At 35.5% G+C, this 72,089-nt stretch overlaps 1 long non-coding RNA gene across 2 annotated transcripts; it reads right to left on the bottom strand.

Annotated features, from left to right (window-relative positions):
• Nucleotides 1-11,648: 11,648 nt before the first annotated feature.
• On the bottom strand, nt 11,649-59,329 carry LOC122736295. 2 transcript variants are annotated; one of them, XR_006354185.1, is made up of 4 exons: nt 59,266-59,329; nt 52,828-52,880; nt 50,584-50,678; nt 11,649-12,136 (listed from the first exon to the last, which is right to left on the bottom strand). It is a non-coding gene; the product is annotated as an uncharacterized LOC122736295 (long non-coding RNA). The 2 variants fall into 2 exon arrangements; XR_006354184.1 differs by lacking the exon at nt 11,649-12,136 and adding an exon at nt 49,184-49,962.
• Between the last annotated feature and the right edge of the window lie 12,760 nt (nt 59,330-72,089).

Raw genomic sequence — 72,089 nt, forward strand, 5'->3', positions numbered from 1 at the left:
CAAACCTTGGATTTATTTCTTGATTTATTTCCCTCTCTCTCCCTCAATATTTAATTAGTCACCAAACCCTGTCACTTTTCCTCCTTCTTTCAGGAATGTCCTTGACAAAGGACCCAGATCAAGTCAGACCAACTTCATGAGACTGTATTCAACCACTCCAGATATTGACAGTCAGTCCCTCCTCTTAACTCCTATAGCACTTACTGTCTGCATCATCCCTTGGAACCTAAAGTAAGATATCTTGTACTGGTACCTGTATTTTTTTATAAGATGTTTCTCCACCTAAGCTATAAACCTACAGATGGTAAGGGGCCTATACATTTACATTTTGGTATTCTTTCTCAATACCAATCAGCATCAGTGACCACATAGACTTGAAGTTATAAAAATCAACAAAACAAAGAAAAATGTATATATATATATATATATATATATATATATATATATATATATACATATATATACACATACATTGAGAAGGAATCTTGATTAAGTAAAAAGAATATTTGATTTAGAGTCTGAGTATCTAAGTTTGAATCCTGACCCAGTCACTTACTATCTGTGCAATAGGCCAATTTACTTCTTCTTGAGGGCTTTTCTCAGTCTCTAAAATGAGGGGGTAGAATTATAATTTCTAAGGTATCTTGTAGCTCTATTTTTTTATGGTTTTCTTTCACCTTGAAATATGGAATTCACTATGAACCAAAAGAAAATAATTTTAAAGTATTGGCATACGATTTCTCCTAAATCTTGATTTTACATACTAATCAGATTTGCTCCAGATTGTAATTACAGTATCTCTCTTGTATTTAAATTTTTACTTTCCCCAACCTCTAAAAGAAAAGAGGTTTACCACATATTTGAAGGATCTGTCTGTGAAGTATATTTTTCACTACAGAATAGATGGGTACAAATAGAGAGTTTGGGTTATTTAAAAAACAAAAAACAACAAAAGGACTTTGGAAAATAATCTTTGTTAAACCCATAAGCATTACAGCTTTTTAAAGTTTGTAGTTCCAAGACTGAAGAAAACATGGATTTTCTTCTCTTTCTCTTCTCACTGTTACTTCTATGTGAGACTTTTGTTGAGTTCATTAGGGTTCTTTTCTAAATAGGAAATTATTTTGTATTGAGTATGTATGTGTTTATATTTACTTGTCTATTAATTTGATCTATCTCCAGTAGAGATATTACTTCATGCATGTGTATGAATTTGCGTCTGTGTGTGTGATAAATGCCTTTGACCTTTTCTTAAAATAATACTTTTAAATACTTGAAGGAAATGTAACATTTTAATTAAAAGTTAGTGAAAATAAAGATTTTTTTTCACCATCCAAGTTCACAAGCCCTTGGATAAAAGTTCCTGTCCTGTAAAAATATAAGGGCCTTGGAGACTGAAAATCATTTGTCTTGTATTTATACCCTCACTACTTAGAACAGTGCCTTGGCAGATACAAGAGGCTTGGTAAATTCTTCTTGATTTTGAATTGAATTGAAAGGCAGCTACATTTCATAAGTCCTTGTTTACAATCATCACCTTTGAGTTGATGTGTTATTAGTAGCACAGGTGCATGTGCTCAGGGGCAGCTCTTTAGTCTCTTCCTTTAAATTCAGACAGCCAAATTGCTTTTTTAAGCAATTTGCCACAGCAAAATGAGGCCCTTCATGGGCCTCTCATCCCAGGCAGGCATGTGATATTTCTTCCAAAATCATAAAATACTACTCCTCTATTTAAAAACAGCAGTCATAATAATCAACACTTATGAGTGCTACTGGGAGCTCTGTACCCTCTGTGCGGAAAGAGAAGGGATCTGAAATTGCTCGGCATGTTCTAGACAGTTAGTTACATGTGATTCAAATAATTATCATTGAAAGGTAAACACATCTTGTCAATTCTTGGCTTCTTTTTGTGTAAAGCACAATTAAAAAACAGAAATAAAAGTTGGATTTTAAAAATCAGTGATCCAGGTGATTTTATGCTTTGGTCTGTCTGTCTTTAGATGTGTATATACATGCATGTGTATGTATATACACACACACATCCACACATATATACATAGATAAATATATGGGTATGTACATATACATATATATATGTGTGTGTATATGCATACATACACAATATATCTTTTTTGGACCTCTGAATTGTTTATACACACATCCAGATAATACTTCCTCACAGCAAATCAGAAAAGAACTTCATTCCCTACCCTAAGATTAGCATTAATATATGTTATTCTACAGCTTATATAGTACAGAATATGTGCTCTTTACTGCTATTGAGAGCAGAAACTTACATCAAGCTTTCAAAATGCATTTGACTTCAAATATCCCTTGAGCCAATTCCCAATAAGTATTGACTTTCAAAGAAAGAGCACAGGTTTCATATATAGGGCACAGTTCCTAGGGAAATGACTTTTCTTATTTCTCTTAGAATTAAAATATGCTTATTGTGTGTATGCTTTGAGGGAAAAGGGGATACATGTCAGTATTTTGGTCGTACTTACCCTATACTATTAAAAGAAAACTAAATTTGCTTCATATCTATTTGAAGTAAGCATGGGAATCAAAAAACTCATGTAGTGGTGCAGATAGCTGGCTGGATTCAGGAGTACCTGAGTTCAAATCCAGCCTCAGACACTTGACACTTATTATCTGTGTGACCCTGGGGAAGTCACTTAGCCCCAATTGCCTCACCAAAAAAAAAACCAAAAACCAAAAACAACAACAACAAAAGCCACAATATATGTAAGAAACAGAAAAGAACCCTTACCATTGAGAGTTTTTGTATTGACAGGGAAAAGCAAAACAAACTCATATGCAGACAATAATCGCAAAATGCATACATGTGAAGCCTCAAGAGGGAAGATGAATTTGGCCTCATGACCAAAAAGCCTTCTTGGAGGAGCCCAAAAAGGGTGTGAAAAAACAAATGAGAGAGGTAAAAGAAAAAAAAAATGAGAAGAGAAATGAGAGAAATGAAAGCTACAAAAGAAAATTATGAAAAAAGAATCAACAGCTTGGAAAAGGAAGCACAAAGAATCAACATATTGGCAAAGGAAGCACAAAAATTGACTGAAGAAAACAATTCCTTAAAAAATACATTTTAAAGGGGCAGCCAGGTGGCACAGTGGATAAAGTACCAGCCCTGGATTCAGGGGTACCTGAGTTCAAATCTGGCCTCAGACACTTGACACTTACTAGCTGTGTGACCTTGGGGAAGTCACTTAACCCCCACTGCTCCACAAAAACAAACAAAAAAATTACATTTGACAAAATAGAAAAGGAGATGCAAAAGCTTACTGAAGAAAATAATGCCTTAAAAATGCAAATTGGGCAGATGAAAGCTAAGGACTCAATGAGACACCAGTAATCAATCAAACAGTATCAAAACAATGAAAAATAGAAGAAAATGTGAAATACCTCAGTGGAAAGAAAACTGGCCTGGAAAATAGATCCAGGAGAGCTAATTTGAGAATTATTTGACTACTTGAAAGTCATGCTCAGAAAAAGAGTCTAGACACCATATTTCAGGAAATTATCAAGTAGAACTGCCCTGGCCTGGGGGCAGAGTCAAGATGGGCAAGGAAAAACATTAAACCCACAAAGCTCCTGACACAATTAACCCCAAAACAGCAATAAAACAAGCCCTAGAGCTGCAAAAACACACAAAAAGATGGGCTGAGATTATTTTCCAGATTAAAGGAGGACTTACTGGGCTGTAAGCAGAGTCCAACCCCACAATTAAACCAACACAGACCCCAGACATACTGTGCGTGAGGAACTTATCCTGGAACCTAAGAAACAGCTGCATCACCAGTGTCTTCTGGAACTAAGCTTACAGTCAGGTGAGAGGGCTGAACGACTGGCTGGGAGGTCGGGGGGGGGGAATTCAGGGGTGTCAGCGGGACAAAAGGAGGAATTCAGCTATCCCACCCCAGCAGGGAACTGGGAAGAAATCCTGAGCAATGGGAGGAGGGGCGCAGACTTATTGTAGCTAAGAATCCAGCACACAAAGGTCTGCTGGCTGGTTTGTCAAATTTAAGGTACCATATAAAAGTCATGATGAAGAGGATGTTATCAGAAAAACCTGGAAAAACCTACATGAACTGAAGCAGAGTGAAATGTACTGTATACAAAATAACAGCAATAGTGTAAAATGATCTGCTGGAAAGCATGTGGTTATTTTCAACAAGACAATGTTCCAATATAACCCTGAAGGACTTATGAAAATTGCAATCCATATACAGAGAAATAACTGACGGTATCTGAAAACAGATTGAAACACATTTTTTTGACAATTCCTTAATCTGAAGTTTTGTTTTTTATCTTTCTCCAACAATCTAGCTAATGTGGGTATGTTTTCCATCAGTACTCATGTATAACTTATATTGAATTGCTTGAGTTCTTGAGGTAGGGGAGGGAAGGGAGGGAGGAAGAGAAGTTGTAACACAAAGTTTTACTTTGTGTATATATACTTGATAAATAAATATATATACATATATATACATACACACACATATATACATATACTTGTGAGTATATATGTATATGTGTATGTGTATATATGTGTATATATATGTATATATGTATATATATATATATATATATATATATACACACACACACACACACACACACACACACACACACATAGTAACATCATCATCCCTGATGATGGTTTGATATAGATATTAATTATCATTTTAAGGAAAGATCTATTTATTTTTATGATTTCTAATGCTTTTTAATTAGGAATGAGTGTGGTATTTTTTCAAAAGGTTTCTTCCAGCATAAATTGAGATAACATGATATTTGTTAGTCTTATTATTAATATAGTCCATAATATTTATATACATATATATATGTGTGTGATATTGTTATAAACTTGCTAATATATTTTGAAATTCATTAATTTAATCAATATTTTGGTTTCTTAGTTATTATTAATTGTTTATTCAATATTAATTGGGGAAATTTATCTAAATTTTTCTTTCTCTCTTTTTGCTCTTCCTGTTTATGTATCAGTGCTATGTTTCTGTCATAAAAGGAATATAATATAACCTCTTCCCTATTTTTCCAAATAATTCAAACAGTATTAGAATAAATTGTTCTTTAAAAGTTTGGTGTAATTCACTCATGAATCCATTTGGTCCTTGGGATTTTTTTTTTTACCTTAGGGAGCTCATTGATGACAGTTCAAATCCTTTTTATAACAAATGGATATTTAAGTACGCTATTTTCTCTTCTGTTAATCTTGGCAATTCATATTTTAATAAATATTCCATCTTACTTAAATTGTAAGATTTACTGGCATATAATTGGGCAAAATAGCTACTAATAATTGTTTTTATTTCATTTCCATTAGTGATGAATTTCCCATTTTCATTTGTGATACTGGTAATTTATTTTTCTTCTTTTTGTTTTTAATTAAATTTACCAATAATTCATTTTGTTTTTAACCTTAAAACCAGCCTCTTGCTTTATTTATTAGTTCAATGGTTTTCTCATTTTCAGTTTTATTAATCTCTCTTTTGATTTTTAGTATTTCCAAATTGTTGTTTAATTGGAGATTTCTAATTTATTCCTTTTCTAGTTTTCTTTAGTTGCTTTCTTCTGGTTTTGTGTCTTGATTTTCCCTGTCATTCCAGTAACTTGTTATAATGAAGTTGTGTGGCTGCATTGTTGTTTGCTCATTTTTATCTCTTATTTCTAGACTTAACTTTATGTTAAAATTGGGTTCTGCTCTTGTGGCCAATTTAGCAGCATAGGAGATGGAGAATAGGACAAGTTGCACCTCCCCTCACTCCCTCTCAGAAAGTGGCTCAAAATTGTCCTGACATGATTTATATCTCTAAAGAGGAAGGCCTTGAAGGTAGGGTACTTATTTTTAAAAGTTTACTGAGTCATTAGCACTTTTGTCTTTGCCAAAATAAGAGGACTCTGTAATCTCAAGAATAATTCTTTATCTTAAAAATTATCTCTAAAGCTTCCATATCATCCACTGGAACCATGAATGTCAACAGTATTTTGTATGATGTTAGCTTTAGTTTCATTTTTATTGGCTTGCTCTTCCTGTGAATTCTCACACACCAAGTAGAAATATATGCCTAGAACATTGTATAGATTCTTTAGGAATAGGGTAGAATGTATGACAGTGAAGAAGAATTATCATGTCACTTCTGGACTGCTGTGATTTTACATTCTTTCTGTTAGGTAAAATAAAGGTTATCCTAGATCTAAATTATACCATTAGCTTCAGTGCATAGGAGGTGAGCCTGCTTTTTTCCTTCATGTGCAAAGTCCCCAAAATGAGCTATACTGTGAGGTTCTAAAGGGATACCCTTGGTAGTGATATGAGCCAAGGGTAATTTATGATAAGCAACTAACACTGAATTCAGTTTGCCTAAACTCAAAGCAGAAGTGCAATTGTGGTGTATTATTAATGTGATTTGTATCATATTGGATTCCCATTCTAAGATCCCAGAGAGCCAGAGTTTAGACCTATTTTTATTTCCTCATTGCTTAGAACATAATAGACACTTTATAAAATATATGTTAACTTTCTTAAAAATCTGACTCTGTGATTTAATAAATATAAGTAATTCTTGTGTTGAAACTATGTCTACTAATTCTAATCCATAACTCCTCTGTTGTTTACACTGTTAGAGAGTTGCTAGAGAGCAGTGATAAGTAAGCAAAATGCACATGGTATGAAAGATAACAAATGTCAAATGCAAGACTTAAACCCAAGTCTTCCACTATCCAAGCTTCTGCCACATTATTACATTGTCTCTCATTCATTGATTAGGAATTCCGTTTTTAAAAGTGTGTTTCTGTGGATATAGTCCAAATCACATTGGTATTTTTGGCTGCCATATTAAAAAAAATTTGACAGATTGAGCTAGCATTCCATTAAAAAGCTTCTATTTTTTGCATCAAATATTTTTACTCTGATATACTCTTACCTGAACATTCCATCAAAATGTCCATTAGGATAATTTTTCATCTCCCCGGCACAGTTTCTTTTCTGCCCTACTCGGAACATCACCATCTGTACCTGAAGAGACCATGTCACCCCTTCCTGGGAGAATTAATCCTTTTAGCTTTAAAAGATTGACTGAGGCTAAGCTATTTGATTTGTGAATGAATGAGTACAAGCTCTCCTAATCCACTATCAAGCCAGTACCAGACTGTGCTTCATAGCCTATCCAGCCAGCCATTCAGGTAGCTTGACATGAGGCCCATCCCAAAAGCACACACACACATGCACACACATACATATACACACATACACATACATAAATACACACATACAAGTACATATAAATGTATGGATATATGTGTATGCCTGTATGAATATATGTGTGTGTATATAGTATACTTTGTATTTATTTAGGGTATGGGCCTTATGGCAAGTATTATATATTCTTTATGTATATATACACACACATATGTATATACACATGCTTATATATATATACACACGCTTATATATATACACACATATATTTATGTATATGTATATGTGTATATATACACTATAGAGTATATATACACTGACATATATGTATATATATTTGTGTATATGTATATAAACGTACATGTCTGTATATGTATATATAATATATACACACATACATATATACATGCATACATGTACATAGACACATATAACATACTCTATCTCTTGCTTTAAGAACAGTAATTAAATATTTCCATAAATGTTTATGGAAAGAAGGGTCATAATTGACTGACTCATGACCTCAGTAAACATCTTGCTTAACTATACCAGACCAAAACTCTTTTCTCTCATCAGCACTCTCTGTATGTGCTCTCCTTCCCTATCAGAATACAAGTTCTTTGTGGGCATGGATTAATTTAATTTTTCATTGTATATTTATAACTTTATCATTTTGTAGGTCTAGAATACAATACATGTGTAATCATTGTTATTATTGTTGTTTATTCTTTATTACTCTTCCACCTAGGGGAAGGAACCCTGATTTTAAACCTCCCCTGCCTTGGCTTCAGGAGTTAACCCCAATGAAAAATCAGGAGTCAGAGTCCCTTAGGCAACTCCTTTGGTGGCACTGGTGCCAAACTGTATTGACTCTGCCTCTCCTTTGGATCCACCAATGTCACAGAGAGGGAAAACCTGCTGCATGGGCAACAGCTTGTTTTCCATATTGATCTGCCCAGGCCAGCGCCCTAGAGAGGATACTCCAGATACTCCTTATGGGGTAGATACAACACGGGATGCGGCAGTTACCAGTTTTAAGTCACTCAGGAACTGCGGCTCCCACATTGACCTGCACAGCCACATTGTGGCCTGTGGCTCTTCAAGGCGCTGATCCATGGTCGTCTGCAACTGGTGGAGGCCTACTACTCTTTGTTTGATATTTTGAAGTCATACTCTGTACCTCAAATTAATTGTTATCAAAGTCTCTATCTATTTTTGTATTTGACACATGATTTCAATAATTACAGGTTTTTGAGATCATTTTTCAATTCCTCAGAACAATGGGCAAATTTGTTGAGTTCCCTGCTAAACTTCAGGTATGTTTTGTGTACAATAAAATTCTCCTCATATACCAACTTATTAGTTGTACCAAAAGAAATAGTTAGTCTTTTGTAAATTATTCTTAATGAACCCATGCTAGCTTTTAATCACCACCTCGATTGTTGTAACTGTGCAGACTAGGTAGACAATAGACATTAAATGTGCTGAATGTGAAGTAAATGTTGCTTACATTTCTGATGTTCAGATATCTGTGGTTCAGTCTTATGCCCTGGATTTCCTTAATGCTTTCTCTGAAGCAATGATGACATGTAAGACAAAGAGTGTGTGACTTGTTTTGAGCAAAACATTCTAAAACATTTGCCTCCTACAAGCTTAGCTTACATTTCTTTTATCAATTCCACTCTGAAAGGAAATCTAATTGCTTTTATGTCAATCCTCTCTGACATATCCAGTGTGGTTCTTTGTAGTTTACCAGTGTCAGGTTGATTTACTACTATTTCTGCAAATACTTTACCTGCTTTTCCATACTTCTTGTTAAAATATTTTAAAAAGGCAAATGATGATAGGTGTCAAATAAATATTGCAAGAAAATTACTTTTACATTAATGCCTCCTGCATCAATTACATTTTATAATGAATGATATAGTAATTACTCTCAGATTTCTCAATATTTATGTAACCATTAGTGAGAGAAGAAGTAAATATTTTAGGGGGAAAAGAGCTGTGACATTTTTTTTAAAATGAGAACATTAATTTCAATAATGATGTCTGTAAGGATTTTAGTCCTTGAAAATAATTGCATTCTGAAATAAATATGAAAGTTTCTCATTTGGAAGCTCAAAGAGGGAGTCATCCTAGAATCCTCACCATCTCTCACCCTCCTCCCCATATCAAGCTATTGTAAAGGACTGTCCACTTCACCTTTGCAATATATCTTGCATATGCCCCATTCTTACTCCTTAATTTTTGCAATAGCTGGCTGGTGGGGTTGCGTGCGTCACCTCTCTCCCCAATCACTCCAATCATCTACTGAAGTGATTCTCCTGAAGCTCAGGTCAGTTCTAGTAACCCCCCACCGCACCTCCCCCCCACCCCCACACATACTCAATAAACTCCAGTGGTTTCCTATTGTCTCTGGGATCAAATAGAAAGTGCTCCAGCATTTACTGAATCAAGCATTTTTGACACTTTTCTATTTATATATTATTTTCATAACGTCATTTGTTCTTGGTTCCCCATTGATCTAGTGCATATAACTTCCCCCATTTCGTCTTACTGTTTTGTAGAATCACAGAAGAGACCTTGAGGCTTCTATTTCATTCTTACTTGAAGAACCAATTCTCTTCTACAGTTTCTTTGACAAGTGTTTGTCAAATTTCTATTTTAATTTCTAGTATTTCAACAGTGCTTAAAAATGTGTAATGTAGAAACAGCATCACCACCAGTTTCAAGAAGCCTTCAATCTAATGTGGGAGTTGGGGAAGACATAACAAAATAACTATAATAGAACAAGCCTTCTTGACCACGATCAGTTCATATTACTGTTTCATCTGCTCTGAGTTCTTGCCAAACTATACTCTCTTCCATTTTTTAAAAGTAAGATTTGCAGTTTCATCAGAGTAGGGAATTTCTGGTGAAGAACTTCTTTACCAATACAGATGGACATCTCTTAACGAGTGGTCATGTGGCATTGAGATGTTAAATGCTTTGCCTAGAATAATATATCCAGCTTCTGGAAGAAGCAAAATTTGAACCTGGGTCTTCCTGATCCCAAGGCACATTGTCTGCTTGCCTGTAATCTCTCTTTTTTTTTTTTAATAATAAACATTTTTCTATTCACTTTGGGTTCCAATTTTTATCCCTCTTTCCCTCCCTCTCCTCCCCACTCCCTGAGGTGGAAAACAATCAGATATGGGTTATACATGTATGATTATGTAAAACATTACCATATTTATCATTTTGTACAAGAAAACTTAATTAAAAGATAAAAATGAAAGAAAGTGAAAAATAGCATGCTTCAGTCTATGTTCAATCAATCTCGGTTCTTTGGAGGTGGATAATATGTTTCATCAATAGTTCTTTTGGATTGTCTTGGATCATTGTATTGTTGAGAATAGTCAAGTAATTCACGGTTCTTCATCAAACAATATTGCTGTCTCTGTGTACAATGTTCTCTTGGTTCTGCTTACTTCACAATACGTTATTTCATACATGTCTTTCCAGGTCTTTCTGAAGTCATCCTGCCTGTCATTTCTTATGGCACAATAATATACACTCACCATCATATACTATAGTTTGTTTAGCCATTCCCCAATTAATGTGCATTCCTTTGATTTCCAATTCTTAGCCACCACAAAAAGAGCTGGTATAAATATTTTTGTACAAATAGATCTTTTTCTCTTTTTGGGTATGTCTTTGGGATATAAACCTAGCAGTGGTATTGCTGGATGAAAGGGTATGCACAGTTTTATAGCCCTTTGGGCATAGTTGCAAATTGCTCTACAGAATGGTTGGATCTTTTCACCAACAGTGGGTTAGCATCCCATATTTCCCACATCCCCTCCAGCATCCAATATTTTCTGTTTTTGTTATATTTGCCACTCTGATAGGTGTGAGGTAATACCTCAGAATTGTTTTAATTTGCCTTTCATGTACCCATTTTGACCTTATTTTAGTATACAGTGTAAGATGTTGGTTTATACCTAGTTTCTGCCATACTATTTTCCAGTTTTCCTAGCAGTTTTTTTGTTAAATAATGAATTTTTGTTCCAAAATCTTAGATCATTGGGTTTATCATATACTGAACTACTATAGTCATTTACTATAATATAATTTCTATCTATTCTATTCCACTAATATAACTTCTATTTCTCAAGTCAGTACCAGATTGTTTTGATAATTACCACTTTATAATATAGTTTGAGATCTAGTAATACTAGACCACATTTTTTGTATTTTTTTCATTGATTCCTATGATATCCTGGAATTTTTGTTTTTCCAGATGAATTACATTATTATTTTTTCTAGCTCTATATAATATTTTTGATTGTTTGATTGGTATAGCACTAAATATATAAATTAACTTAGGTAGAATTTTAATTTTTATTACGTTGGCTCTGACTACCCATGAGCAATTAATATTTTTCCAATTGTTTAGATCTGACTTTATTTCTATGAAAAGTGTTTTGTAATTCTGGTCATATAGTTGCTGTGTTTGCCTTTGGAGGTATATTCCTAAGCAGTTTATATTGTCCACAGTTATTTTAAATGGAACCTTTCTTTCTATCTGTTGTTCCTGGGACACTTTTCTTAATATTCCATGCCATGGTTTTGTATGTATCCTGTTGCTTGCCCTTGCTTATATCTTCTCTGTGCATGTTATTTTACATAAATTTTTATTGATACCTTTGTCTTTCCATAACCCACATTTCCCAATATCTTCCTTCTCCCTTGTACATATCTTAAAATTTAGAAAAGCAAAGTTGCTTTTTTATCTCTTGCTTGTTTCTTTTACACTGCTGTAGTCATTGTTTATATTGTTTTCCTATCACTGCTTCCTTCATTTTGGAGGAGTCTTTTCATGCTTTTCTATCTTCATCATTTTGTGGTTTCCTGCAACATAGAAATATCTCATTATAGTCTTGTAATATATTTTATATAAATGATTAGTTGGAGACCTACTTAAAAATTCTAAGCTTGTTGATAAGTTCTCTCTTAATCCACATACTTCTCTTCATATAGGTCTGTTTTGTTTTCTTTAGCTTATCAGAAAAATTTTATTTTTTTGTCATCTGAATTTTGTTCTTGAGACTTTATCCCCTGTAAGATTACTTATCCTGTAAAATTTGATCTTTATAAATCTGGAGTACATTTCAAACTACTATCATCTTATTTGATTCAGCCCAATATTCTACGTAGTTTTTCAAGATATTTTTGCATGCTGAGCCTGTCATCCTGGAGAAATGATACACATGCGTAAAAACAAGTGTTTTTCACAAAGGAAATAAACTAATGTAGTTGGAAGAGCAAAACAACAAAAAAGAAAATTCTGTTGTTTTATATGAAGAATACTTAGAACTTCTGAACTAATAAATGATTAGAAAGTGATAAGTCAGAAAGCATTTATTATGCATCTACTACTTGTAGGCATTTTTCAAGGAGAATATAAGTACAAAATGAAGCAATTCCCACATATGATGAGCTTACATTATATGGTAAGTGAAACTTGCCTTTAATAACTTTAGACATAGTTATGATCAATGTGTTTCAATTCAATTTGATAAAAATGAATTTTTAATATATGTAAATGCATTTCTAAAACTTGTCTTTATGGGTCCATGAGATTTCTTTTCATCCCAAAGAAAAAAGCAACATTTATTTTTTATGACTGTACTGATGGTCCCTACTAGACTTGCCCATGGGGCAAGGACCCTATTCAATTTAATTTTTGTATCATTTTATATCATATGAAGATAGGCTAAAGAAACTGTGGCATCTCAACATGGAGAAAAGAAGAGCTAGAGGGAGCATTGTGGCTGTTCCAAACTACTTAATGTATTTTCATGTGGAAAAGGAATTGTACGTGTTTTGCCTGGCCATAGAGGTTACAACTAAGAGCAATGAGTAGAAGCTGAAATGATGCCTTGTATAAGGGGGTAGGCATTAGAATCACATTAATTTGATTTATCTCCAAGTAGAATGGGTTGCTTCTCACTTGATATTTTTAATAGTATTTTGTTTTATTTTTCCAATTATATGTAAAGATAGTTTTCAACATTCATTTTTGTAAGATTTTGAGTTCCAAATTTTTCTCCCTTCCTTCTTTCCCTCCCCACTCCTAAAGCCAGGAAGCAATCTGATATAGGTTATACATTACAGTCATGTTGTGAGAGAAGAATCAGAACAAAGGGGGGAAAATACAAAAAAAGAAATGAAAATAATTACCGAATTTGATAGCTGTGAGGTGGTACCTCAGAGTAGTTTTAATTTTTATTTCTGTAATCAGTACTCACTGGATAATTGTGAAAAGACTGGGTTGATTTTCTAACCAAAGACAGCTTGGAAGGTGAGAAAGAGGGAACTGTTGTGCTGAGACAGGAGTAGAACCCAACCCCACAGTCCCACTAACACAGATCCAGTCCCAGGAAGGCTTGGCCAGAGAAAGAGCCCCCCCCCCGCCCCCGCCTCTGAATAAGCTGTAGTGCCAATGTTGTCTGGAAGTAAGCTCACAATCTGATGAGAGGGCTGAGCCCTTGGCAGGGGAGAGATTACAAGGGTCTCTGGTGGTACTGAGGCTGAACTTGGGTTTTTTCACCCTTGCTAGGAACTAGGAGGTACGCTTGAGTAGCAGTGGCCCAGGTTGGGGAAGGGCACTGGCTCATTGAAGCTGACAAACACAGGACACAAATCTAGTTGATTAACAAGTTGGCCTGGGGTTGTCTATGAACCAGGGAACAGGCCAGGCAAGTGAAGAACTTGCCCCTCCTTAAATTATACCACCTGGGACTCCCTAAAGCTTGGAACATGCAGCCTGGAAATGGTACCCCATTTTAAGGAGCTAAAAGTCAAGTAAAAGAAAGGCAAGATAAGCAGACAGAGAAAGGGGAGGACCATAGACAGTTTCTTTAGTGACAAGGAAGATTGAGGTGCACCCTCAGAGAAGGATGCCAATGTGGTGGTCCCTTTATCTTAAGATTCCAAGAAGAAAAGATTGGGTGAGCACTTGCTGCTTATGATGCAGAGCAGATTCTTGTTCCTGTGTAGGCTCGATTAAATAAACTATAAGGTTCCTTCCAACTCACATTTTGTGGCCTCAATTTTCCTCCAGTATCTAGAGTAGTACTCTTCTTTAAAGAAATATTTGTTGAGAAGAATTGTAAATGGATTATCAAAAAAACCCCTTATCTTCCTTTTTTTTTTTTTCACAGAAGAGAGTTTCCAGAATAAAAGATTGACCAATACTTGGGACAAAAAACTAGAAAATTCAACACTAATCTATCTAGACTAATCTAAGTAAAATTTTCAAATAAAGATAGATATTGAAAGTGTCCCTTATGTTGGAACATACTTCTCTTTTATTATTTAATAATAATAATAGTAATAATAATAATAAAAGTGGTTTATAAATTATTTATATTTATCATCTATTTGATTTCTTTAGCTAACAGAGAACCTTCCTTATGAACACATAGGCTAAAAGAAAGATTTCTACAGGGAAAAGTAAGGGTCTAATGCCCCACGATAAATGGATTGGAAAATTGCTTAATTTCCCATGGAACAGAGCTTAAGAATTCCCTGCTAAGTTTATAGCAGCTTATGGAAGAAGACTCCCACAATAGTGTCCCTTGGGAAGTCATTAAAGCTAGTGTCCTGCATCATAATGACCAGCTCTAAGAAAGGGGGAAAAATAGTTTTTAACAAGTAGCAACAAAGTTAATAATAGTTTTCTAAGGTCTACAAAATAGGATGAAATGGAATCATGTTTGAATTAGGAGTCTGGACACCTGGGTTCTAATTCACACTCTGATCTTGATTACTTATGTCATCTTGTGCAAATTATTCTATCCATTTAGTCCTTATTCTCCTTCTTTGTTGTTGTTGGTTTTTGTTTGTTTATTTTGTTTTGTTTTTGTAAAGTGAGAGGGCTGAACTGTTTGATCTCTGATGTCTCTTCCAACTCTAACGTTCTTGTGATTCCATTAATTCTATGTCCTGGTTTTCTCAGAGGTCATTTTCCTAGAATACATCATCATATAAAAATTCTTTTGTCTAATATAACAAGTATTTGAGAATAATACTGAAGTCTGCACCACAGGGGAGAGCTAACATATCCATTGTGATAGGAAAACTCAAATTTTAGTCATTGTTTTTCCCTGAAATTTTATTACTAGTTGAGGGATATGACAAAATCTTTGTCTCAAAAAAAATACTGAAATGAGTTTCTGATAGAATAGTCTATCATTTCTAACTCTCTGGTATGCATTTCAACTACACCCCTCTCATTCATGTGACAGTTTTGTTACCATGTGGATAAGGAATCCAAAATGAAAATTATGGGAGACCAATGAACCCAAGATGCAGGCTTCTTAGTCACTGGAGTGTCCTAAAGCTGAGATAATTGAACAGATCTTTTCAAAAGAAGACTGTATTGGTCTCCTTTGGACCACATATAAAGAATACGAATTACCATTGTCATTTGAGCCATCTGAAGGAGGTAGACTGGATGTCTAGAAATCAAACTACACAGTGAAAGTAAATCAACAGAAACACAGATTTATAGAATCTTAGAGCTTGAGGGCCTACAGAGTTCATCTAGTTCAATTCATACCTTAACAGGGACATATTTGACCATATTCCTGGCAAGAAGTCATAGATTTTATACATAAACTATGTGCAGATTTAACAGCTATCTCTTTTCATTGAAATCAGATACAGACAGGTATTTCTCAGAACTCTCAAAATCAACCAAATAAAATAAAAGTAATTCCAAGTTCCAGGAGAGGTCCAAGTATATGGTTCACCAAAGTAGTGTGATTTATATAGAACTTTTAATTTTCTAAAGTACCTTATGTGATACTGACGTGAAGTTTACTTTAAAGTTGGAAAAAATTTATTTATCTTTGCTTTTGAGTATCTTAAAAATTCTGTGAGTCAATAAGTAAAGGTATTATTATTTTCATTTTATCCACAAAGAGTCTGAGGTTTACAGGGGAGAAATAATTTGCCTATGGTCACCTAGCTAATATGAGAGGTGTGATCAGATAGAAACAAGTGAAGTCTTCTGAGTCCAATGTCAATATGAGCATTATATGTGATATAGGACAATATAAAGGACCAAAGGAAGGAAGGGGAGAACATTCAGCTGCGAGACCAGTGGCAGTATTTGTAAAAGAGAGGGTAGTACCTCAGCTAAGCCTCGTGGTCAGAGGATTTCAGTATGTAGAGATGAGGAGGGAGCCCTTTTCAGATATAGAGAATAGAAGCAGTAGAACAGGATGTCAAATCAGTGGACAATTAATGCTACATGATGTCATGAAGAGAGAATGCCTGAAAGGGAGTATGCCTGGAAGCTGAGCTGGAACCAGCGTGGAGGCTTTTGAATTTGTCTTTTACCAATGTGGAGGCTTTGAGTGCCAGGCTGAGGAATTTGTCTTTTATTCATGATTGTTTGGTCAGGAGAGTGATGTTGTCAGACAAATTTCTTAGTTAACACATAATGGTGGCTATGAGAGTGATAGAATGGGGAAGGGAGAGACCAACTAGGAAATTATTATTAATAATCCAGGTAAGGGCTGGTGAGGCTCTGAATAAAGGTGGGTACAGAGTTGGTGGAAAGGAATTAGCAATTGTTAGAATATATGGTGAGTAGGGAAGAGGTAAAATATTGAAAATAATTTGGTAGAAAAAAGTGGAAATATTTCTAAGAAGGAATCTGAATAAAGTTCTGTCCCTTAAACTTATGAACATATTATTATAATATGATTTCTCATGAAATATCCTTATTTTAGTGAGATATGTCAGTGTTTTATAACAACCTACCTTACAAAGGTATCCACCTCAAATAATCTTTAACCTTAAAGTTGCTTCTATTTTCAGACAATCACAGACAATCAAAATGGAGTAGGATCCCAAGGGCCATGGTTTTAGCTTATACCCAAGCAACAATGTCATCCCCAACAATCTTCTTCCCTTCAATAGTGTTTATCACATCTTGTATTCAATGTCTCAAGTAAAAGAGAACTAACTATATTCTAATGATACATTTTCCTTTTTCATGGAGGTGCTTAAAGCATGAATCAGGATAAGGCACAAGTGGATGAGAAAAGAACAATACTGAGATGTTTAGAGCAGCTCTAATTGTTTGGCTTTTTTATCCATCAAGCCAAAATCTCCCTCTTTATAACCTGCACACAAATTTCCTATTTCTACACTTTAGGCCAACTAGAACAAGCTTAATGCATCCTCCATATTATAGCCTTTCACATAAATGAAGGCATCTTTATTTCCTTTAATTCTTTTCCACATTAGGCACACTCAGATCTACCTATGAATTTAAGATATTTATCTACACTTCTGGTTTTTGTCATTATGTTGCATGACTCTTGCTTTAAAAATGTATATTGCTGGGCAGCTAGGTGGCACAGTGGATAAAGCACCGGCCCTGGATTCAGGAGTTCCTGAGTTCAAATCTGGCCTCAGACACTTGACACTTACTAACTGTGTGATCCTGGGCAAGTCACTTAACCCCCATTGCCCTGAAAAAAAAATTTTAAAAATGTGTATTGTTAAGTTGTTTAAACAAGTTTCTTGAATTCTGTGACAAATACAGCTCAAATTTTATTAGAGCTAACAATAGAAAGTGAAGAGCCTTTAATGATTCTATAACATCCTTCTGTACCTCGCAGAGAGTGGCCCATGAATTACAGGTGTTTCAATAGAATTTTCCAGAGAGATACTTCAAATTATATGAATGCAAAAAATATGGTAATGTAAACCTTTTATTTTTTGGCCTGAATTTCACATGTAATTTGATGTGGAATTAAAAGAAGATATCTCACTATTATCTCCTCAAAAGTAAAATCATTTTCCACTTTCATTCTCATGAAGGTGTTGTTTTCGGGTTTTGTGGATTAAGAATGAAAATGAAGACAATTTTTCCCAAGGTGTCTTTCCCCAGAAATGGTATTCATGAGCTGAAAATCAAAGGGGCCTACTCAACTAAATTGGTGTCCTGTTAAAACAAACAAAAAATTCATCACTGCATTCAGTTGGAATATTCTTTGGTTGGAATACTCTTTTTTTTTTTTTTTTGGTGAGGCAATTGGGGTTAAGTGACTTTCCCAGAGTCACACAGCTAATAATTGTTAAGTGTCTGAGGCCAGATTTGAACTCAGGTCCTTCTGAATCCAGGGCTCTATCCACTGTGCCACCTAGCTGCCCCTGGAATACTCTTTATGGGCATAGATGCACAATATTCTATCTGTAAGGACTTATGATGTTGGGCTTTCTTCCTCTCCCTCCCCATGAAGAATTGAATTCTCCTTCATTTAGTCTTGTGAATTTTTATAAAATTTCATTATACTTTTGAGTTTCTTGGTAAGTTACAAAACTACACAGAATACTAGTCTTCACCATTAATATATAGGTAGAGGCATGAAGATAGAGCAGAAGGCATATTTAGAGTATTTTTAAGTGACACACATTATGAAAAATCTTCTGAGCTAAAAAATTCTCACCTCTGGTCCGAAATGGCCACTGTACTTTCTAAAGGTGGTCCAATTATTTTCTAATGCTCCCAAAGGAACTTCCTTTAATTAAAGAGTAGGTTCAGCTGCCATTGTAGGTCATGTTTGCTCATTGTTTTGTAATGTCATTTGGAAGGTTAGTACCAAATTGAGAACTTAATGTAATATACTTTAACTCTACATTTTCCTTTGATACTTATTCACAGTAGCCTTCCTCAAATTTTATTCATTTATTCCTTCAGGATTTGTATAATGCCTACACGCAGAAGCAGCTATAGCTGCTTAAATAGTTGTATATTTATAACATTTGTTTTTCATTTGGGTCATAATTTCCTCAAAAGAAATCTTGAAAGTGCTTAGTACAAGTATAATTAGGCACTTTTTTAATAAATAAGAATAATGTGGTTCAGAGATATCTAATGTCTAATCTGGTCTGATTATTTATTACTTAGTAGCAAAAATTCAAACCCAGGTGAAACATTTCTTCTACCATGTCATACTACTATCTTTATTGCTTAAAATACGGTGCAAAAGAAAACATATCAGATGTGATTCTATGTTCTACCCAAGTTCTGGGCTCAGACAGTACCATTTTGGGGGCATTCTGAAAATATTCTGTTTTGGCTCATTATTGAGTCTATAAAGAATTTACTCTGGGAAAACTAAGAATATAGTTCATTTTCTCATAGATGAGATTAACAGGGACCCCTGTTCTCAGATAGCACTAATCTTAATAAGCTAATTGAGGAGATCAATTTTACCCCAAAGAAAATTCAGTGGAAGAAAGGATTCAATGGAGGCCATAAACACTTCAGAAAAATATGTAAAAGGATTTACAATAGGCCATGCATTCTCAAATAAGATCTCTTTCTTTTAGATTAGATGCCATTTTTCCATAGGGGTCCCTATTCCACAATAAATCTCATGCTCCCTTTGAAAATCAATTGAACTTTGGAGTGTCAGTAGGACTAACTCCTCACATCATGCTGATGAATCTCTCCCTCATACACAGTTTTATGCAACTACATTCCCTGACCAATGACTCGAACCTCTATTATGGAGTCCCCCATCCCTACCCAATGGAAATGAACTTTGGACGGGTTAAATTCACATTCCACTGAGTCCCCTTTATAGTCATATATTCGGTTTTATAGGACTACTCTGAGGGACCAGGCTGCACTAAAGAAAAATACATTTGGAACTGACAAACTACCCCATTTCCCATTGGGTGCACAGTGTCTGAACAATTTAGTATAACGGTTGCTTATAAAGTCTGATTCCTTTGACTCTCCATGGCATCAGGACTGAAAGCTACATATATTTTGTCCTTCTCTCCCCATGAGCACGATGCTCAGAAAATTACCCTTCTTGGGGCAGCTAGGCGGTGCAGTGGATAAGGAATACCTGAGTTCAAATCCATCCTCAGACACTTGACACTTACTAGCTGTGTGACCCTGGGCAAGTCACTTTAACCCCCCAAAAGAAAAAAAAAGAAAAAGAAAATTACCCTTCTCTTAATAGAAAAAGAGATCATTGAAATCTCAATTCCAGGATTATTCTTTTTTTTTTTTTTTTTTTGGCAGGGCAATGAGGGTTGTGACTTTCCCAGGGTCACACAGCTAGTAAGTATCAACTGTCTGAGGCTGGATTTGAACTCAGGTGTTCCTGAATCCAGGGCTGGTGCTTTATCCACTGAACCACCTAACTGCACCAATTCTAGGATTATTCTTAAAGTAATCCCAAAAATTGGAGCTGCCTTTAAATTTCTCCCTTTGTTTAAAAGATTAAATTCATCTACAACCAGTAGGTGTCACTATCTGGTAAGGTATAGAAGTGTGTGTGTGTGTGTGTGTGTGTGTGTGTGTGTGTGTGTGTGTGTGTGTGTGTGTGTCTTTTGGCAGTCTGAGGAAGTTGGGTAGACCTGTTCTCAGGAAAAAAAAAATGTTTTTAAATGCATAAAATAAAACATGATTAGAAAGGAAACCAATTATACTGAAATATATTTAGCAACATGTTACGAAAATAAACAAACAAACAACAACAGCAAAAAAAACCCCAAACATCTACCATTACAAAAATTTCATGGACTCCAAGTTAAGAACTCTTGGTTTAGTGGTTAAAAGTTTAGAAGTAATAAGTAAGGGATATTAACTCCTCTATATACTTTACTCATATAAAACATTTCTTTTCCCACTAGCCAGAGCTATTTCTCACTCACCACCCTATGTCTCTATGGATTATGTTTGAGAAGAAATGAATGGGGGAAAGATAATGTGACTTTCCTATCAGATCCCTCTGACTAGCTAATTCAAAGTTTTTATTAATCTGAAGGATAGAGGGAAAAGCCTGGATCAAGTTGTTTTTTTTTCTTTTTTGTTTTTGTTTATTTGTTTTGGTGAGGCAATTGGGGTTAAGTGACTTGCCCAGGGTCACACAGCTAGTTAAGTGTCAACTGCCTGAGGACGGATTTGAACTCAGGTCCTCCTGAATCCAGGACTGGTCCTTTATCCACTGCAACACCTAGCTGCCCCCTGGATCGAGTCTTAATTCTGCCTATGGGCATTTTATCAAGAGTGACTATTAATACAATTTACACAATTCTCTTCTATGTTTTGGAGGGCCCTCCCACACTTCCAGAATAAAATCCTAGCATTTTAGATAGAGGTTTCTCCCTATATATCAATATCAACACTTTCTCTTTCTCTTGTCCCCTTCTCTGTTCACTATTAATCACAGACACATATCACAAAGGCTTTAAGACTAGGCATAATTTTAAATAAAAATGTTAAATTACTAAAGGAAACAGTGCAGATATAAACTGTAAACACCACAAAACACAGGAGAAATGCTGGTCAAGTTCAGGAGGAAGAGCAGAGGGGAGGAGGAATGCAAGTTTTTACAGTATTCTTAGAATGACAGAAGTCAGAAGCTTCTCTCTCGGGCAAACATAAAACAGCAGGGGAAGAACCAAGCATTTAGTGTTAGCAGCTTCACTCATCTGAGTTCCAGGAGGAAAGCCATGGCCAGTGGCTACATTACTTACAGTCAGTCCATTTCACCACTATCAATAGCAACCCAATCATTTTTTTTTTTTTTGGCGGGGGTGGGGGTGGGGGGTGAGGAGGATGGCAATGAGGGTCAAATGACTTGCCCAGAGTCACACAGCTAGAACATGTCAGGTGTCTGAGGCTGGATTTGAACTCAGGTCCTCCTAAATCCAGGGCTGGTTCTTTATCCACTGTACCACCTAGCTGCCGCTCCCCCCCCCCCATCATTGTCTATCCCTGAAAACAGCAAATTTACTGAGAACTGACTGATTCCCCACCCAGTTCCCCTACCCAGGCAGGTGAATTGCCTGGGGCTGACTTGTTCTTTGTCAGTTCTAGACTTTTGATTCACTTATGGTCCTTCTCCCAAGCAAAATGATCCCCCACCTTACTCTACTTTATTTAGAGTTGTAATGATTGGAATGATGCCCCTGCTGGAGACTTACTGTAGAAAAGTTCCGCCATGAAAGGAAGGTCTTTGAGGGCAAGAACACGCGTCTTTTCTTTGGCGTCAGGAAGTGACATTTGCTAGTGGGAGGAAGAAGGAAGAGCTGGGTGCTCTGACTGGAGCTCTTTTCCTGGGGATGCTGGTGGAGAAGGCAGCTAGAAATGTGCTCTCCCTCTAATAGATAAGAATCTAGGCCTTTCTCTCTCTCTTTACCAAATTCTTATTCTCCTTAATAAATGCATAAAAGTCTAACTCTTGCCAAAGCTTATAATTTATTGGTGACGACTCATTAGATATTTTAGACAGACTAGCTAGAATTTTAGCCTTAACAGAGTTAAGTAGCATTTATACTTAACCCAGGAGCAGTTCTATGGTTTCTTTGGTAAAGGTTCACTTACATTAAGTAGTTAGTAGTTTCTGTATGGTGACTCCCAGAACATACTTTTGGTTCCCTCTGTTCTGTTGCCCCATAAAAACCCTGTCCTTGGTTCCCATCTTTGGTTATTCTTAGCTTCTTGCTTTGCGATACCATGAGTTGTAGTTCCTCTGCCCCAATTAAAGACCTTATTTCTCCTATATTGATTGTTTCCTTAATTTACAGGTTAGCATCCCCCATCATGCTGTCTTGAACTATAGCTAGCTCCTCACCACACCCAACAAAAACTGCTTAGTGCAAGCACAGGTAATGCATCTGAAAACAAAGTCCTTGCCTCAAAGATCAGCATCTCTAGTTCTCACCTGATTTTTTTTTTTTAATTTCTGGGTAGAGAAGCTATCTCTACCTTGAGTACAATTCCTAGGAATCCATGCAGCTGTTCTTCAATCACTCCCTAATCATTCCTGTTGTTGTTGTTTGTCCCTCATTCCCAAAGAGGACCATGACATTGGGGTGATGTCATGGCTTGCCCTGAATTGGATTTTAAGTGAGGCAAGGCTGTGCAAGGTCACTAACCTCACTCTCTCCTTCAGAGCCATCTGGGTTGTGTCTTTTGAATATTGGGGGAAAGCCTGTCTCTGCTCTGAATAATTGGGAAACCTTGGGGTTTCTAATATATTGCTACTTATAAATTAGAGGCACCAGTTTTGGTAGAAAGCATTTATTAAATCATATTAAATGTTAGTAAAGAGTTGACTACATTTAATGCAAGCCGAAAACCCCCATCATCAAAGAGATAGAGTGAGGTCATGGCTCCAAATTTCAGAGGTCCTACATTACCTAGAGCTAGAGAGCGAAGAGAGTAGGAGGACTTGTGGCTGCCTCCTTCAGCATCCCAGGCCAAGAGAGCAGAAGCCTCTTGTGGACCAGATGAGAGGCAGCTCTTACACACTGTTCAAAGCTAATTGGCTAGCATCATTCAATTCCATTGGTTGACAAGACCTGAGGGTCACCCATACCAAAATGAGCAGTACTGGGCTGAGCTCAAGATCTGAGTTTTGCTGTTAGGGCAAAGGTTGTTGGGTAGGTGTGGTTTCTATTGTCTACTGAGTTAATCTGATCTCTAATGTACTTTTGGGGCTGGCTCTGAGAAACAAGCCAAGTTCCCATGTGGGTATAGGGTCACTGAGTCTCCTTAAAACCCCATTATTAATAATTATTTTCCCACAGGTCCAATGGCAAGATACATATCAGGACAACTGGAGAGGGCCCCATATGTTTAAAGCAATTGGGATTAAGTGACTTTCTCAAAGTCACACAGCTAATGTGTCAAATGTAGATTTTTGAACTCAGGTCCTTTTGACTCCAGGATCAGTATGCTATCCACTGCACCACCTAGCTGCCCCTTTCTGATCATTAGGGGAATTTGGTCCAATATTGGGTTACACTGGCATCATACTACTTAGGAAAACCTTTCTCCTTTAATAAGGAGGGTAGGGTTCAAGACCTGCATTGTTCAGGAGTTTACTTAGCAGGTCACATGAGTGAGTAAGCTTGTCTCTCCTCACAAAGATTCCTTTACCATGTCTTAAAGCAGAGGTGTCAAATAGACTAGCTATAGGTAAATGCCAGCAACACTGATCTATAACCAGAAACAGATGAAAATATAATTGGGAAGTATTTATCTATGTCACTTAAAATACAATAGAAAATAGATAATACCAATATATATAGTTTTCTAAGTAAATATGTATCAGGTATGGACCCTTATGTACAATGACTGACCACATTTCTATATACATTTGGCTCCATTATCCTAGGGGAATGCTGCTTCTGTCTGCTACATTTTCTGAATCCCTTTGGAAGAAGGATGGAAATCAAAGGGTCAAGTTAAAAAGCTAGAAGATGTCAGCTTCTTTTTATAGGTCTACCAAGAGCAGTGGTTTATTCTACAACATCCATGTTTCCAAGAGGCATAATCAATCGATTCATTTTGCAAGAGCCCCCTTTTGTGGCTGGTGGGACTATTGGACACAGGATTGGAAGAGTATAGCATTTTAATAGGGTAGAGAAAGTGTGTACTTTAGAGTCAAGAAAGACCTTCTCATGAAGTGCCAGTATATTCAGTTCAATAGGTCATCTTCTTGAAGGTAGCCAAATATCAGAAAACTGCAAAGAAGACATTAAATTAACCTATGTAGGTATGTATGTATGTATGTATATATACACTGTGTACATGCATACTTGTATTCTGCCTATAGTTATCAATGCATGAGATTTATCTTACCATATATGTACACATATGCATATATGTAATATATTATGTATGTAAATTCATAAATAATATAGATATATGATATAATACACACACAAATGTATTTGTATGCATATGTACAGCAAGGTATTTGTGAGTGTGTTTATATCTACATGTGCATATTCATATGTGTATATGTTTTATTCTAGTCCTTTTCCCCAACAGTATATAAATTACTTGATAACAGGGAATGTTTGACTTTGGGTCTCTATATCCTCAGGGTCTAGCACAGTGTCAGACACATAGAAGGCTACACTGATGCTTATTTAAGGAGAACCAGATATAAGGTAGCAGCAAACCAGAACTGATGACAGAAAGAATGGCAAGAACAAGCTGGAATACATGCTAGAGAACCAAAGGAAACCATCCCAAAATATCTTCTGGGAACAGAGAGGTGAGAGCTATTCCAATGAGGAACAGCTCCCAAAAGGGAGCAGCTGGGAAAGAACAGCACAATGAAGAGCAACCAGGTAAAGGAGCAAACTCTTTTGCCTTGCTGGGACTCCATCCAGGATAGCATTGTAAGTCAAATGGATTATTTTCCCCGAAAATAATGGGTGATAAGAGTGCAGGTATAAGGTAGGAATAGGCATGTCTTCACTCTCTCTAAACTCAGATAAAGGTTATTTTTATGTAAATTCAACTGTCCTATATTTTTCAGCCCTCTGAGCTTTTTTTATTTTATTTTTTGTTTTTGTTTTGTGGAGCAATGAGGGTTAAGTGACTTGCTGAAGATCACAGATCAAGTCTCTAAGGTCAGATTTGAACTCAGGTCCTCCTGAATCAAGGTCCAGTGCTTTATCCACTGTGCCACCTAGTAGCCCCCTGAGCTTGTGTTTTATGGAGCATTTGCCTACCTGCCAAACTCAATACCTTCTATCTCTGTGAATTTACACAAACTCTTTTCCATATTTGGAAAATATTTCCCCTTAATATCTGCTTTTCAGATACTTCAGTTTTCTCTCAAGTCCTGGATCATTTATCAGTTCTCAAGGAAAGACTTTCTCAATCTCCACTTCCTCTCATAATTTGATAAGTTTTCAGTCCTCATTTTTATTTAAATCATTCGTTTGTTCATGTGACCATATATATTGTGTACTGCAGAAGAATATAAGCTCCTTATATTCAGATAATTTTTATTCCAATCTATCATAGACATTTTAATGTAGTTGATGATTATGCTTAAATTAATGTTTGGTATATCAGATTGAATATGGGGAGAGACACACAGTTTGATACAGAGACAGATTGAGACAGACACACAAAGAGAAAAGATGGAGAATAGAGGAGGATTGAAGAAAGAAGATGGAGATGGGAAAAAAGAAAAGAGAGAGAAAAGAGAAAAGCTTTCTTGTGTAACCTTGAATTTTCCTATTCTAGCATTACAGATCAATTGAGATGCCAAGGATTTTCCATATAGTATAAGGAAAAATAAATTTACTACTAAAAATCTTTAAACCATGTGATACCAGTTATGAAACCCTTTAATAAAAGACATTTAATTTGGCTTCAGTAATGTAATCTGCCTATAGAACAGAATTCCTCTGAATTTGTGAGGGTAAATTGATATCAGGAATTACCAAACTCTAGAGGGAATAGTTTAGCCTCTTGTATGCTATCTTTCCTCCAGTCAGTAAACATATGAAATATAACTTTAATTTAGATGTATTTGATGACAGGCAGCATCTACTGGCAGAAAGTAATTGACAAACCCAATAGCTTTCCTTCCTGAACATAAAATTTGATGGGTATTTTGCATAGTATAATTAAGGTATGAAAAGTTTTGATTTTAAAACAAATTGAAGGTTTTGCTAGTTTATATGAATGAATTCATATGAGCTATTAAGATAATTTTGCTTTTTCCATACTTAGAATGATAACACAATGTTACTCGTATTTAAATCCTAATATACATTTTAGTTTAAATCCCTAGTTGCTAAGGTTTTTACAAGGTGTTCCTTCTGTTGTTACATTTATTTTTTAAGTCCTCTACAAAATATGTAAGTACTATTGAAAATAGGTGGACTCTATTTTATGTAATAGATTTATTGATGCAAAGTTTTTCACGGTTTTTGCTATTGAATCACTTTAAATGTGCCAGTAGAAGTAAATAAAAATAAATAAATATTTTGATCAGTTAGTTTCCAAGGAAAAACTGACTGCAACTAGAATATTATGGTCTGTTCAAATTACATATGAAATTTTATGTTCATTTCACAGCACCACATTTTAGTAAAAATAGTGATGGTGTGAGTACTCCATATGAAGATAAATTAAAGCAAGTAGGGAGTATTTAATCTAGGAGGAAGAAAAGATACATTTTAAGACATGGCCACTATTTTCAAGTATTGAAAGGTTGTTACATGAAAAAGGTAATAAGTTAAGTCTTCCTGGATCCCTAGGGCAGAACAAGGAGCACTATGTGGAAATTGTAGAGATTAAGGAAAAAAAAAAAAAGCAAACACTAACCCCTACTCCCCCCCCCCAAAAAAAACCCAACCACACAGATATTAGCTTAGTTTAAGGAAGAATTTCCCTTAAATTAAAACGGCTATAGAGTAATGGATTTTTCTAGAAAGCTCTCCAGCACTGAAAATCTATCAGGAGCTGGATTAACAACTTGTCAGGAATATTGAAAACAATATTCATATTCCAAAAGGAATTTTTCCAAATTATCATTGAGATTTCAACATATTATGAGATTCTGGGATACAAAATTTTATCCCTTAGTTTATTTGCTTTGCCAATTTGGATTTTCATGTACTATACTTTCATATAGAACACATATATAAGATTTTTTTACTTTCCTTTTTTCCTCCCATTTAACAATTGAGCATTCAGAACTAACAATGTGACTTTATAATTAATGTTGTCCAGTATTTAATCATTCACCTTTTCATTTCCCATGTGCACACAGTTTCCACTTAATTATCTAGAGCTAAATTGGGGACATCTGGGTGGCTCAGTGGATAGAATACCAGGAAGGAATAAGGAAGATTCAGCTTCCTGAGTTCAAATCTGGTTTCAAACATTTATGATATAACCTCAAGGCAGGTCACTTAACTCTGTTTGCCCCATTAAAGGAAATGGCAAACTACTCCATAAAGTATCTTTGCCAAGAATACCCCAAATGGGGTAACAAAGAGTCAGACAACTGAAAAATGACTGAATAATAATAAATCTTTTTAGCTTTCTAGCTCAACTTTCCCTAACAACAAAGCTAGTGTATATATTGAGAATGTAAACATATTACTATTCACTTATGTTATGTACAAGGAAGGCAAATCTGATAAAAAAAAGTGTTAAAAATTATAAAACCATATTTACTAGAAATTATTTTGAATTACCTTATATTGAAATAATAAACTCCATTAGAATTTACAAAGTACTTTCTTTACATCAATCCCATGAGATAAGTTTTCATGGGGAAAAAGGTGTGGGGATCCTTAGGTATTCCTCTATAAAGAATTACACTTCGGGTCAGCTAGGTGGCACAGTGGATAGAGCACAGGCCCTGGATTCAGGAGGACCTGAGTTCAAATCCAGCCTCAGACACTTAACACTTACTAGCTGTGTGACCCTAGGCAAGTCACTTAACCCCAATTGCCTCACCAAAAAAAAAGAATTATACTCTTGCACACACTTTATGTGGCAGTAGAGAAAGTGACTGAGGGGCAAAGTCAAAGACTTTACCCCTCGGAAGGAGGGCTCAGACATTCTTCTTCCAGAACAGAAGGAACAGAAAAGCTTTTATAGAGGGTATATGGCATGATCACCTGAAAATGTAAAGTTCCTTTTTGGGGTGGGGTGGGGAAGGCTTGGATGCTTGTCATTCCTGAAAGTGAGAGAGATTTTTTTTTTTAATTATAATCCTGATCTCTGGGGTTATCTCTGTCTCCTAGCTCCTGTTAAGTAGTAGCCAAACCTAACTGACTTTCCTGCTATAGAATTTTATCTTATCTTACTTCCTAGTTGTCCTGTTATCTGATCATCTTTGGTTTTGCTTCTCACTGTAGAAACTTCTTCCTAAGGCCCAGGTCATAAGTTTTATTATCACCTTTTTTTCTGATGAAGAAAAATGGCTCAGGATGAGAAATATATCACCAAAGTTAAATGGTTAATGCATAGTTGAGCTGGAATTAAATCCTAATTTTTGACTAATAGTCCACAATACTTTCCATACCACTATTCTGTCTTTCAAGAAAGTCATGTATTAGAAATGCAGTTTAGCTGTTATGAGGGAAATGAAGACTGTGACATTTTTGAGATATTTGGGGTTATTTGGTGTTTTGGTTGTTGTTTTTTTTATTCTGAAAAGTACTCTTTTCAAGAAGATAATGTCCGATTTTTATGCAAAGGAATCCAGGTTTCATTAGTTTTGGTTGGAGCCAATCATGGAGTTTAGGGGCTTAGTGGGAAATCATCAAGCTAGTGTTAAAAACACAGTGAATAATAATCTATGAGTAGAAACTATTAAAATTAAATCACTTCATTTGAGGAACGAAATGAAGAGGTTTTAGCCAAACTTGTTTCTCAATCACCCCATTTGGGGATTTCAAACATTTGGAAGCATGTTGTCTTATGATTTTCTTAGTGATAAAAATCCACACCTAATTTGACATGATTTCTTTGGCAGTTAATAACAACATGCTATGTAGTTTAATGAGTTTGCAAACTAAATAATGGTTGTATTGGGTGTGAAAATAGGGATATTTAAATGCATAAGGAAATTTAAATTTCATCCCAGTGGCCATGTAAATAGAATTCTGATTCTTTTATAAATTGCAAGTGCCTTTTTGTGTATACACATGGTGAAAAATCTAGCCATGTATCCATATAGATAGTTCATTATCATATTTCAGGATACTCACTGCATGTCTATCATCCACTTAGCAGGTCCATTAAAACATTTACTTTGTTTTATCAACAGTAAAGTAAGTTGAAAAATAAGCCTCATTTATCAGTATTTATCCCTTGAGTTTAAAGACAGCTGTATTGATGAGACCTATTTAAAATTACATCTCCACTTATTTTGATAAAAAGCTTTTAAGTGTAACCCTTCTGTCAAATAAAACCTCCATTCAAAGCCTCATTACCAGTATAAATTCCATAGTAGACAGCCTCAAGAGAAAAAGGCCCAGAGAGAAAGGAGATCACATATAATGGGCATTTAAAGGTTTGACAATTAACTTTGTCTAGCATGCTTTGGCCTTTGGTGCAACAATCTTTAATAATGGTTTATGTCTTTTGTTTGTTTTTTTAAAAGGTTTACCTAGAATTTCACCACAACAAAAACCCCAAAAAATGCTAGAGGTATTTCTTTTATAAAACCAAGATAAACCTTCTAAACATCCTTAGAAAATTTGTGTGAGCTGTTAACATTCAAATGATGCTGTAAAGCTAATTTATATTAAAAAAGTAGTTTTTAAAAGATCATAATAGCCTATTTTCATCATTACCTTGTTCTCTTCTTTCTGGCTTTAGGATTAAATTTATTAGAATTTCAACACTGGTCAGAATATTCAAAATTGCTGAGTTGTGATCATTAAGCTTGCAAAAAGGGAATGAGGAATTCCATGGTCTTGGAAAACATTGGGCCTATATTTCAGGTAGCTACTACCTGGAGAATGGAGCTGCCCCCTCCATTTAATACCCTAAGGTAAGGCTTCCTTTAGAAATAGAATAATGAAAGAAACAAATATTATTAAATTAAAGGATCCTTGAGGGCAAAGACACTTCCTGATTTATTTTTATACATTGCCGAGTGCCTGTAAAATTATACTGTATAAAGTAGTTATTAAATAGATGTTTATTGAATGAATGAATAAAAATGAATGAGTTGAATGAATAAATCGGACTAACTTACAACTAATTTACCTAAACTTCTATAGTAGAGACTGAAGTAGAGTCAGGAAGACATGAGATTAAATTCTGCCTTACACATGTGACTTGTCAAGTCATTTAAATTTTTAGCCTCAGTTTCTCATCTGTAAACTAGGGATGAAATAGCACATAGGAAGATTGTGGTGTCAATCAAATGTAAAGCACTTTGTAAGCCTTAACATGCTCTATAAATATTATTATTAAAAAAAACAAAAATTATTCATTGCAAATACTGAAAATGTTAGTGAGAGGATAAGAGAATTAGAAAATATGAGAGAGAGTAAATGAACAAGACTAAAATGAAAATTTGAGAACCAAGTCAAAGAGATATTCTGAAAACCATTTGGGGTTGCTTAGTATTAGGAAAAGGAATATAAATCCCATGGAGCCAGAAGTTTCAGTTGAAAACAATGTAGGTCAACAGATCTGGGATTAATCTAATGGTTTCAGTTGTCAGAGGACCAAGAAGAAATTTGCCTAGAAACAAAAATGCTTAGTTGAAGCACGACTTGCAAACATTACTAGAATATTTGTGCTTTTCCAGGAACAGTGCTATTCTTATGGGCTAACTCCTGTTTCATAAACAGACTGTCAAGATGAATGAAAAGAATTTAATAGAAATAAAATGAGAGTATAGAGCAGTTATTCTAAATATTTCTTGAACACACCTATGAAGTGTACTGTATATATATCAGCCACAAATGTGTGCATGGGAGCATGTATATGTACCTATCTTTTTGTTTTCTTTTACATCTTTTAAAGATGGTAGTCTAAAACTGGCACTCATCTCAACCCCAGCAAAACTTCTAGGTAAGGACCAGAACCAACAAGCAAAAAAAAAAAAAAAAAAGAGTCACTAATACCTCTGGTCTGTGTACTAGTTCAGGATGTTTATATCCCTAATCTTTGAATGTGAAGATCCTGAGGTCTGTTGAGGTGTGGTCTTGACTGCCTAGACTAACAATATCTTGATCCTCTTGGACCCCTTTTGGGATAAAGCAGAGCCCCTGAGTTTGCCCTGAAGAGTCCTTTGCCATAGCATTTTTGACAGAGAGAAGAGATAAAAAAAGCATGCCTGTTTTGTGATAGTGTTTAGCAGTTTAAATAATAATCTCTAGAACCATCTTTTGCATTATACAATTAAAGGTTTCATAGGATTAAGAGATGGAAGTAATCTTAGATTTCATCTGTTGAAGACTTGAGTCCATGTAGCAGTGTAAGTTCAAAATGTTTTCAATTTTCATGGTCATGGCTCCTTGGACTGCTGTTTGGAATTCTGAAACCCTGAATGACATGGCTAGCTAGTCCCTTCAGTTGTTGTGAAGTGGAGGGGTCATGAGAACATCACAAAAACCTCTTGGTTTGATTGTCCTTTTTCCTTCTATCTATTTTCTCCCTGATTCTATATCCTCCTAATCTGGACTGACTTGATTTTTCTCAATCCTTTACCTCCATCAAGTTAGCACTCACCAATTTTCCTCCCTTTTTTGTTTTTACTGTTTCTGTACTACTAATGGTCCCATTGTGTGATGCCTTCAGATCATAGGAGAAATAATGTAATAATAATAATTCCCATTTATATGGAAGCTTCTCATTTGCAAACATTTATAAAACAACAACCCTTTGAACCAGAGTGGAAATATCATTAGCTCAAATTGATAGATGAACAAACCAAGATTCTGAGAATTGATTTGCTAATGGACACACTGCTGTTAAGTATCTGAGATAGGAATCTACCTCCTGACTACAAGTCCACTATGTCTATTTTGTCATTCTGGATCTCAGTATTAATCCCAGTATTTTTGTCATTCCTTAACCAGATGTGGACCCAAGCCTCTGAGAACCTCAGGAAGGAACAATAGATATGTAACAATATTCATTAGCTTGCCAGTGTTACTTTTCAAAGTGCATTTCAGGCAGAACTTATTTGACCACTTCAGTATGTTTTTTATTCAATACAAAAACAGGCACGGAAGATTCATGACAAATGAAATTTGAGATTTATAACTGAAGGATTTGCACAGTCCTGAGATTTTTGCTTAGGCCTAAGGGGAATTGTTTACACATGAAAACATAAAAAGTATCCATTCTGTTTCCTACATAAAAGGCTGATACAGCTTCAGTGGGGAAATCAAAGGAGGAATTAGTGTTGATGATCTAGGAACTATCCAAGGCTTAGATTAAATATACCTGTTTTTTTTTTTTAATTTTGTTTTCAATCCTACAGAATTTTTTCCTGGTCGCCTACAGAAAAAAAAAGAATCTCTAGGCATCATTCATGGTGGAAGGGAAAATAGTTATTTGTGGATTTGCCTCATTCTTGCCTGGCAGAAACACAAGAAAACCAGAAAGAGTTTCCCAATTTAGGCCTTGAATTTGCTTGAATGCATGTTAGTTTTTAGTAGTATCATCGCAAAGATTCTTAAAAAGTTAATTTAATGAAGATTAGCATATTTTAAAATTTTGTGAGTGTGTGAGTATGGGGAAGTCAGTGAGGAAAGAGGAAAGTCTGGTTGACCCTTTGGTAAGTCTCAATTTTCTAAGTAGGTTGACTCACTTCACAGGAAAAAAGTAAATATTTTCCCCGAATGGCAAAGATACCAATTCACCCATTTATCCCTCTGAGTGAATAACTCTTTCTAAAACATAGAAAATTGATAAGGCCAAGACACAATTCCTTAGGAAAGGCTTTAATAAGCCTCTTAGCTTGATTCTTAAATAAGGAACCTTAATTTGTCCTTTACTGAATGTGGTTTTGAGCCTAAAAGGCTAACTTTTGAACTAATCATGTTAATTCTCTATCTCTTTTTTAAATTCCTTAAAATCCCTTTTCTTTGTGTTGGAAATAAAACTCCTTCATTCTTGATGAATGTTTGTACTCTGTATGACCTTTTTACCTTCTCTTCTTTGCTGGGAAAAATGGGTTAGATTTGGCCCAAATGTAGAAGTGTTCCTCAAATTCTGAAGAGAAAGCAGATATGGAACTGCCTTGTTTCTTTATTGTAGAGATAGGCATCCCCAAAATAATGAGAGTAGGGCAAAGTGCAAGGGTAAATAAGGGAGAAAAAATGGTCACCAGCCCCCTGTGACCTCAGCCTATTGGTGCCTGGTATGAAAGCACTTTTAAAATTTTCCTTTTATTTCTTTAGAAATATTAAAAATAAACAATTATTTGGTATAAAAGCTCTTTGTGGACTTTCTGGGGGTGGAGAGAGGCCAGGAACTTGCCTGAAATTTCCTGTGTTTCCCTCCAAAACAACATTAAATCAAGCCTCGAAACATATACTAGAAATACAGAACCCACAAAAAGACAAAGAGACACAATCTTCCTACTTGAGATTACTTAGAAGACTTCAGGAAAGGTCTGTTTTGCCTGGGCAAAAGAGAAGGGCAGCTCAGCACAGCTAGACATAGCTGGCAGCTCAGCGCAGCTGCAGCTCAACACAACTGATAGTGGGGCAGCTGAGAGGAGTAAGAAGGTTCTATCAGTGACCCCTGTGCCCCTGGAACAGATTTCAACTTTAAAAGTTTTAAAATAGGCTACAATACAAGTAAGAAACAAACAAAAACACCCTTACCATTGACAGCTTCTATGGTGAAAGGGAAGATAAAAACTCAAACTCAGATGAGTTGGTCAAAATGCCAACAATGAAGAAAGAAGTGGGAAGATGATCATGAATCAAGATCAAAAAGCATTCTTTGAAATGCTCAAAAAGGCTTTTAAAAACCAAATGAGAGAGATAGAAGAAAAAAAATGGAAAAATAAATGAGAAATGAGAGTTACATTGGAAAAAGAAACACAAAAAAATGACTGCTGAAAATGATTCCTTAAAAAAATACAATTGGCATTACAGGAGCCAAGATGGCAGAGGAAAGGCATTGGGCTCACAAACTCATGACATGATCACTCCAAAAAACATCCAAATAATGCCATAGGACAATTCCTGGAGCAGCAAAACCCACAGAAGAATGTGCTGAGTTAACTGGAGAGGAAATAAAATCCTTAAATAAGCCCATAGCAGAAAAAGAAATTGAACATGCCATTAATGAACTCCCTAGGAAAAAATCTCCAGGGCCAGATGGGCTTTCAAGTTAATTCTACCAAAGATTTAAAGAAAAATTAATTCCAATATTATTCAAATTATTTGGAAAAAGAGGTAAAGGAGTTCTGTTAAATTCCTTTTATGCCACAAATATTGTGTTGATACCAAAACCATGCAGAGCAAAAACAGAGAAAGAAAATTATTCATCCCTAATGAATATTGATGAAAAAATCTTAAATAAGATATTAGCAAGTAATCATCAGGTTATACACTATGACCAGTTGGGATTTATACCAGGAATGCTGGGCTGGTTCAACTTTTTGAAAACTAATAACATAATCAACCACATCAATAAAGGCAACATTTCTAAAATATATTGAAAACTAAATCAATCTCTGGCCAAATTGGCCAAATGGAAAAGAAGGTACAAAAGCTTTCTGAAGAAAATAATTGCCTAAGAATTAGGATTGAATAAATGGAAGCTAGTGACTTTATGAGAAACCAAGACACCATAAAGCTTATCCAAATGAATAAAGAAATAGAGGGCAATATGTATTATCTTCTTGGAAAAGCTGCTGACCTGGAAAATAGGTCCAGAAGAGAAAATTTGAAAATTATTGGTCTATCTGAAAACCATGATCAAGGAAATATCTTAGACATCATCTTCTAAGAAATTTTTAGGGAAAATTGCCCTGATATCTGAGAAGCACAAGGTAAAATAGAAATCGAGAGAATCCACTAATCACCTACTGAAAGAGACCCCAAAAGGGAAAATCCTAGGAATATTATAGCTAAATTCCAGAGCTCTCAGGTCAAAGAGAAAATAATGCAAGATGCCAAAAAGAATGCCTTATCCAACAAAACAGATCATAATCTTTCAGATGAAAAAGTGGGACTTCAATAAAAAAAGGACTTTCAGTTATTCCTGATGAAAAGACCTGAAGTGAATGGCAAATTTGACTTTCAAATACCATAAAAAATTCGAGTTGGTGGACATACCTGGGGTCATGCAGTGGTTGACAGCCTTGTGTCTGAGGCTGGGTTTTGGCTGGGGTCCCTCTGCATCCAGGGTGGATGCTTTGTCCACTGTGTCACCTAGCTGCCCCATGATGACATTTTTTGGGTAAAATTGAGGGGTTAGGGGAATCCACTGGTGCAGCATGAAGGGCAGAAGTAGCATGGGAAGAAATCCCATGTGAAAGAAACAGGAAAGGGCTTATGGAGTGGGGGAAGAGATCGGGGAGGAGCAGAGCAGTAAGTTATTTTTACAATCATCAGAATAGGCTCAAAGACCTTAATCTCATCAGAGTTTCCTCAAGGAGGGATTAACACATACATACACACACACACACACACACACACACACACACACACACACACACATGCAATTGGGTGGAATATTCTATTTAATCTGGGCAGTAAATGAGCCTAACACTCATCAGAGTTGTCTCAAAGATCTGAATATCTACATAATTGGCTCAAGGAGGGAATACCATACACACCCAATTGGGTGAAGTAATCTATCTAACCCTGCAGGAAAATAGGAGGGGAAGGGGATAAAGTGAGAGGAAAAAAAAACAAGGGAGGGCAGATTGGGGGTGGGGACAGACAGAAGCAAATCACTTTTGAAGAGGGATAGGGTGAAAGGAGATAGATAATAGATTAAATATTGTGATAAAATAATGGGATTTAGCAGATACTTAAAGGCCCACCTTGGAGATTAATCTAAACTGACACACACAATTTAGATTTTAAATGACACAATATAATGGGGAAGGGAATAGGATGGAGGGAAACAGTTAACAATAATAATCATGAAAAGGGGGAAAAATTGTACAAAAATATTTGTAGCAAATCTTTGTGGTTGATAAGAACTGGGAATCAAGGGAATGTCCATCAGTTGAGGAATGACTGAAGAATCTGTGGTATATGATTGTATTGGAATGGTATTGTGCTAGAGGAAATGACAAACAGGATGATCCCAGAAAAACCTGGAAAGACTCATATGAACTGATATATAGTGAAATGAGCAGAGCTGGGAGGACATTGTGCATAGTGATAGCAGTTTTGTTCAAAGAGCAATTGTGAATGACTTAACTACTCTCAGTAACACAATGATATAAGACAATGCCAAGGGACTAATGATGAAGCATATTATACACCCCAATAGAAAGAAATGATAAAAAGAGCACTTGTGGATTATACATATATAACCTGTTTGCTGTCTTGTGGAGGAGGGAGGAAAGGGAGGAAGGCAGAAAAATTTGGAGCTCTAAATCTTATGAAAATGAATGTTGAAAACCAACCTTACATGTAAATGTAAAAGATAAAATAAATATTTGTTGCAAAGAAAAAAAAACACAATTGGCCAAATGGGAGAAAAAATTGGCCAAATGGAAAAGGAGGTTCAAAAACTTATTGAGAAAAATAATGCCTTAAAAATTAATTGGGAGGGGGGGGCGGGCAACTTGGTGGCACAGTGGATAAAGCACTGGCCCTAGATTCAGGAGGACCTGAGTTCAAATCCAGTCTCAAACATGATACTTACTAGCTGTGTGACCCCTGGGCAAGTCACTGAACCCCAAATTGTCTAGGCAAAAAATATATATATATATATATATATATTGGGATGATGGAAGCTAATGACTCCAGGAAGTACCAAGAATCTGTCAAGCAGAATCAAAAGACTGAAAAAATAGAAGAAAATGTGAAATAGCTCATTGGAAAACAACTGAGCTAGAAAATAGATACAGGAGAGATAATCTAAGAATTATTGGACTATCTGAAATCCATGATCAAGAAAAGAGTCTAGATAACATATTCCAGGAAATTATCAAGGAGAACTGCCCTGAAATTAAAAAATCAGAGGATAAAATCATCATTGAAAGAATACACAGATAACCTTCTGTAAGAGACCCCAAAAGGAAAACTCCAAGAAATATTGTAGCCAAATTCCAGAATTATTAGGTGAAGGAGAAAATACCCCAAGCAGCCAGAAAGAAACAATTTAAATATCTTGGAGCCACAGTCAGGATTGCACAAGACCTGGCAGCTTCAACATTAAAGGATCACAGGGCTTGGAATATGATATTCAGGAAGGCAAAGGAGCTTGGATTACAACAAATAATCAACTACCCAGTAAAACAGAGTATTCTCTTTCAGGGGAAAATATGGACATTCAATAAAATAGGGGACTTCCAAGATTTCTTGAGAAAAAGACTAGTACTGAACAGAAAATTTGATCTCCAAAGACAAGACTCAAGAAAAGTATAAAGACATAAACTTGTTGGGGGGGGGTGTTGTTCAATGAGGTTGAGCTTTTTATATCCCTATGAGGGAGGATAATACTTTTAAGTCTGGGGATAAGTTTCTCTATTAAGGTATTGTTATTGAATTGACTTTGATGTGATGATATAAAGAAATTTAAGGGGCAGAATAAAAGGAGACTAGGGGGAGAAGAGGAGGGTAAGGTGGAATGGGGTAAATTACATCATAAGAAGAGCAACAAAAGGAACTCATTACAATACAGGGAAAGAAAGGAGGGCTGAGCATCATTTCAACCTTACTCTCATCAGATTTAGTTCAGGGAGGGAATAACATGTAGTCCCATTTGTATAATGAAACATAGTTTACTCTTTAAGGAAACAAAAGGGTAAGGGGAAAAGTATGTTATTGATAGATGGGATGGCAGAAGCAGGGGGGAAAGGGGGCAAGACAAGGAAGTATGGCTGATAAAAGGGTGGGCATAATGAGGGAGGCATTGGTCAGAAGCAAAACACTGGTCAGGAGGATAGGGTGAAAGAATGGAAAAAGTACAAAGAAAGGAGAAAAGAGGATGGAGGGAAATAAACAGTTAATATTTTTAACTCTGAATGTGAATGGGATGAACTCTCCCATAAAAGGGAATTGAATAGCAGAGTGGATTAGAAATCAGAATCCTACAATATGTTGTTTACAAGAAACACATTTGCAGCAGAGAGGTACACACAGAGTAAAGGTAAAAGGTTGGAGCAGAATATATTATGCTTAAGCTGAAGTCAAAAAAGCAAGGGGTAGCAATCCTTATCTCAGACAAAGCAAAAGCAAAAATAGATCTAATTAAAAGAGATAAGGAAGGAAACTATATCTTGCTAAAAGGTATGATAGATAATGAAGTAATATCAATACTAAACATGTATGCACCAAAAGATATAACATCGAAATTCTTGGGGGGGGGGGAGTTAAAAGAGAAAAAACAAAAACAAAACAAAAAAAAGGGGGCAGCTAGGTGGTGCAGTGGATAGAGCACCAGCCCTGGATTTGGGAGGACCTGAGTTCAAATCCGGCCTCAGACACTTAATATTTACTGTCTGTGTGACCCTGGGCAAGTCACTTAACCCCAATTGCCTCCCTAAAAAAACCAAAAAACAAAAAACAAACAACAACAACAAAAACAAAAGAGTTAAAAGAGGAAATAGACAGCAAAATTATACTAGTGGGGGATCTGAACCTTCCCCTCTCAGAATTAGATAAACCTAACCACAAAATCTATAAGAAAGAAGTGAAATAGGTGAATAGAATATTTAAAAAGTTAGATATGATAGATATCTGGAGAAAACTGAATGGGGATAGAAAGGAATATACATTTATCTCAGTGGTATATGGCACAAACTCAAATATTGACCATGTATTAGGGCACAAAAACCACATAGCCAAATGTTGAAAGGCAGAATTATTAAAGGTACCTGTCTCAGATCATGGTGCAATAAAAGTTACATGTAATAAAGAACCATGGAAAAATAGACTGAAAATTAATTGGAAACTAAACAATATCATACTAAAAAATAAGTGGGTCAAACAACAAATCATAGAAACAATCAATAATTTAAGCCAAGAGGATGACACTAATAAGACAAAATACCAAAACCTATGGAATGCAGCCAAAGCAGTGCTTATGGGAAATTTGATAACTCTAAATGCTTATATGAATAAAAAAGAGAAAGAGGAGATCAATGAATTGAACATGCAACTAACAAAGCTCAAAAAAAACCAAATTAGAAATCCCCAATTAAATACTAAATTAGAAATCCTGAAAAATCAAAGGAGAAATTAATAAAAATGAAAGGAAGAAAACCATAGAATTAATCAACAAAACTAAGAGCTGGTTTTATGTAAAAAAAAATAAAATAGATAAACCTTTGGTTAATTTCAATTAAAAAAAAAAAACCAAATTACCACTATCCAAAATGAAAAGGGGGTGAATTCACCACCAATTAAGTAGAAACTAAGCAATAATTAGGAACTATTTTGCCCAACTGTATGCCAATAAATTTGACAATATAAATGAAATGGATAAATATTTACAAAAATCCAAATTGTCCAGGTTAACTGAAGAGGAAATAAAATCCTTAAAGAGGAACATTTTAAAAAAAGAAATTGAACAAGCCACCAAAGACCTCCCTAAGAAAAAATCTCCAGGGCCAGATGGCTTTACAAGTGAATTCTACCAAACATTTAAAGAAAAAAATTATTTCAAATATTATACAGATTATTTGGAAAAATAGGTGAACAAGGAATTCTACCAAATTCCTTTTATGACACAAATATGGTGTTGATACCTAAACCAGTCGGAACCAAAATAGAGAAAGAAAATTACAGACCAATTTCCCTAATGGATATCAATGAAAAAATTTAAATAAAATAATATCAAAGAGATTACAGCAAGTGATCACCAGGATAACACACTATGACCTGGTAGGATTTATACCAGGAATGCGAGATTGGTTTAACATTAGGAAAACTATCCACATAATCAACCATATCAATAAATTAAAATAACCACAATCATATGATTATTTCAATAGAAGCAGAGAAAGTATTTGACAAAATATAAGATTAATTCCTATTAAAAACAATGGAGAGCATGGTCAAAAGTGTAGTTTTCCTTAAAATAATAAGCAGTATCTACCTAAAACCATCAGCAAACATTATATGTACAGGGATAAGTTAGAGGCATTCCCAAAAAGATCAGTGGTGAAACAGGGATGTCCATTATCAAATCTATTATTTAATATTGTACTAGAAATGTTAGCTTTAGCAATAAGAGTAGAAAAAGGAATTAAAGGAATAAGAGAAGGCAAGTAGGAAATAAGACTTTCACTGTTTGCAGATGATATGATGATATACTTAAAGAATTCTAAAGAATCAACTAAAAAATTCCTTGAAACAATGAACAACTTTAGCAAAGTTGCAGGCTATAAAATAAACCCACAGGAACCATCAGCATTTCTATACATGACCAACAAATCTCAGTAGCAAGAGATAGAAAGACAAGTTCCATTTAAAGTAACAGTAGACAATATAAAATACTTGGGGCTCTACCTACCAAGACAAACCCAAGAACTCTATGAACACAATTACAAAACACTTTTCACATAATAAAATCAAATCTATATAATGGGAAAAATATCAGTTGTTCATGGATAGGCTGAGCTAATATAAAAATGACAATTCTACATAATTAATTTACTTATTCAGTACCAATCAATCTACCTAAAATTTATGTTATAGAATTAGAAAAACCATAACAAAATTCATCTTAAAGAGCAAAGGGTCAAGAATATCAAGGGAAGGGGCAGCTAGGTGGTTCGGTGGATAGAGCACCGGCCCTGGAGTCAGGAGTACCTGAGTTCAAATCTGGCCTCAGACACTTAACACTTACTAGCTGTGTGACCCTGGGCAAGTCACTTAACCCCAATTGTGTCACTTAAAAAAGAGAAAAGAATATCAAGGGGACTAATAAAAAAATTTGCACGGGGAGGTGGGCTAGCTGTATCGAATCTGAAGCTTTACTATAAAGTTGCAGTCATCAAAACTATTTGATCCTGGCTAAGAAATAGAATGATGGATCAATGGAATAGATTAGGCACAGGAGGCACAGTAGTAAATGACTATAGTAATCTACTGTTTGATAAACCCAAAGACTTCAGCTTCTGGGACAGGAACTCAGTATTTGACAAAAACTGCTGGGATAATTGGAAGATAGTATGGCAGAAACTAGGCATAGACCAACATCTTACACTGTATATCAAAATAAGGTCAAAATGGATGCAAGATTTAGACATAAAGGGTGATACCATAGAAAAATTAGGAAAGCAAGGAGTAGTTTCTCTCTCAGATCAATGAAGAGGAAAACAATTTTTCTCCCAACAAGAGATAGAGAATACATGATATGCAAGATGGATGACTTTAATAATATTAAATTAAAAAGGTTTTGTACAAACAGAAGCAATGCAGTCAAAATTAGAAGGGAGGCAGAAAGCTGGGAAACAGTTTTTACAGGTGGTATTTCTGATTAAGGCCTCATTTCTAAAATATATAGGGAACTATGTCAAATTTATAAGCATGTAAGTCATTCCCCAATTGAGAAATGGTCAAAGGATATGAACAGGCAGTTTTCTGATGAAGAAATCAAAACAACTCTGACTCACACCCATCAGATCGGTTAATATGACAAAAAAGGAAAATAATTATTGTTGGAGAAGCTGTGGAAAAATTGGAACTCTAATGCATTGTTGGTGGAGCTCTGAACTGATCCAACCATTCTGGAGAGTAATTTGGAATTATGCCCAAAGGGCTATGGTACTATTCTTATCCTTTGTCATAGTGGTACCACTGCCAAGTCTGTAACCCAAATAGATCATAGAAGAGGGAAAAGGACCCACATGTACAAAATTATTCACAGCAGTTCTCTTTGTGGTGACAAAATATTGGAAATCCAGGGAATGCTCATAAATTGGGGTATGGCTAAACAAATTGTGGTATATGAATGTAATGGAATACTATTGTGCTATAAGAAATGATGAACAGGAGGAGTTCAGAGCAACCTGGAAAGACATACATGAACTGATGCTAACTGAGAAGATCAGAACCAGGAGAACATTGTACACAGTAACAGCAACATTATGTGATGAACAATGGGGATAGACTTGGCTCTTTTCAGCAGTGCAACAATCCAAGACAATTTCAAAGAACTCATCATAGAAAATGTTTTCAACATCCAGAAAAAAGAACTGTGTATTATTAATGCACATTGAACCATACTGTTTCTACTTTTAGGCTGTTTTTTTCCCCTTCTTTCTTTTGAGGTTTTTCCCTTGTGCTCTGATTCTTCTTTCATGATATGTCTAATGCAGAAATATGTTTAATGTGATTGCACATATATAATCAGTATCAGATTGCTTTCTGTCTTGTGTAGGAGGGAGGGAAGGGAGGGCGGGAGAAAAATTTGGAACTAAAAATCCTATGAAAACAAATGTTGAAAACTATCCCTTCATGTAATTGGAAAATAATACAATACTTTTATTACAATAAGATAAATGTTTTTGCAGATTTTTCTGCTTATTAAAGCTTAACTTAAGCAAAAATATTATGAGTGGAAACTAAGCTTTGAATAAAGAATATATCTTCTCATTAAGGATATTGCCTTCCCCATTCCAAGGAGCAAGGGCATTATGACCCACCCTTCTCCATTCAGAATAGATTACCAGGAAGAGGCCTTCCACCTATCCTTGGTGGAAGTGGTCAAGGGAGGAGCTTAATAGTGGCTATGGTTTTGCAATCTTAGCCCCAATCTATGTTTTAATATATTAGGATCTATACTTAATGGATAATATTTCTATGATGTTCCAACCAATGAGATGGAAGAGTGAGCAGAATGGAGAAAAGTCAAGAAAGATAAATGTTATGTGACCTAAGAAAATAGCAAGTATTTGTGTATGTATGTTTGTGGGGGGGCTGTTTGACAGTGTAAAAAGCTGTAGAGAGAGAAGTATGGTGGGAATTGAAAAAATACATAATTGGAATTTACACTTAAAATATCATTGGTAAAGCCTTATGAACCTCTGGCTCACACTTTATTGTTAGCAAGGGGTATTTTAAAGCTGGAGAACATCCAGAGGAATTCAACTATGGTAGGAATGACTTTGATTACACGTTCTATGAGGATGAATTAAAGGAACTATGGATATTTGTATTAAGAGAAAAGTTGGAGGTAATGTGTTATAGCTGTATTTAAGATTTTGAATGGCTATTAAGTGGCTATTAGGAATTAGGTACTAGGAATTAAATTTATTCTGTGTTGTCTCTTAGAGAGGATACAGGGAAATGGGTAAAAGTTACCAAAAAGTAAATTAAGGCTTGATTTGAGAGGGTTAAACCCCTTATTTATAATTAGAGTTGTTAAAAGTAGAATCAATTGGGGGTTCCCACTCCTGGGAAATCTTCAAGTAGAGGTTATTGAGGATCTATGACTATTTGATGGAGATTTAGTGGAAATTATTTTTGAGCTTGGTTGGACTAGATGACTGCTTGAGGTCCCCTCAAAATCTTGAATTTGTGATTCCATGAAGATTTTTACCACTTTCTGGGTAAATAGTTAAGTTGAGCTGAAGATGGAGGTCATGGGAATTCAGGAGCTTTACGAATCAGAAATCCTGAATGTTCACGGGAATATTAATGTATATATTGAAGTTTCTTTTTGTAAATATAGGCATTGAAGTAGAGCCTATGAGCCAGGTATGGAACTCCATAAGAAAAGAATGACTTTCTTGATGGTAAATGATGATATCAAGAATCAGAATCAAATCCATTAAAATTCATAGGCCGCCTCAGTGAGTAGTAAGGAGTATGCTTCTTTGTTCAGGTTCATTTTATTCAAAGGGAGATTACTGAAGGAAAATAACGTACTAAACAGGGGAAGTAAGGCAGATCAATATCTTCTGGAGGAAGTCAGATTACCATTAGTGTAAATGATGTAAAAATGTGAGAAGATATTTGAAATAAAGGGAATCTTGTTCATGATAGAATGGAAGAAGGAAAGTACATAATATAAGGAAAGGGCACAGGAAGATAGGATTGGAGGTAGTTAAGAAATAGAGCTTAAAAGAAATGAGTTAGTTAGCCATGGCAAAGAGTAGGGTTCCCACTTTACTTTCTCCTGTGATGATAGAGGGTGCTATTAATTTGCTCTTTTTTCAGAGATTGTTAAAAAAAATTCCTTGAAGAAATGAGTTTTTAGAGGAAAGCCTACTGAATCAAATGCTTTTATAATGAGATTTTGAATTCTCTGTAGTTTTCTGTCAATTGTGTGACTCAAGTTGTGGATTGTGGCAGAGGATTATTTTCAAAAGCTTGCCAGTTCCCTTCTAAATTCTTCATCAAGGAAGTCATGAATGAATGACTGAATAAGAACAAAATGTATACCAAAAGATTATTTCAGGTAAAGGAAGATAGGAAAAGTTAACGTAGAATAGATTACTTCTAAGTTGTTCAGAGCTCTAAAATTGATTCTTATCAGCTCAGCTTGAAAGGTTGCATTTATTTTAAGTAAATGAAATTGGATATATTTTTATACAAACTACAATAGAAAGATGCATGAGGGCTCAGTTTTGTGGTCAGGAAGAACACAAATTCAAGTCTTGTATCTGCTTCATATTATGTGATTCTGGGACCCTTTATTATTATATTCTTGACTCTCAAAGACTCTAAGTTATTCTTAGTTGACACAGAATTTCCATGACAGGAATTCCAGAATAGGCTCATAGATTTAGAGGTATAATGGGCCTTTGAGGGCCTTCATTTTGAAATTGGGGTAACTGAGACCCAAAGCATTTAAATGACTTGTCCAAATTCACTTAGATAGTAAGCTAACTTGATCAAGAGAAAAGCTAATGTGAAATGTTGGTTATGATGGCATATCATATTCCTACATAAAAAGACAATTTAAGTCAGAATTAACACCAATATTTATTTCCGGAATTTGTAAAGTCAAAATAATAGATGTGTGTGTATGTGTCTGTGTGTGTTTTGCTTTGTTGGGCTAAAACAATTATAATTTTAAAATTACCTAGAGGGATATTCACTGAGACATGGGTATGCCAGGAAAGAAGAAAGAGGGGATGGAATAAGCATTTATATAGCACCTACCATGTGCCAGTCTGTATTAAACACTTTTAAATTTTTTCTCATCTGATCTTTACAATAATAGCTAGGTGCTATTATTATCCCTATTTTAAAGTTGAGGAAAATAAGGCAAACAGAAGTTAAATAATTTGCCCAGGATCACATATGTAGCAAGTGTCTGTAGCTGAAATTGAACTTTTTTCTTTCTGACTACAACCCTTGCACTCTATCTACTGAACTACCTAACCCCTTAGTAAACATGAAGTCTAGTCATAACATTCCAGGAAGATGGTGTAACGATTGGAATGACGCCACCTGCTGGAGACTTACTGTAGAAGAGTTCCACCCATGAAGCAAAGGTCTTTGAGGGCAAGACCAGGAGTCTTTTCTTTGGCATCAGGAAGTGACGTTGGATAGTGAGAGGAAGAAGGAAAGGACTAGCGCTCTGTCTCGCTCTCTTTCCTGAGGACTCCTGAGGAGAAGGGAGCTAGAAATGCACTCTCCCTTTAATAGATGGGAATCTAGGTTTTTCTCTCTCTCTTTACCAAATTCTTATTCTCCTTAATAAATGCTTAAAAGTCTAACTCTTGCTAAAGCTTATAATTTATTGGCGACCACTCATTAGATTTGAGACAGTTAGATATATAGACAGATGCATATGTATATACTTACACACATATATATTATTTTGTGTTTACATATTACATATGTTATTTTAATTGATGGGGCTTCAGAAATTATGATGGAACAAGTCAAAAATCACAGTAGGATACTATGTGTGCATGTAAGGGGGAAAGGGATATGGGGGTGTTCTCAAAAAGGCCCAGTCATCTCCAAATGTACCACTGCTCACAGATATCCCAGTGTGGTCACTTGATCAATATTAGAAGATGGTCATAGTTTTAAAAAAAAGGCAAATAGATTACAAAATCCAAAAGATGCTGTTCCACAGAGACTTTAGGCATGTGTAAAAAGCCTTGATATCACTGTGTTCTACCCGATAGAGTGATGTGTTTGTAGTCAGAGGTGAAATAACAGAGGTTCCCTGCAAAAGAAGGTTGGTGAGCTTAAATGTATCATTAAGGAAACTGGCAAGCAAGCAGGAGCTGCCAAATGGCATCAGTTTATGTGACAAATGCTCTTGACTTAAACAAGAAAATGCAAAATTACAAGAGAAATAACTTTTCAGCATGAAACCCTGGAGGCTCTTGGGAATAGATGATGCCAGAAAAATGTGAGATTATTGTGTCTGCCAGAATACATTAATCCTATAAATATAGAAGATGCTCTGAGTAAAAGGATCCTCGAATACTTACCAAATTTATGACCGTGATTCTTCAGTTAAATAGCAAAAGCACACAGTAGCAACCAATCATTCATGAGCACCTTGCTCCTTTCCCATCTTCAGGTTGTTTCACATATGTTCAAATGCCTCCATCTTATAATTTAGAAACCATTTTCTGCCCCTGATCTACTATTTACATAAGCTTTATGTGAACAGCAGATAGCCTTACATAGCAGAATTAGTCATTAGTATATGGTTGCATCTTCACTTTAGATAAGATAAGAAATAATAACTATCACAAAAACAAGAGTTTGTGTTTCTGGTGAGGATCATAGTTGCCCCCAAACTACTGTAGAATTTCAGAATATTGTTTTCCATTACTCATTTGTACCAGTTCAGTGGAAAGAATATAGAATTTGAAATCAGAAATCCTGGGTTCAAGTCCTGGCCTGCCATTCATCTAGCTTTATCATTTTCCATGATATTTAATGTTCTTGGGCCTCAGTTTCTTCATCTGTAAAAATAATGCTCTTCCTGTTTCATATTTATTTTGAGCATTAAATGAAATAAACAATTTCAAGCTATTGTTATAACCCTCATTTTGGAGACTATGCATTTGCTTTAGTTTCCTTATTTTCAATGTCTCTATGGTCCCTAGGACAAGAGGCATCTCAGATCATCTTGTTAACATAACCACTGCTACTTATTGCTGATAAAAGAAAACGAAAAAAAGCACCAATTAAAATTAATGGAAAGAATAGTATGTTTTCTGTTGTCATTCTTGTCTTTTTTTTATACCAGTGAGGGATATCAGATGCAAATTGCTAATTTATGACAAAAAACAAAGTATAATTATTCCATCATGAACCTCCATAACATTCTAGTACAAGAACCCAGGTCTTGGGGCCCCTTGTGATAATAATCATTCACAATTAAATATAGAGAAAGATATTTCTGATTTTGGAACCAAAGGAAAGGATCCAAGGATTTAAAATCATATTCTGGATATTGGGGCTCACTGTGAGATACTCATCAGCTGGTCTGACTTAGCTCCAGTCACTGTTTTTAAGTGCAGTTTCTTCATATATAAAAAAGCACACCTGGATTCAATGGTCTCTAAGTCCCCTGCCATTTCTTCGATTCTCTGGTAATAATAACAAACCTCTAAAACAATTCAATGTACATTCAGGAATGAAATCCTTATTTCCATAAGTCTACCTTCAATTTGAACATTTAGCAGAAACACTCTATAGTACTACTAAGTAAAGCACTTGCCCCATCAGCCTTAAATGTTAAGATGTTTAATTCTGTTTCATAAAACATGAACCTAGGGCAGGGACCTTAGAACCCCAGGTCTGATTGAAAGATTAATTTGCTGAAATACCAATGCATTTTTTTCAACCAAAGAAATCTTTTCTGTATCGGCTTGTATGTCTTCAAATTTATTCAAGTATGTCACTTTGAATTTGACATAATTTACATGATCGGCTTACATGAATCTACTTAAATAGGTCTAATATAGGCCTATAAAATAATTACCTAGGAAAGTACAATTTCAGCTTACTAATTCATATTTCTTTACATGTGAATGAAAAAGGACTACCCCAGAATGTGTGTATATGGTTGCATACACACTCTAATCATTTCAGGAAAAAAATTTTTATATTCTGGTTCTTAAAATGGTGAACTGAGGACAGGAACCTAAGAATCCCAAGCCTGAACATTTCCTGATTGTGAAGAGACATAGCCAGACTCAGGAAGCTTCTCTGACAATGAAGCATTTTGTCAGTTCTTGGTCATCTGAATGGATAGGCTGGCAGCAGAATGGAAGAGCAGATGGGAAAATACAGCATGGCATCTCAGGGGAGATTTCTGCCTGACAGTATGTCTCTTGCTTTAACTGTTATGATGCCTCACTGGAGGAAGATATTGAGGACAATTTAAATGTCTTGAGGTCAAAGAATAATGAATATATACCCCATAGTTCTCAATTTTTTTGTATTTAATGGCTAAGATTTACAGAATGATATCACAAGCTTACATGTTTTAAAGAGCCCCCTTGTAGAGGGCCAATTAGAGGATATAATTTGATGTATAATAAAATGAGAGCATGATAGAAATATAGGCAGGGTTGGCTGCAAATGAAGATAAGTTCATATATTTTGAAGGTTTATATGAGAAATATGTAAGGCTTTTTGAGCTGGTGTGTACACTGTAGTCCTATGGTAGATGATATGTGATCCAGAAAGCTCTGTAATATATGTTTTTTTTTAAAACCCTCCCCTTTCCCCATAAAATTTTCCAATATAATAACATGATTTTTTTGACCAAACAGTCTAAAGCCCCACACAAACAGCCTGGATAAGAATATCTTTGTTGGAGTCTGACAGTGACAATAAATGAGAAACAGCTGAGAATGGGAGGCAGAAAAGAGATAGAACTACTTTCAGGTTCCACTTATTACCTGAACTTATACAGGAAACTCATTTCTGTTATTCACTAGACCCCCTTTGTAGAAACTGGTCCCCTGGATATGGTGAAGGAAGATCAGGGCTGACATTTATCAGTGGAGCCAAGTTAATTGATTCTTGATTTGTTGTGTGAAAACTGGGGCAGAGTGAGAAAAGACAACAGTGGTACAAACAAGAGTGGGCTCATTGTCTGGGATTTAGAATATGGAAAGGAGTTGAAACAATAAAATGAGTGAGTCAGAGATGATTCATTATTAGTTGCGTCTAGGTTCTGCAGATCACCAGATGTGTAAGTATCAGATATGAATGGAGAATGTTCAAAAGTAGAGGGATGGAAAAGGACGTTGATTTGGTCTGTGTCTTAATGGCACTCAGTGATATAGAATCTGAAAGGCAGAAAAGATAATCCATGCAGATATTAAAGTCTGCCTGGAGTCTGTAAAGGAGACTTGAGATAAAAAGTTGAATAAGAGCACAATGGAAATGTGAGAGTTCTCTGTCACTTTGCTTAGGAAAGCCAGAAGCTAATTTTACCAGCTTTGTTTAGACAAATAAAAATATGTATAATTTTATAAGTACTTGGGGGCATTTCTTCCTCTTAAAATATGACTCTATCTTCACTATGCTGAATTTTAAAATTTATGCTTCAGTTATGAAATTTTAAATCTCATGCAGCATTTGTGAATTTAGGACATCTGGGTCTTAGAAATTAAAGCAGGAATTTATTGTTGTCTTAGTGATCTCCCTCTTTGAATTAAATGCAATAACCATTTTTTAAGTAACTGCTGGGTGCCAGGTACTACACTAAGTGCTGGGGATGCAAATAAGAAAAAGAAAGACAGTTCTTGCCCTCAAGGAACTTACAACCTAGTGTAAAAAGACAATACATAAAAATATTTTTGTCACCACACTATTTGTATTGGACTTTAGTATGGTTTGAGCATAAAATGTAGGTATTATATTGGAGAATTAAATGGGGCAAAGGGTGGGGAATAACAGAGAAGTACCTGAGGCCTACGTTAGAAGCATAGAGATGAGATTAGAAGTGATCCTGTTATCCTAGGAGGAGCATCTGGTTCCATGGTGTTGAAAACAAACACAGCTGCAGATGGAGAGAACATGAATAGAAAGCCTTACTAAGAACTGGTTCAAATCCTGTTTCTAACACATAGTTGTATAACCATGGGCAAATTATTTAAACCCTTCATTGCTCAAGACTAAATGTTTCAGAAAAAAAAGTATCAACTACTTTAGCAAAGCTAGTTTCCTTACTCAGTAGTTCCTTGTATCAGTGAAATCACAGGTCCACTCCCAAACCCTGTCTAGATCTCTCTCTATTTTCCTCCTTACTATTTCTTCCTTATTTGAATTGACATATTTATTTACTATCCTAAAAAGGAATTTGTAGGAGTTTTGACTTCAAACTCCACATTGTGATTTGAGTTCTTCTTGTGTCTTGGAAAAGCAAGGAAAGGGACCAAATGTAGGCAATATTGGATACTGCATTAGGAACTGAAGATAAATGAATTTAAAAATGACAAAGTTATGAAGTCCTGCAATTTTTACCTTTTTTGTTTTCTGCCTTCTGTTAATTTAAAAAGAAGAGACAATAGAAAAAATATAAATAGAGGACAGATGGCTTAGTGTAAATATATGTGAAAATTATTAGAAGTTTTCAATTAACCCTAAATATAATATAAACCAACTATGTGATGTAGCTATTAAGTAAGGTAATGCAAGTTTAAACTTACTTAACAGTAATATAGTGTCCAATTCACTGCAAGTAACAGTTCCAATTTACTCTGAGTTAATTGGACACATCTGGAATAGTATGTTCAATTGTGGACATAGAGTGTGTCTAAAGGTAGGCAAGCAGGATGGTGAGAAGATTAAAACACATCACAGATAAAAGAGTTGAAGGGAAAATTGTTAGCCTAGAAGAGGGAAGTCCAGGATGCAGAATATGTCTTCCAATAATTGAAAAGGCATAATGAGAAAAGGAAAATATAACTTTTAATGTTGTTCCTGAAAGCAAAAGTGCAACTAATGGGGGGAAGACACAAGGTGTCAGATTTTTAAAGACTATAAAAACTCTTTAATTAGGGTTTTCAACAAAGAAAAGCTAAATTGTAAAAATTAAGTTTCCCACATTTCAGCAGAGTGCAGATAACACTTTCTCAGGGATTCTATTGAAATAATTACTCCATTTATAAAAAATGATGACCCCCCCACTTTCCCCTTCCAATACTCATAACTAGAGATGAAAATAAATTTGACAGAAAGAACATTAATATAGGAGGTACTGATTGATTGTTATGAAAAAGGAAGAGAATTTGGAATGATATCTCTATATGTGTGTATGTTTATGTGTGTGTATGCATATGCATATGTATGTATGTGTGTGTGTATACACACACACACAATCAATACTCAGGGTAAGTATAATAAACCAAATGAACTTGAAATTTGCAATTCACCCACAACAACAGTAATGTTTTGTACTTGATTTTATTGTCATTAGATAGGATGGAAATAATAATTATATTATTTTAATTGAAGAATTTTTGTTAAAAAGATACAGATTTTAGAAAGGCCCAAGGGGAAACATAATCTACCAAGAAAACATATGCTTGCATAGAAAGTACATAAGCCTAGGGGAGAGATGTTGAAAAAAAATCAGGGTACAGGGAAAAAAACAGAAGCTATATGATTGGTGAAAGCACATTTCCCTTAAAGCAAAAGTAATTTTTCTTGTCAGATAGCAGAGGAAGCAATGAAAGGAATGACCACTCTGGACTTAATTCAGGTCCAGAAAGAACTAGTTTGTGAAGTAGCGGTGATGTAAACCTTCAGAGAAAGTGGTAATGACATTTTAGCATTTGTATTAGCCATGGGAGGATATATGGTTTATGGTGGAACATAAACTTTAGGAAAGGATATTTCAAGATATACAGAGAAGAAATTGGTAAAATAGAGAACAGGAATTCTAAAGAAAATCAATCAAAAGGAATGGTAGTTTCATTTTCAACAAGAAAAATTAATTAAAATAAAAAAATAATTTTGATGAACAAAGGGAAGATAACCAAAGTAACTACTGTTGTTACTTAAAGTGTCCATTATTAGTTCAGATTCTTAAAACAGATTATTAAAAGTGGGATTAACAGAAATCCAAGTGGCACAACATTCTAAATATAAATTTCTCTATTTGAAGTCAGGAAAACCTTAGATCAAATTATGCCTCAGACACTTACCAGCTATGTAACCCTGGGCACATCACTTAACCTCTCAGCTGCAACTTGCTCATCTGTAAAATAAGAATAATGTTAGTAGCTATGTCCCAAAGTCATTGTGAGGATTAAATGAGATAAGTAAAGTATTTTGCAAACTTTAAAGTGCTATATTATTTCTTCATTACCACCACCATCAACAACATCATTTTCTTCTTCACACATGGATCAGGACAAATATAATAGTATAATAAATCTGTAGGAATTACATTAAATAAACTAAATCTATAGATTGAACTAAGGCTTGCAAAACAAAATTATAAGGACCATTAAAATGGTATTTTGAAATGTATGTTTAGATGAAGAAAAAGGAATAATTGCTTAAGGTATATAATAATAATCAATCTATAGGCATTGCCAACCATGAATTATGTCCTGGGGATACAAAGACAAAAATGAAACTTTTAATCTTATAGGATTTACAGAATATCAGGAGAGACAATATGTACATACATATGTGTATGGAAAAGGCTGTGATGTCCCTCACCCACCTCCAGCTCAATTGATTTAGTAACAGAGTATAATCAAAGTTTTAATGTGTTAACAAGATATTCCATTCTGTGATTCTTTCTGTAATTGAGCAAGGTCCAACTTTATAGGCTAAACATACAAATTAGACATGTCCTTAGAGGCTTTGAATACCTAAATACTGGATATAGTTCAGGAAGTGAAGTATGAAAAGGGAGAGAGTACAAGTTGGGTACTTCTATGGAGGAGACTCCTGGAAGCAGGGTTCTTACTTCTTCCTCATATCAGCCATCGAGCTTTGAAGGAGAGTTAACCTGACCAGTAGGAGACATTATCTTTTGAGGATTCTTTCTTTCCTTTGTGAGTCTATCAGAAATATGTTCACAACCATAAAGGGATCATAAGATGCTCTACCTTCTTGATTCATTAAAAGCTAATAATGTCTGATTACATTCAATGAATATATAAACTGAGTTGTGGGAGGGGAAGGGGGAATCACTTCCTTCCATTACACAGGCATATCTAAAATAAATATATAATGAGGATCCGATGCATTGGTGTCATCCTGTGTGGTAGATTCTGGGAAGTAGATGGCATATCTTAATGTGGATGAAACCAGGGAACACTTCCAGTAGAATCATGATGGCATGTAAGGTGAATTCATTGGAAAGACTATAGACAATGTGTGAATATTTTGTAAAATTGTAAATGGTGAACTTCAGGCTTGGGAAGGCAACATTTTCATTGTCTGAGTAGCCAGAATTGCCAGAATCTTCAAAAGACCTTGATTCAGCTTTGGCCTTCTCTTCCACCACCCTGTTTTTGTCTGTGTGTGGTGTCTGATGAGAGACTATGACGTTAGGGGAAGGACTGTGGGACCTTCTCCTCTGAGGCCACATGGTACAAAGAAATAGAGACTCCTTGACTTCTTTCTTCATCTTTTCCATTCTGACAATGGGTGAGGAACAAGCGGAGATCTTTGGGAGTGATATTAGTGTCCCCAACTCAGTAGAACAACTCATCTAACATTGATTTTAGCACCTGCCATGAACTTGGTAGGATCAATGTTATGTAAGTACCAAGCTAAGTTTTGATTCTTTTCTTCCAAAAAAACAAAAAAAACAAAAACCATAATGTGGGGAAAAGTATAGCCTAAAAGTATTAAGAAGAAATGCTTATATGTCAGTTCTTGTGATAAACAAACTAATTCATAGGCCTAATCCCCAAAATCACACATGATTATGTCCCTAAAGTGATAGGAGAAAATATATTTTCTGGCTATGTCTTTGAAGTAAATATTCCTTTGTAAAAATCCAGTTAAGTGATTTAATGGAACTAGAGTAATGATAACTATTGTTAAGGGCTAAAATTCTAGCTAAACTGTCTAAAATATCTAATGAATAGTCGCCAATAAATTATAAGCTTTAGCAAGAGTTAGACGTTTAAGCATTTATTAAGGAGAATAAGAATTTGGTAAAGAGAGAAGAAAAGGCCTAGATTCCTATCTATTAAAGGGAGGACGCAGTTCTAGCTCCCTTCTCCACCAGCATCCCCAGGAAAAGAGCGCTAGTCAGAGCACCCAGCTCTTCCTTCTTCCTCCCACTAGCCAACGTCACTTCCTGACACCAAAGAAAAGACTCATGGTCCTGCCCTCAAAGACCTTCCTTCATAGTGGAGCTTTTCTACAGTAAGTCTCCAGCAGGTGGCGTCATTCCAATCGTTACACTATGAAACTAACAAATGGAAGAAACATATCTGGTAGGAGTTCTAGTCAATGGCAGAAGATGAGAGACACAAACCCCTTACAGTAGCTGAGAACCCTGAAAAGAGAATATAACTGGCTTGGCTCTAGAGAGTGAAGCTAGGGCACATACACTGCAGATACAAGCTAATTTTAAAGGAAAGGAATAATAAGTAGGGGAATCAGGAAAGGACTCATGTAGATGGTAGTATTTGAACTGAGTCTTAAAAGAGACCAGATATTCTAAGAAGTAGAAGTTAGGAAAGAGAGAAATAATTGAAATTTAGAAAATAAAAATACTCAACTTCCCTTCATTATACCATTTTTTCCTGTCAATGAAAATTATTTTCAAAATAGAAAGGGTTGGGCTTCCAAATAAAATAAGAATAATCAGAGGCTCACACAGTTAGAACTCGGAGGGATCTTAAAGTTCATCTAATCTCTCTCCCTCCTTTTTCAGTTAAGGAAAGAGAAATCCAGAGAAGTGAAATAATTTTCTCAAATACAGGTAAGTGGGAGATTCAGGATTCAAATTCAGGACTAATGTCACTAATTTTATCCTTCCAAGTTCAGTACCTTTTCCTACTGCACCACATGTGTACTTTCACATAATGTGTGTGAAAGTACTTTTTAATTAAAAAGTGCTGGGGCAGCTAGATGGTGCAGTGGTTAAAGCACCGGCCCTGGACTCAGGAGTACCTGAGTTCAAATCCGGCCTCAGACACTTGACACTTACTAGCTGTGTGACCGTGGGCAAGTCACTTAACCCCAATTGCCTCACTAAAAAAAAAAAAGTGCTAAACACTTTTTAACAGATGGAAATTATTATTGTTACTAGCCAATTATAAGTAACTAATTCATGTGATACCCAAATGTATTTGTTACACTGTATTTTCATATCTAACATCAAAGTCTCTCTTCCTTAACCCTAGGATAGTGAGGTCCATGTCTTTTCTGAAAACATTTTCATGCAGGAGCCAATCTATGTAAAAAAACACACACAAAATAATTGTACACATGTATAACCTATATGAAATTGCTTACTGTCTCAAGGAGAGGGGAAGGGAAGGAGGAAAAGAGGGAAAGAGAGAATTTGTAATTCAAATTTAAAAAGAACGTTAATTTTTTTACATTTAATTGGAAAAGTATTATTTATAGTAAAAAAATAGAATGGGCATAAAAAAATGATCTATAAATCCAAGGAACCTGATGGCATATTTGCAGTGGGATTTTGTGCACATGGAAATGCCAACAGTTGAGAAGGTTGAAACAGAATTAAATCAAAACACCTGGTTTCCTTTGCTAGCAGGAGAGAAATGCTGATAAAAGTTCATAGGCCTTCTTCTAAAAGATTCTGACCACAGGTGTTAGTGTCTATCAGCTGCTTGGCTTCATCAGCACATAGTTGTCACTAGGTAACAAATAAATGGTGCTCACAGCTGGATTACTCAATTCAAATGCTGAAAACTTATAACAGAATGTGCAATAGTGTAATGCACAACAAAATAATACAGGAGAATGCAACAAATACTGATGAAGCAGGTGCTTTGATTAAAGAATTTAGTTAACTGATGTGGAAGGTACTAAGTTTAGATAAAATTCTCATTCTGCACTCAAGGAGTAAATAGAGGCAGAAGTGCATAGTGGAAATAATGGTAGACCCAGAGTCAGGAGAGACCACATTTGGAATGGCACCTCTGACATTTGCTCATTGCATGAACATGGGGATGTCTCTTAATCATGCTGAGCCTTGATTTCTTCCTCATTAAAATATGAATGAGGGTAAGTATTGCATGTGCCTTTCATAGGATTATCCTATTATGAAAATCAGGTGAAATGACAAGTGGTGAGCAGTAGATAAATGTCATTATTTATAAAAACTAATAGGCCAATAAGACACAAATATACAATAATACATGAGAAGGACATTCAAATACTATAAAACTGAGAGCTAGATGAGGTTAGGAGTTAAAAAAAAGTTACTGTATCCTTTAAATATGGTATCTGGGAGGAATCATAAGATCAGATGTTGGGTGGATCCTCTCTGGTGAATTTTTGGGCTGGCATGAATGGTTTGTGTCTACTTCATTAGAGAAAATACCTACCTACATCAATAACATCACAGATCCATCAGTGTAATTGAATTTGAGTAAAGCATGTTCAGTCAACAGCTTAAGTCTTTTTGGGAAATGAAATGAAAGTGATGTAAGTAGTTAGGTGCTACAGGCTATGCCACTTTCTACATAATTGGTTGAACTGTTTAAGAGATATAGCAAATCCCAGCAAGACATGTCTTTATAAAGGGAATTGATGATTATGGAAAGCACAGTGATAAATTGTAAGAACTTACTCATTAGTTATTAGGCCTTTTTTCTAAGGCTCTAAAATTTCTAAAAGAAGTGGATCCCATTGACTTCATATTTTATTACTATGTAGAGAAGTCCCCCCCCACATTCTCTCTCTCTCTCTCTCTCTTTCTCTCTCTCTCTCTCTCTCTCTCTCTCTCTCTCTCTCTCTCTCTCTCACACACACACACACACACACACACACACACACACACACACACACACGATTTTCCTTGCTCTTGTAAACTATTGTGATTGCTACTGTACAGATGAATATAAAAAAATTGATTTACATATTTATATATAGACATTGATACACTTTCAGTCAATAAGGAAACTTTATCCCAAAACAATTCAATGAAGATAGAGCTGAAACAATATTGATTTATTTTCCCCTCTCTTTCCATTATCCCTAATATGCAATTAGTCACCAAATCCTATTGATCTTCATTTGCAATGTCTCAGATTTATCTCTTGCTTTCAATTCCCTCTGACTTAGAAGCTAGTAATATCTTTCATCAAGACACATCATGACTAAAGAATCTTTGTGTCTCTGCCATATAGACTTTTAAAATCTATCCTTCATACCATTGACAGACTAGTACTTCCTGAACTTGCTGTATGCTAGTGATGTGACTAGGCAAATCAATTATGTACCCTCTCAGAACCTTAGTGTCCTTGTTACCAGAGACAGCTAAAGAGAAAGTGAGAGGGCCCTGAGCTGACTCTGATCTGTTCAAGTTAGCACTCCCAATTGGCCCATATTGTTCAAGTACCACCCTGTTTTCTCTAGGACAAAATTCAATCTTCTCTTTGTCAATGTAAAATCCTTCAAAATGTGGCTCTATCCTATCTTCCTGATATAGGATTATTGCACATCAGACTTCCTGTGCTCACAGTTTTGGTCAGTTTGGCCTTCTTCCTTTTCTCTGTATGTGACACTTCATTTTCTCTCTTTTATTCTTCACAAAAGCTATCCCTATGCTTTGGATAGTATACCCTGACTCTTTGAATTCCTAAGTTTCTTCAAAGGTGTCAACTTCTAAAGGTGAACTATTCTCACCTTTTCAGTTCCCTTTCTTCTACATTGGAAGTTTCTTGATTATTTTTGCATATTTTTCACATTTGTTTGTTGGTATAGATATTTATCACCTCTCTCCCCTTCCAAATTAAAAAAAATATGCTCCTTTTGTGCCAGATATTATTTCTTTTCTTGCCTTTTCTTTTTTCTTTCCTTTACTTTTCTCTCCTCTCCTTCCTTGATTTTCCTTCCTTTTTCTCTTCCCTTCCTTCCTCCTCCTTTTTTGTTTTCTTATGGATCCACAGAATTCTACTCCAATGTCATAACAATGAAGGAAATAATGAATGGGATATTTATTAAGTGCTTATTATGTGCAAAGCACTAAGCTAAGTACTGGGGATATCCCCGATCTCACATTCTAATGGAAAAGTCAACATAAAGGGAGTATTATAATTGCAAATCTCTTGGGGAAAAAAAAAGCTCAAGGTACTTATGGCACAGAAACAAAGCATATGTTAATACCTCTTCTTTAATGTCATTTTCATTAATAAAATGATACCAATTTCAGAAGTTTAATCATTTGCCAATACCAAGGACTTTTATAGTTAAGAACTTTCTTTGGAGGTCTTTAGCAGTTGTTACTGTATTGCATACAGGAGCAGCTGCCGGGCTGTATCTCCATAGGCAATGTTTCCTAGGATGATTCCAGAGGGTTCTGTGATAGATGAATTGCTATTCCCAAGGGTCTGAGTTTCAGGGGCCTGGGTTGTTTCCATAAGGATTGGAAGGGAAATGGTGGTCAAAGTGATGATGGCAGACTAACTTACCTGCTACATGCTGCTTTCCATCATCCATTTGTAGTACTTCAATGCTTTAGTTAGGCTGGTTTGTCTGTTTTGTGTAATGTTATAAGAAAATCATATGATGAATATGACTCTGAGTCCTCAAAGTAGAGTATAAATTTGGTGAGGGTTTATCATGATGAAAAAGTTTCCAGTGTACATTCAGCATCAATCTGTGTCTACTGTACAAGAACCAGGTCCATTACACATATAGAAGAACATCATCAGTGGTTAGTGAATTAATTGACCATAATAATCCATGAAAAAAACAGATTTTAAAGGAGCATGCAGTCTATTAAAATGTCCTTCTGATTTCATAGTGATTATAGAACAAATTGGGGCAGATGATGCTAAGTGTATGGTTTTCAAAACATCAAATAACATTAACTTAGTGACAGAACTTTAAACATAAAATTTGCATAATGACCAACAAATTGACATAAAAGTTAAATAACTTAACCACCTCAATATTGATAATCTCATGATCAAAGAAATTTCTTTTTGTGGGGCAATGGGGGTTAAGTGACTTGCCCAGGGTCACACAGCTAGTAAGTGTCAAGTGTCTGAGGCCGGATTTGAACTCAGGTACTCCTGAATCCAGGGCCGGTGCTTTATCCACTGCGCCACCTAGCCGCCCCTGATCAAAGAAATTTTTAAAAGGAATTTTCAGTTAAATGGAAAGATTACTCAGAGGTTTTCTTTGTAGAGGCAAATAAAATAGTTGGCAAATTTGGTTTCAATATGCACACAAAGAAGACAAGAAATACAATTTAATTGAATTATCTTATCAGGTATAATGTACTCATAATAAGCATAAGCACAGAGAGAGCTATGATGAAACTGCAACAGTTTTTTTTTTTCCACAATTCCCTCTTATAAAGCTTTGAGAGTTAGAGAAATTCTACAACAAAAGTGATATCTTCAAAATCAAGTCAATGCAATCAGTGATATTCTATGACTTCAATGTGATCAAGGAAAGAGATATATTGTTGAAAATATATTAGAAAACAAGCAGATATGAATGTAGCTCAAAGGTTCTAGACTATCCAAAGCCTTGTGCTAGCCTATATGTAATACCTTCTTCCATAAGGGTGGGAAGGCACTAAGAGTGACTGGCATGGAATCTCCCCACTCTCTCTCTCTCCTATCTCTATCTCTTTGTGTCTCTGTGTCTTTCTGTCTCTCTGTGTCTATCACACACACACACACACACACACACACAAAATTGACTATTGCTCAATTGATGGAAAAAAGTTGGTTATAACTATGGGAATAACATCAGAAACAGTTACCTTTATTCTGTTAAACATTTGTGTATTTATAAAAAAATCAAATTAAAAGAAAGACTAATGTGAAAAGACTACTGAAATTCATTTAATTCTATTTAGTGAGATTAGCCCTTGGTGCTGAGTATTGAAAAATTTGAAAAAGGGTAAAATATTTAATTTTATTTTCAATATTTCCTACACAAGTTCATGTAAATCTAAGTCATATAAATGTCACAATAATAATAATAATAATAATAATAATATCAAATATATAAGAATCAACTAAGTCAATAAACTTTGGATATCACTGTGAAAAAGAAGAAGATAGGTCAAGATGGCAGAGAAAAAGAAGTAACTTGCCTAAGCTCTCCCTAAATCCTCTCCAAATACCTTCAAATAATGCCATAAGACAATTCCTGGAGCATCAAAACCCACAAAAGGATACAGTAAAATCATTTTCTAGCCAAAGACAGCTTAGAAGGTGTGCAGGAAAGGTCTGTGGTACCAGGGTGAGAGTGGAGTGCAGCCCAGCACAGGCTGTGCCAGCACAGATCCAACCCCAGAGCAGATGCAGCTCCACTGAACCAGGAGCATGCCTCAGGAGCCTCTGAATCAGCAGTATAAGTCAGGCCACAGATGTTAAGGGGGTTTGAACAGTTGAATAGAAGGAGACTACATGGGTCTCTTTGTTAGCACTGAGACAGGACTCTGTTGTTTTGCCCATACTCATACCCAAGTCACAGGGTGGCAGTCCCAGGCAGAGGAGGAGCATAAGCACATAAGAGCTTGTAGCCATAGTGAAACAGTTCTCTGTTCATAGTTCCAAGGCAGAAAAGTAGGCTTGTGGTTGCTTGCAGACCAGAGCACAGACAAGGAGAGTAATAAACTTACCTCTCCTTAAAATTATAACCCTTGAAAAAACTAAGGACTTACAAATTCCTAGAAGTATCTCTGAAAACAGCTACACAAATCCCCTGAAGCTTGAGACAGTGCTCCCTCCACACTGGAAGCAGTGCCCCACTTTATAAAAGAGTTAAAAGGCAAGAATTAGGCCAGGAAAATGAGCAAAGAAAAAAACAATACTGACTCTAGACTCAAGAAAGTTTTTATGGGGAAAAAGAAGATCAAAATCCTCAGAATAGGATAACAAAGTCAAAGCTCCTCCTAAATACAAATCTTCTAAGAAAAATATGAATTGGTTTCAAGCCATAGAAGTGCTCAAAAAGGATTTTTTAAATCAAGGAAGAGAGGTTGAGGAAAAAATGGAAAAAGAAATGAGAATGATGGAAGAAAATCATGAAAAGAAAGTCAACAGCTTGGTTAAAGGGACACAAAAATTATTGAAGAAAACAACACCTTAAAAACCAGACTGGGCCAAATGATAAAAGAGGTACAAAAAGCCAATGAAGGAAAGAATGCTTTGAAAAACCAAATTGACCAAACAGAAAAAGAGGTAAAAATGCTCTCTGAAGAAAATAACTCCTTAAAAATAAGAATTGAGCAAATGGAAGCCAATGACTTTATGAGAAATCAAGAAATGATAAAGCAAAACTAAAACAATGCAAAAATGCAATGGGAAATATCTCATTGCAAAAATAACTGACCTGGAAAATAGATCCAGGAGAGATAATTTGAAAATTATTGGATTATAAAGCACTGGCCTTGCATTCAGGAGGACCTGAGTTCAAATCCAGTCCCAGATACTTGACACTTACTAGCTGTGTAACACTGGGCACGTCAGTTAACCCTCATTGCACCCCCCAAAACAAAACAAAACAAAACGAAACAAAACAAAAATGAAAATTATTGGATTACCTGAAAGCCATGATCAAAAAAAGAGCCTAGACATCATCTTATTAGAAATTTTCAGGGAAAATGACCCTGATATTCTAGAATCAGAAAGAGATCCCAAAATGAAAACTTCCAGGAATATTATGGACAAATCCCAGAGCTCTCAGGTCAAAGAGAAAATATTGCAAGCAGCCAGAGGGAAGCAATTCAAGTATTCTGAAGCCACAGTCAGGATAACATAAGGCTTAGCAGCTTCTACTTTAAAGGATTGAAAGACTTGGAATATGATATTCCAAAGAATTGGGATTATAACCAAGAATCACCTACTCAGCAAAATTTGTATAATCCTTCAGGGTAAAAAATGGGAATTGTGTGAAAGAGAGGATTTTCAGGCATTCTTCTTCTTCTTCTTTTTTTTTTTTAAGTGAGGCAATTGGGGTTAAGTGACTTGTCCAGGGTCACACAGCTAGTAAGTGTTAAGTGTCTGAGGCCAAATTTGAACTCAGGTACTCCTGACTCCAGGGCCAGTGCTCTATCCACTACACCACCTAGCTGCCCCACTTTCAGGCATCCTTGATGAAAAGACCTAAGCTGAATAGAAAGTTTGACATTCAAATACAAGACCACAGGGAAGCTTAAAATGGTAAACAGGAAAAAGAAATCATAAGGGAGATTAAAAGGGGGAATGATTTTACAGCCAAATACAACTTAGAAGCTCAGCAGGAAAGGTCTGTTGCACCTGGGTGAAGGAGGAGCAGAGCCTAGCACAGGCCACACCTGCACAGACCCAGCCCCAGGAAACCTTGAGTAAGCCTTGGAAGCCTCTGAATCAGAAGTGTCAGCAACTGCTTCTGGAATTCTTAGCCCACTGAGGGTATGGGGGTCAAACAATTGGCCAGAAGGAGATTACAGGGATCTCTTTGCTAGCACTGAGCTAGAACTCTTGTTTTGCCCATACTCTCATCCAGGTCACAGTCTTGGGTGGTGGTCCCAGGCTAGGAAAGAGCACAAGAACCCTGGAGTTTGTGACCACAGTGGAGTGGGAATATATTCAAAATTCCATGGCAGAAAAGCAGGCCTGTGTTTGCTTGCAGACCAGAGCACAGGCCAGTAGAGCAGTAATCATACCTCTCCTTAAATCACATTACCTTGAAAGAACTAAAAACTTTAAAATAAATTTCAAAATATAAATAGTGGGAGAAGTATGGTGAGATAATAGTTATATGAAAAACTATATGGGGGCAGCTAGGTGGTGCGGTGGATAGAGCACTGTCCCTGAAGTCAGGAATACCTGAGTTCAAATACAGCCTCAGACACTTAACACTTACTAGCTTTGTGACCCTGGGCAAGTCACTTAACCCCAATTGCCTCACTAAAAAAACCAAAAAACAAACAAAAAAAACTATATGTATTTTTAGTAAACTGCAAGATATACGTGGGTGAATGGTTCAATATGGAAACTAAATAAAATAATATTATTTTAATCTTTGATTAAAAACAAAGTAATTTTTGAAAAGAATGAAGTGGTAATCTTGCTATTATCTGCCTTAGTCAGACAACATCTGGTATATTGCATTCTTGTCTGGGTATCATGCTTTAAGAAATTGGCATGTTGAAGGAGTGCAGAAAAGAAAAACTAGGAATGGTGAATGATCTCAATATCATGACATATGCCAGTGAATTGAAGAGAGTGGGATGGGATGTTTTATATTTGAGAAGGTTTTTTGGGGGTAGCCATAAATACCTAGCATTTTAAGAGTTATCATATGGAAGAAAGATTAGGCTTATTCTGTTGAAGTCTTGAAGACAAATCAGGAGCAATGGGTATATAGTAGACCGAAACTAAATTAGCTTAGTCCTACCCTGGAGTTATGAGATTTAAATGCAATAAGGACTCCTGGACCAGAAAGTCCAATTAAAACCAACATAAGTAATGAGTAATTACAAAAATTAATTTCATATTAAAAGTATATAAAAGTAACTGCCCTCCACATTTGCAATCAGTAGGTCAGAGAAATAAAGGGAGCTCCTTTTAAGCCGTTAAAACTCAGCAGTTGCCATGGTAACCAATCACTTTAGCATTCCATGTAAGTAGTAAAAGCTCAATAGTCACCATGGAAACCATTTAGGTTGGTATTCCTCTCAAGTAGTAAAAAATCTGCTAGCATTCTCTTGCCCACTTTTTCCCAAAACTAAACCTCTTATGGGTAAAAAATTTACTGTCTTCTTAAAGGGATGGCCTGTTGCTCTGTTTGTAGAACAAATGTTGAATGAATAAATTCTAATTTGAGCTAGCTATAAAAGGAAAAAATGGGAAAGATGAGCAGAAAGCAGAGCAAAAAAGGACAATATGAATAAGTTCTGGTTATGTTGGCAGATGTAGATGGAACCACACCGTCAATAAGGCAAGGTATGATATTCAGGCTATCTTTTTTGAATATCAATTCCCAGCATAAAACAAATATAATGTCTACCACAAGATTGGGGGTGGTGGTGGAAATTCTTCTCAATTAAAACTATCTCAAAGTCTAATCAAGTGCACTGCAGAAATATTTTCCCAATTCTAGCTTTTCTAAAATTCTTCAGGCAAACTACTTGTCAGGTGTTATAGAATAGAAGATTTTCACCAAGGCTTTTGTAGATGATGAATCAAGTTCCTTCTATCACTCAGATTATGTGCTTCTTTGATTCATGAAATACTTATGTTATCTACCAGTAACACCTACCTTGGGCATCTGGAATGTATTCCCATGGAATAAACATTTATATAGGGATATAACACCCACTAATGTTCTATCCAAGCTCCCTCACCTGAACCTGCCTTCACACTGATAAGTCTGGGTATTCTCAGAGAAGGATTATGACCAAGGCTGTACAAATTATTCTCTCAGGGATATAGGGCTTACCCTGTTGTGGGGAGGATTAGCTCCACTCCTTTACTTATCACAACATATCTCCATCTTCTATTGGCATGTCCCCTATTTTCAGAAAATCAATACAATGATGGCATTTACTCTTAAACAACAAACATATATATCTAACGATAAGGCAGAAATGAAAGTAAATGGAGTAATAACACAGTAAAATATACACATAAACCTGTGTTAACCACTTCTACCAATGCGCAGAATATCTTTGTTGGAGAATGGACAAATCAGAAGCTTAGAAGAATGATAGAGGCAGCAAGATAACTCAATGGAAAGAACACTAGGCCTAGAGGCAGGAAGACCTGATTTCAAATCTGACTTCAGACATTTATTAACTATTTACTCTGAGGAAGTCATTTAATCTGTTTACCTTGGAGGCAACTAGATGGCTCAGTGGGTAGAATATTAGGCCTGAAGTTAGGAAGACCGGAGTTTGACTTCAGACCCTTACTAGCTATGTGGCTGAAGGGTTAATTATGAAATCAGGAAGATCTTCCCTGTTCATGAGAATATAGACTTGCTGGGACCCTTTAGTTTTTTTAATCAATCAGGATGATTGATACATTTATTTTCTTCCTCGAAATCCTGGCCTGCTTCCTTGGAACAAAACAGAACCTTTGCAGAAGTTTGGAAACAGATAAATGTATTCCAGTCAAAGCAGGATGTTCGTCCTATCTCAAGGGCTTGGCCGGCCTTTGAGAAAGGAAGATAACATCTCTGCTGGTTAAGCAAGCAGTTGACTTAATGTATTCTTTGTTTAAAACTGTATATAAGCCTTTACTGGGAAGGTGGTTTTTGGAATCTCACCTGTGGAGAGGATGCTCTGCCAGGGACCTCTTTCCCAGTCAAGACTCTAGAAGCTGTGAACCAGCATTCCACAGCTACAAATCCAGATGTTGGTGCTTCCCTGATTTGGTGATGTATGTCTTTTATTACTGTAGTTGTGATTGGAATTGTTATTGTGTCTTTGTTTCTCTATTTCTATGCCTCTGAATCTCATTGTCCTTGTTTAACTCGCTATCCTATAATTAATAAAGTTCTTGTAACTCTAGAAGTGTGAGTGTGCTTATTTTACCTCACAAATCTCAAAACCTTCATAATACAGTGGCCCTGGGCAAATCATTTAACCTCTGTTTGCCTTAATCCACAGGAGACAGAAATTACAAACTATTTTATTATCTTTACCAAAACAATCCCATGGAAAGTATTGGCATGGTATGGTCCACAGATTCATGACGAATCAGAGAAGACTGAACAACTGAACAACAGTAATCAGGAATACACATGAGTAAGGATGATCCATACTCAGAGTCAATTAACAGCTATGGACTGTAGGAGCTGATGTTGTTAACCTCTTCTTGAGCAATGTTTACCTTACAAAACTACTCTCTGCTAACAGTTCCCATTCTTATCCTAAACACTATCCTGAAAAAAATTTGGTCTTTTACTTTCAAAATTATGATAGAGTGACAAGCTATTTTTATTCACAATTACCCTTAATAAGAAACTGGGATTTCATTATACAAATATTATGAAAAGCTGCTTTATAAGACAGAGAACTGCAAAGCTTCTCAGCTTAGCTCTCTGATCAATGAAGATAAGCCTGACCAACTCTTCCCTGAACAGGTTGCTGTTCACTGAATCATTTCTACTTATAGCGAAGCTTTTATACAACCTTTCTTTTCACTTCTCTCTCTTCTCATCAAACTGAATAAGGCAGTAGAGAGAAAGGACTTTTACCATTCTGAAGTTGTTCATGTTGCTGCAGAAAATTTCAGCTTTCCTTCAATTGGAAGGCTAACAGATTTATCCTATCCACAAAGTTATGCTTTTGCTTTAACTAGCAGCCCTGTTAAGTACAATAGCCGAAGTCTTTTTGTCTGCTGACTATTCAAGGTAGTCTTCTTACTAAGAACCAAGAACCTGCTGCATTCTTCGTTACTCCAGTTATTATATCCCCTGATGAAATTCTTTCTGTTTTTAATGGCTCAAATTTAAGCCTCCTCATTTTTTTGGAGCAGGGAATAAATGAGGATAGAGGAGGGAGTTTGGTATGGATAGTAACAAAGAGATCACAGATCCAGGTGCTTGTATTTTATCACTGTATTCATTAATGTGAAGCATGATACACTCTGTTACTGTCTATATTAAGTGGAGTAATATTTTTGGAACTTACCATTTCTCCAATCAAGAAAAAACTGGTAATTTTGTAATTTGGCCAATAATATGGGAAACTAGATATTTTCTCCAATCCTCATAATCTCTCAAACCTCTGCAAAATAAAAATTATGTACAAGAGGCAAACTAATTTTATCTGTTTTCTTGGAAGAACATCAATGAGGGAACAACTTAATGAATTAAGAATAGAGAATGTTAATCCTCAATAATTAAAACATCTCCTCAAAACCCCCTCCTCTACCAAGCATTCACATTTTGTTAGAGTTTCAGAACAAGTTGTAGGAGATTGTACTTGGAGATCTACTCAGTAATTCCCTTGCTGCTGTAGTTTCTTTTCCCACCCTTATTCTCTCTCTCTCTCTTTTTTTTTTTTTTTGGCCAGGCAATGGGGGTTAAGTGACTTGCCCAGGGTCACACAGCTAGTAAGTGTCAAGTGTCTGAGGCCGGATTTGAACTCAGGTACTCCTGAATCCAGGACTGGTGCTTTATCCACTGCGCCACCTAGCCACCCCCCCACTCACCCTTATTCTCACTCCACTATTCTGAGACAGCAAGGAACAGAACTCAATTGTACCACTTCCCAATTTATTTAAAGGAGGTGGAAGAGCAAAAAGTCTGAAAAATTATCTTTTTAAAAAATAATAAAGTGTTATTTAAAGTTTTGAGTTCCAAATACTATCCCTACTTCCCTTCTCTCTCCCCTCCTTTAGACAGTAAGCAGATACAGGTTATACATATACAATTATGTAAAACAATACCATATTATTAATTTCCTATTAGAAAATTTGAATAAAAGAAAAAAATGAAAGTGAAAAATAGCATGCTTCAGTCTGTGTTCAGTCAATATCAGTTCATATTTATCTCTTAATATAGATATATTTGATTAATTTGCTGTGCTGAAGTGGATAACTACCAGATAATAAAAGAATAGTAAGAATTGGGTCAGGGTGCCAGTGTTCTATTAGGAGTAAAGGAAGGGGTAATGGCAACCAGGTAAGATCAGATCAATGCTTAGAAAAATCACTTTGGGTAGAGACTGAGATCAATGGAAAGTGATGGGAGGAGGCTGAGACACCTTATTTGCAACTAGGTAGTTAGGTGGTACAGTGGTGATTTCTGGGACAAGAATCAGGAAGACCTGAATTCAATTCCAATTTCAGATATTGATTGACCTTGTGTTCATGGGCAAGTCACTTAACCTCAACTGGATTCAATTTCCTTCTCAATAAAATAGTGATATTAATAGTATTTACCTCAGTTTTTGTTTATTTTAATGAAGGTCCAATGAGATATTTTAAAGCACTTACCATGTAGGCATTTATTAAATGCTTCTTCCCGTTTGCTTCATGTCATTAGTGCATACATATTATGTAACATATATATTACATATACCATCTATGACACATTAACCTTATATAGTATATATTCCATATGTAACAACCAAATTTTAATAAACATTTAAATAAAAGTGAATGAATGAAAAGGCATTCATTAATGCTTTCTATATTTTAATTGGTAAAGAGGTTTAGGGAGTCCATGATAACTGTATTCATAAATTTGAAAGTCTGTCAGATGGTAGAGGACCTCAATTTTGTTCTCCTTTGCACCAATGGGCAGAGATATCACCAGTTTGGGACCATTATCTTGTGTATTTCATTAAATCACTGCCTAACCATAGTATCTAAGGCACCCCCTCTTTTAAAATGCACATTCCTTCCTCCTTAACCTCCCTCATTGATTCCTTCTAAAATCTGCAATTTGCAATGTGACAAAAACTGAACTAAATGTTATAATACAATAAGACAGATGAACCCTGCTCCCACAGGGCTCACATTCTAATTACAATATATGGATGTGTATGTATGTGTATATACACAAATACACACACACACACACACACACACACACACACATATATATATATATATTTGCAATGTGACAAAAACTGAACTAAATGTTAATAATACAATAAGACAGATGAACCCTGTTCTCACAGGGCTCACATTCTAATTACAATATATGGGTGTGTATGTATGTGTATATACACAAATACACACACACACACATATATACATACATACATATATATATATATATGAAAAGAAACAAACATAAAGTGTTGGGGAGCAATACCTTCCTTTTATTATCCCAAACTGCTATTAATTTTCATTCTTCTTTTGTAGTCAGCCATTAGTTATGTAGTCATTGAAGCTCTTCTAAAAATGGGAATATCAGATGTGCTCAAAAACAAAACAAAAACTTTTGTAATTCTCCTGAAGCAAATATTTAATAATGCCTGGTTCTCTGATCCTCAAACCCAAGAAACTGTGAAGAAGATAAATTGTTTTTTGTAGCGCCTGCATTTCTTCCCATAGGGAATCAATTATTTCTCTTCTTTTTTGTTTTTCATAGTTGGGAAGTTAGAAAAGATCATTAATGTGATTAAGAAGTCCATGAGCTTGATTTATGGGAAAGAGATTGAAGAAAGAAATAGTGCATTTTTGTTAAATGACAGCTAAAGGAGATCATGAAATTGCCCAGACTTTATTTGAGGTGGATGAACATCAGGATGGAGAGAATAATTTAATATTTAATAATTTAATAAGATGATTACTGGGGGAAATGATTGTTCAACAAAAAATATTCCAGGGGCAGTTAACTGGTGCAATGGATAAAGCACTGTCCTTGGATTCAGGAGGATCTGAGTTCAAATCTGACCTCAGACACTTGACATTTACTAGCTGTGTGACCTTGGGCAAGTCAATTAACCCTCATTGCCCTGCACAAAAAAATTTCTAATTTAATTAGACAGCAAGAGAGTCTCTTATAATGGCGATGATTCAAACAACAAATATTTTTGAGTGCCTACTACATAATAGGCATTGTACTAATCATTGGAGTATTATTCTCTACCTGAAGCAGTCTCATTTCTCCAATACAAACATAAAATGGGAGATTATCACAGAAGATTAAAAAACAAAAACAAAACAAAACAAAAACAAAACAAGAAAACTTCTACAGAAGTAACTTCAAGTTAGTAAGAATAAAGTAACATAGGTTTGCTAATTTAGAATTTCCTCTTGGGTGAAATCTAGGATTCTGCCTCTCTTGACTGAGCTGAATTATCTTACTAACAATGGAAGAAATTTTCAATCTGTATTATCATAGATAGATAGACAGACAGAAAGATAGATAGATAATGTGTGTATATAGAAATCAGAAACAATATACATATATATATGTGTGTGTGTGTTTGCATGTATACAGAAATCAGAGAAAGTATACATATGACTGTATAGTCATATATTCATATGCATACTTTCTCTTATTTCTGCTTTGCTATGATTTGGGAACATTGGATTCTTGGTTACTGACCATGTGTGTCTATGGTATTTGGTAGGAAGGAGATCAAGCCTTGGATATAACCCTTGGAATCCTGTTTCCCACCAATAGTAAAATAGAAATCTGAAATTAGATTGAACTTGAATATCTATCTCATCAACTAGACTAATAACACTTAAGGGAGCAGATACATATGAAACTAGCCCAGATATTCCCTCTCTCTAAGGAGAACAGTAGCCTCTGGCCTTAACCTCATTATTCCAATGTTGTCAGGAATTAATCCCTCTCTTGGAGAAGAATGGGAAGAGAAGAGGCTAGAGTTGTCTATTCTACCTCCCTTCGAGCCATATAATGATGCTCTGATGTGGGAGATAGCCCTCACACAGGTAGCCCCTAGCTATTTAGTTGTAGTCGCACCATACATATAGAGTTAACACACATGTGTGCCCATATGCATGCATGTGTGTGTGTGTGTATATATATATATATACACACACACACATACACACACACACACATATATATACACACACACACACATATATATACACACACACACACATATATATACACACACACACACACACAATATTTAAATAAAGTGTAGTTTGGGAGAGAGGGCACTAGAAGTTGAGGGAATCAAGAAAAAATAATTGAGATGATGTTATAATCATTATTATAATGATATGACAGTAATTACTGCAACAACAGTATTCTTATTGCAGTTCAAAATTCAACTATCTGGTGAATTTACCTACCAAGAATGTAATCAAGGAATAAGAAATATGAGTAGTTAAAATATAGGCCAACAAACCTTGCACAAAAAGTCATCTTCTTGACACAGTGAGCAAGCCTTGATTCACAGCTTCTCTAGATTACCTTATATTACTCACAGTTCTGGCAACTTTATATAACTGGTTTCCTAGTCCAAAGATTATGAACAGCAAATCAGAGGGAGGGAGTGTAGCTGTAGGTAAGTACTTTGACAACTCATATTAAATTGAAAGTTCTTTGTGGGCAGGGATTCCATTTTTTTCTTATTTGTTTCCCCAGTGTCTTCTACATTGTAGATGCTTAATAAATGTTCAGACTCCTTGCTTTATGGAGGAAGCTGAGCAAGTAAGAGAATTGAATAAATATCTAGTATCAATTAACAAAGAAAACATTGCTTCATTGTTCTACTATAAGTAAAGTGTGTGTATGTTGACCGTTAGTGTCAGTAATCACAGGATGCAGTGTGGTTGAGTAAAAAGAGTGTTATATTTGTAGTCATAGGGCCTGAGTTCATATCCTGGTTCTATCA

The sequence above is a fragment of the Dromiciops gliroides genome, chromosome 1 (assembly GCF_019393635.1).
Source record: "Dromiciops gliroides isolate mDroGli1 chromosome 1, mDroGli1.pri, whole genome shotgun sequence".
In the NCBI taxonomy this organism is placed as follows: Eukaryota; Metazoa; Chordata; class Mammalia; order Microbiotheria; family Microbiotheriidae; genus Dromiciops; species Dromiciops gliroides.